This window comes from Rhyacophila brunnea, unplaced genomic scaffold (genome assembly GCF_057557595.1).
Source record: "Rhyacophila brunnea isolate RB1 unplaced genomic scaffold, BYU_Rbru_1.0 scaffold_6, whole genome shotgun sequence".
NCBI lineage: Eukaryota > Metazoa > Arthropoda > Insecta > Trichoptera > Rhyacophilidae > Rhyacophila > Rhyacophila brunnea.
In genome coordinates, this window is record NW_028233276.1 from 1,049,409 (window position 1) to 1,121,497 (window position 72,089).

At 33.4% G+C, this 72,089-nt stretch overlaps 3 protein-coding genes across 3 annotated transcripts; 1 reads left to right on the forward strand and 2 right to left on the reverse strand.

The window, feature by feature from the left end:
• Window positions 1-5,287: 5,287 nt before the first annotated feature.
• MAPk-Ak2 (MAP kinase-activated protein kinase 2) lies at window positions 5,288-25,836 on the reverse strand. The gene is made up of 8 exons (XM_085956280.1): window positions 25,424-25,836; window positions 21,402-21,527; window positions 17,264-17,401; window positions 15,872-16,078; window positions 15,120-15,251; window positions 14,738-14,860; window positions 12,779-12,931; window positions 5,288-8,148 (listed from the first exon to the last, which is right to left on the reverse strand). Exons 1-8 carry the CDS (start codon window positions 25,514-25,516, stop codon window positions 8,077-8,079), a joined length of 1,044 nt encoding a protein of 347 aa, XP_085812406.1. The 5' UTR covers window positions 25,517-25,836; the 3' UTR covers window positions 5,288-8,076.
• On the reverse strand, window positions 8,999-10,775 carry LOC147065073 (uncharacterized). The gene is made up of 2 exons (XM_085956741.1): window positions 10,625-10,775; window positions 8,999-10,351 (listed from the first exon to the last, which is right to left on the reverse strand). Exon 2 carries the CDS (start codon window positions 10,348-10,350, stop codon window positions 9,955-9,957), a length of 396 nt encoding a protein of 131 aa, XP_085812867.1. The 5' UTR covers window position 10,351; window positions 10,625-10,775; the 3' UTR covers window positions 8,999-9,954.
• A 986-nt stretch (window positions 25,837-26,822) lies between the features above and the next one.
• On the forward strand, window positions 26,823-42,753 carry ND-49 (NADH dehydrogenase (ubiquinone) 49 kDa subunit). The gene is made up of 10 exons (XM_085956275.1): window positions 26,823-26,978; window positions 27,104-27,219; window positions 29,381-29,490; window positions 30,043-30,244; window positions 31,306-31,493; window positions 32,867-33,030; window positions 33,942-34,061; window positions 37,359-37,488; window positions 38,941-39,086; window positions 41,081-42,753. The coding sequence occupies exons 1-10, from the start codon at window positions 26,884-26,886 to the stop codon at window positions 41,208-41,210; spliced, it is 1,401 nt and encodes a 466-aa protein (XP_085812401.1). The 5' UTR covers window positions 26,823-26,883; the 3' UTR covers window positions 41,211-42,753.
• The last annotated feature ends 29,336 nt before the right edge of the window (window positions 42,754-72,089 follow it).

A 72,089-nucleotide genomic window follows, 5' to 3' on the forward strand; every position in this document is an offset into this window, starting at 1 on the left:
AATAGTAAAATCAGTTTTCAATTGATATTACATAATATTATTGGAATGCACTATAATAATTTTAAAAAATGCGTGTACGTGGCAAGCACACACGACAAAGGTGATTTTTTTTGTTTAGCTCTCCATTTTCACATCAATACATAAATTATGAATACCAACAATAGTAAATTACATATTTATATTATTTTGAAGTGTTTTAATATAAGAAATGAAAATATAAATAATATTAAATTCTACAGGTTTTTTAAAAAAGGTTTTGTCGATAGCTAGTTCGGTTGTAACAACATTATCAAGACTAATTCTATCAAGTAAATGCTAACTCAATTCATGTTTTAATATAATTGGTATTTTTATTCAAAGGGCCTGATTCAATATAATTTTCATTTTTACCAAGCAAAAATAACAATTTTATACTGCCATCTGTTAATACCGAAACAAACTAATACTTTTAAAAATCGATAATTTATTGATTTGTAATAATAGTTTTCTTCTATATGTATATGTTACGCCGAATTGACTATTACATGAAATAGGCAAAATGTTGGCTAATTCATGTAATAGTCAAGCCTGTTGCCTTATTCATGAATTAGGTAAATTTTCTGCAGAGTACATGAATTCGCCAGGGTATGGAATTCTTAAACTGTCAACGTAACAGAAGAAAAAGTAAATTTAATACGGATGGTTTTATTAGTTATAATTGGACATAATATAATATTATTATTATTAGGTTAGGTTTTGTAATTCTGAATTAAATTGTTCAACTGAATGTCCATTTTGAGGTTAGCTAAAAAGTGTCAACAAGCTATCACAAACATACAATCGACCATTGCACGATTGATACCCAAGCACGAATCAAATCGCGAAAATACCTCTCAATAAAATTCTTCCGTTATCATATTATAGTTCTAGATTTTTTTTGCGCATAGTAAATGGATATAAACGTCATTGTACCTAGTTATTGATTGGTATATTTTTATATTATAATCAATGACATTTGACACATTTGGTTAGTTTGATTAGTTGCAAAAAACACCACCGGAGCGCGATCATCTATTTTGACCATAGATAATATACGTACATTTTGACCAATGCATGAGCATTTGACACATTTAGTTTAGTTGCAAAAAATATCACCGTTACGCTACTATCTTATTTGTCCAATGCATGAACTAGGCAGAAAAATTACTGCCGAATTCACACACTCGCCAGATATTTTGTCTAATTCATGAATAAAGCAACGGGCTTGCATTTTTCATGATTTAAGCAAAATTTTGCCCATTTCATGTAATAGTCAATTTCGCACACTCAGCGTAACATATATACATAAGAGATTGTTTTAACCCAATAGCCGGAATGGCATGCTAATTGAAAGGTCTACATATCGACCCACCTCCCATTTCATTTGTCGAGTAAATCATGACAGTTTTTCATCACAGATCAGTGGGATTCACACTTCAAGGAATTTTCATGTACCCGTGCATAAAAAGTTTGCCTTCAAAAACCATGTATTTTCGTAAATTCCAATAATACAATTACGATAATACGATCAATTGACTTCAGATAGTATCAAACAATAGTTTTATTTTATTTTGGATTTTTACGATTCTATGTAGAAGTTAAAATTGTTATAAACATTATACGCTTCTATCACTCGTTTAGCTATTATATCTATTTATAATAAAAAATATTCTGACTTATTAGAGTAAAATATAATATATTCCATTAGACAATACTATTTTCCCTTATGTGTCAAGTAAGAACTATGTAAATGAATTTTTGACACTTGAGCAAATACTTACAATAATTACTATGAAGTCAAATCTATGTAGTTACATAGTTGAGTAAAATTACAATGTGTGAATGAGATCAAAAATAACAACTGACACTACTACCTATATAATTTCAGCCTGTCTCATAAATTTTAATTAATTTTTCCAAAACGTGAAACTTAACAATAAAATTTATTATTCATAGAAAGTCTAAACAAAAAAAATTAAACCTAATGATAATGTTACTACAATAAAATGAAAATGGTAAATTAAATTAATTAGTGTACGAAGAAAAAGTTAGTCAAAATAGGTCCTAGAAGTAATTAAAAAAGCTAGTACAGGAATGTACTTTGATGGTGAGAATCTAGGACGATTCAGCACTACCAACTGGATGTCAGGTTAACTGAACAATGGGACAACTGAGTGATGGACATGTGGATGGTACACAGATGAATGAAATGGGTAAAGAAAAACATATACGTTACGCAAATTAAACCATAGAATTTGAAAGTAGATAGGTGTAATATTTTTGTATCCACTGAAAGTGTGTTGATCTATTTTGTGCAATTTGAAACAGCAAATATAATTGCACATTATCGATGCAGTTCAGTGAAAGATTGGAAGGTGAAATCACACCATTAACCATAAACCTCGCATTATATCCTGTTTACATGTGCATAGATTTACTGCTGACAGTATGTATTATCGCGGCCATAACAAGAAAATGTATGTATAAACATGTATTATCCTGCAGTTGCAAGATTGCATGCATGAATGAAAAAAGTTCGGAAGTTTCTGAATTTTCATGTGACAGTTGAGAATTTTTGAATCTGCACCTGCGCAGTAGAACGATATTGTGCGAACCTACCGGCAACTGCGAACAAATTTCGAGGTTAACTGATTTTTACTACCTGTCAAATAGTACTATAAAATGACAACATCGCGTTTTGCTCACTCTTGAAGAATGAGATTGGAGAGTCGGGACTTTTACGTGTAAATAGTTATTGTCACAATAGTTTAAAATACATATTATTGCTGCCAGTAAATCCATGCACGTGTACAGGTGCTATTAGTATAAGTAGATATTTTATATTAGACTTGCTTGTCTACTTTACTAATCGAGTGTCAAATCGTAGCATACATGTATTTCTTGATGCATTTCCTGCTGTGTCCAGTTATTTATCGTCCAGTTATCCCGATGTCCAGTAGCCTTGTGTCACTTGTGGAACTTGTGGACACAAGATTTAAAAAATGCAAAAAATCATAATTTGAAAAACCTAAGAATTTTATTGTGTAGTGAATGGGGCGTGAACCCATGTCTATCGCGATCTGTATGGTAAGCTTTGCTGATACAATTTAATAGATACATCGATTTATCAATCAAATTGTATCGGTATCTTAAATTATATAGATTGTGATGTGTGTGGGTTCAAGCCGCATTCGGTACAGTGAAATTCTATGATTTTTTCTAATGGGAAAGTATGTTTCTAATGCACCGGGCTAGACGGCAGTGACTTGCCTGGGCGGTATAAAAATACGGAATACTTTTACAGCGCTTTTTGGTTTGCGAGTACAGTTTTCCTGACCATACACACGGGCTTCCCGATACAAACAGGTTTGCGCAGGTAAGCTTGTGGTCAAGCATGAGCGTCTAGCCGGCGCTTATGGTTGTTCCAAATTATGTAAGTTACCGTTGTATTAATCTATAACTGGCACATGTTAATTTTGTAAAATATCAGACATCACTTAAAAAAGTGAGTCAAATCAATTTCATCATTTCATTCATCGGTTGTTTATATGAAAGAAAAATTTTATTAGAAATACCATAATTTAAACTCAAACCGATTCAATATTCGTATATTTCTTAAACACACTATGTCAATTATGACCCAAGTTTTAACATTCCAGATCTTCATTGCAATTAAAATACTAAATGACAAAAAGTTTATCATAATGATTTTCCAATGGAAGAATACGCATTTCATAATCATGGAATTATGAAAGAGTACAAACCTCCACTCCTTGGAGGCCCATATGATCCTATTAGGATCGGACATGGTCGAAAGAAAAGAACATAATATTTACATATGGCTTCCATCAAGCAATGTCAATAGTGTTATTTTATCACCTCTTAACATTTTATTTGTTTTCTTAGCTTAACATATTGTAAAAATTTACATATTTTATCAATTAACCAAGTCTCGCTAAATTATTATTTTTCTTCTAAAAATGTAATAAAAATCTCTAGCATGTGGTTGTATAAGTGGCGAAGGGTGGAGGTAGGCTATTAAGATCCACCATAAAAAGTGCAAACTAAACTTTATCATTCATACTTATTTGTTTTCGTTGGATTAAGAATACATTACAGATATTATTGGTTAATTTTTTTTAAGTCATGCATAACTTTTGGACATTTTATAGATAGAATAATATTTTTTATTTATTATAGTATGGTTAGGCAGGACTTGAATTTAAAAAATATAATCAACAATATGTGTAATATGTATTCTTAATCTAATGAAAACAAGTAAGTATGAATGAAAAAGTGTGCACAATTTCGTCGTATCGCCCAAAGTATGCCAAAACTATTATGGTTTGGTTTAGGCAAGGTTTAATTGATTTTTAAAAACTAACCAACACCATCTGTAAATTGCAGTCTTAGTTCAATAAAAACAAATATGTATGACTAACAAAGTTTAATGTGCACTATTCACCCTCCACCCTTCGCTACTGGTTTGTATATATAAATATTAAATCAAATTTTAAAACAACTTCATGACAATTAGTGCCATATTGTGTCCTTAAATAAATAAAATCAAAAAATATACAAATTATGCAATATAGAATTTAACATATTATCCTACTATGTATCAACTTGTGTTATGTTGTTTTCATATTTTTTCTATGATAACTAACCATATATTTTATTTGTCCATGTTGACAATTTGTGACAGTTTCTGTCGATATAAACAAGATGGGGAAGGGTGTTGAAAAAATATATGCGATTCGAGTTATCTGAATTTAAATAATTTTTTGAAAAACATAATAGAACATACTATGAGAAATAAAAACCATTCATATTCATATGTACGATATAGTGACAATTCATTTACGATGTACACATTCAACCCTCGAAAATTACTCACTTGCAATCTGTGAATAGTTTGCTAGAAATACTTAATTATATAAAGAAAAAATCACTGCTAACATCAATACACAAATTTACAAAAGGGATGGCAAACTTAACAATGGCAAACTGAAATCGGAGACTATCTCTCCTTTTAAACTATGCTGTTACACACCTTTTCGCTATAATCGCCTTTTGACATGAGGAAAAAAATTACACCTGTAAAAACATGTTTGCTTAAAAATTAACAATACAAATATTTGGATCGGATGCGTAATATTAACAACGTATAAAATTCGACAAATGAATTTCTCATGAGCACTTTCTCGTTTCAAACAAGGAATTAACATCTTACATCAAATTCATCCCGATAAAAAACGCATTTATTTTTGTAATGTGGTTGTCAATAAAATGCAATTTCAACTAAAAACTTTTCTATTTTACGTTTTTATTAGCTCGTATTCTTGTTTGTCCGGTGGTTGTTTGTCCAGTACAAATCTTGCAATCGATTTTTAATTAACTTCCCGACTAGCTAGACATTTGAAACTTTTAGAATATATCAGAACACGATGACAATGCATTCTTTTAATACTTTTAGCCATCTTTAAGCAGAATTGAATTCATTTTCAGTTAATTCTGTTTTGTATGGAAAGTTATTTCAGAAAAATCTGTAAAAAGTAAAAGACTATTATTGGTTGCTAAGGGGGTGGTCCTAGCAACTAAATTATTAATATATACGTGCGTTACTATGGATATCAAAATGAAATGTCAAAATGACATTCAGTATTCTATATTTGTTTGTTTGTTTGTTTTTTATTTACTTCTTATCAAGTACAAGTTTGAGCATATTGAGCATAATAATTCAACAAAAAATTTAAAAATGTATATAAAAAGTTCTTTTTATCTTGTAATTATTTTTGTCTAAAATCATAACAGATCCTATGGAAGTTCTATGGATTTGTATAGAAATTATTTATTGTTATACAGTGATTTCCTTTATAACTAAGTTTCCAGATTGGTATATGAAATTATTGAAAATGGAATAAGTCATTCATTCTAGCAATTTTATGCAATTTTGAAATAATATCAAAATACATAGCACAGTTTTGTCCTAAAACTACTAATTATGACTCACAATTTTTTTCGAGGGTTGCACACAACATTATACTAAAAATAATTATATTTTGCCAATTTCCTACTGACCCTATTTATTATCATTGTTGACCTTGTCATTTTAATACATTTTGCGTATAAAATAATGTTGCCATGTCATTAAAGACACATAATAATTTATGAATAATCAAAACACGTCCTCTGCTGTCTTTCAATATATTTGCACTTATATAATCTAGATTGGAGACATTTCATGAAATCCAGATGCTCATAATATGCCTGTCCATCCTGCTAAACAGATTGGAGTCATATCGAGCCAAATGAAGCAAGAATGATTTTTCTCAATAAAAACAACGTAGATTGAACGAATAGTTTGTACGAGTCAAAAAGAGTCTTATGTTATGTAAGAAAATTAAACTAGATGGGAATGCGGTCAGTCTTCAATTGCCGAGCCCCATGATAGTATGAAAAATAAGCAAGGGGGTGTGAAATTTTATCACTATATTATTTATTACAGAAATGCTCGTATGCACAAAATTGGCTGCAAGCCGCCTCATACTGATGAATGGCATCAATTGAAAACGTCAGAATCATTTTTAAATATCAATAATATATGCATAATACCTATGCAAAATTAGATTATGTCATCTCCTGTATCATAATTTTATATAATCTATAGGAAATAACCAAGCCAGTCACGCTTTTCTGAAAATAATACAGGAAAAGTCACCGATTAAATATTCACCATTGTGGTTTCCATGTATTACTTAATTTGCAATCGGTTTGTTGAAACGAGTTTTAATTTCCAATTGTTAAGAATTTTATATTACATCATAGGAATCGGTTTTAACGACCCGGGTAACACCCTTCGGCATCTTCAGGCTCTATACCTCAATTCTTACATTTATTTCATTAGCTCTATGTGGGTTCCTTAAAATTTTTTTTCGAGTGGACATTAGCCTCTCAAATACAAATTGTAAAACTGCAAATGAATTCTCAACACCTGGGATTTAACATTACATAAGGGGACCCGTTATCACTTGTCCATCGCAAGCGCTATTTATTCTTATTGAATAGTACAAAACTATTAAAAAAATCACTTTTCATAAAGTACCTACCCTCCGTGGACGGTATTCACTTTCTACATTGGTTTTTGTTGAGAAGAATCATTCAGAAGTCATCGAGACGGACATCAAATATTGCTGTCTTTTAATAATTCGCACCGTGAGTGTAAAAAGACATATTTTGGATATATTAGGGTTTGAAGTCTTCGTTTTGTTAGGACAAATTGAGTTTCTAAAAAAAAACCATAATATTTGGTTTATATCTACATTATGTTACATGTTCTTTCAGTTACTTCACTTTTACATTATCAAGTTCACGACTTTAGATTTGTTTCGCATTTAATCTCGAAATTGAAAAATTTGCACGTCTTGGTTTTACACTCACGGTACGAATTGTTCCATCTATGTTTTAACGGTTAATTCACCGATGACATCTATTTACATCATGGAAACTTATTAATAATCAAAACCTGTGAATGATAAACGTTTACCTTAATTGCCACAATGAAGGTGTAAAAGATATCTTGATACAAAATTCCTTTCACCGGATGTGATTGTGATTTGACATTTGCATTTAAAAACAAAGTTCAATATGCCTTAAAATGGTGTTTCGAACTTACTATGTCATTGCAAATCCATGAGATGTACATTGGATGAGGTTCTAATGTATTAATGGTGTCACACACTCGCTTATTAATATTTTACGTGTAAATAAAATTAATCATTTTTCAACTATTATAACTATAAAGCCTATTAAAAAATATTGTCCTCCGTTGAATCCTCCGAGTGTCATGAGACACTTCGAAATAACACAAGGCACCTTCGAGGCGACGCCTTGAACGGCCGGGGCGTGGCGGCATTGAAAGGAGGAGAGAATAAGAGACAAGAGACCGAAGACTACAGCGAATATGTAAACCCTGGCCCACATCATGTTTGAGGGTAGGGCGAGTGGACGTTTAATTGCACGCAAGGCGGTTGTACAGCATCTGAGATGCGGCGATGTTTAAGCGGTCGCTTTGTTCCGTCTCTTATTGAGGAGGGCGTTGTTGCTCTGTTCCAGTGTTTTTATTTGAACCTGAAACGAGACAATACATATTAATGGAAAGGTAAAAACAGGCAATATCTGTATTGGTATAGACACTAATGTCCAAAACTCGCTGACCTGATGACTTTGAATCATATTATTGAATCATGAGTGAAATGGAAACATGGCGGAATAGTCGCATGACTTTATTCATTATTTTAATAGACAATAATATTCAAGTAAATAATATCAATAATGAAGTGCACTCGGACATCTGATTAGTGACCATAGACATGACAAGAATGACCACCTCCCATTGTGCCTTAAGGCGAATTCTTTGCCTCAATTTACGATCAAATGTGACTTCAACGCCATCTAAAGGCATCTACAGGCATCTACCATGAATTTCTAAAAATGTGTTACTAAAAACTTTGGTCAATTCTAACCAGATGGCAGTAAGTTACCATAATATGTTGCAAGTATTATTAATTTGCCAGATGAAAAAAATCGCTAGACAAAAATTCATTTACATATTATAAGAATATATTCTACTATAATATTATTATATATATATACCTATTCAAATAATTATATTTTTTTTTAAATAAGTACAATATTTTATTATATCGTATTGACATTTTTATGATTTAAAAGAAAAGTTTTAAATCAATTTATACTTGCCAACTTCTTTTTTCATTTTGAATAGAAATTTAGAATACAAAAGGCCAATATAGGGCCAAAGGAATGAAAATATGGAAGAGAAGTATTAGTCTATTGACAAATTTTTTATTTTTATTTTATAAAGTAAAATATACTATATGCACATACCAGGTCACACTGCAGATGAATATTACCTACTCTATAAACTTAGGGAAGGTAAAGAAAACAACTTGTTCATAGGAGTGGTCAATTTTAATAGAACATTACACAATAAAAATAATACAAAAACCTTATAAATAGGATAATTAAATATATTTACACTTAAAATTAGTTAAAATTATGAAATAAAACCCTAAATATGTACTTTAAAATTGCTTTGAGCTGCATCCTATACTGTGTGATACAGCTCAAAGCAAAATTGTGTGCACACGTATATATTGCATTTTATGCAAATATACCTGGTGCGGCACTTGCATCCAGGGTATCTGCACACGGATGCTGAATGGTGGCCAACGCTGTCCAAACATACCTCAGCGATCGGTTGGGGGACAACCGTTCTCCTGCGAGCTGGTGGCTCTGTGTCTACCTGCGATGTCGACATGTTTCTTGGCCGACCTCGTGCTGGCAGTGTTAAAATGTTGGCTACCCGATCTTCATACCGAATAATAGCTTTCGCTAATCTGATTCAGTACGACAACAGTCCCATAATATCCTTTCGGGGTACATTTTCTAGTTTACAATTCCGCATATACATTAGCCAACAGTTTACCACCGCCAAGTCCACAAAGTGGTTAAAAACCCTCACAGGCCATTTGCATGTCTTCATCGCAGTCCTGTAATAAGTAATTATCCGATCGCAAAGATCAATGCCACCCATCGGCGAGCTTCAAACTAGTGAAAAAACGATCAGTATAGACAATGCAGGAGGATTGGGGGGAGTCCGGCAGAGTAACTTGACCACACTTGCGCCCAGACCAAACTGCTTCATATCTCCATCTGATACCGTTCCCTTCCCTACATATATGTGAAAATCTATCACTAATCCATCTCTGGCCGCGAGAACAAAATTTTTAAGGCCTACAGGATTTGGCTTGTTAAGCACAAATTGCCTGTGTCTACAGCGGCCAGTGAACGGCATCATTTGCTCATCGATGGAGTTATGAGCAGGTCTGGGCAAAGTATGGCATTTTTCTCAATTTATGGCTTTTTTATGGCAATCTTCCAATGTTTATCTGTGCAGCCCGTGCGGTCAGCAGTGTTATCTGCAAAATGAAAGTGATTCCGCAGTTCGAAGTACCCGTCTCTGGGCATTGCTTGATTAATGATTGGAATGCTTAGATCATAACACCAGTACATTCGAGTCTGCGGAAACCTTAATGTACCCATCATAATTTGGATGACGGTGAATACGAATTTCGAATTCGTATTCACCGACCACAAGTCCCTTTTTTGTGCTGAATATAAATTTGTCTGCTCAGCTATTTTTTCGAAGAGAGCGAGGTTGAAGTATTCGAAAAAGGAGCTGAGTACATTGGCAGCAACATGCCCTCTCGCCAACAAATCTTCCTCCAATTCCGGACCAGCATTCGGCATACTGAAACAATAGGAAAAAATATTATTACATAATCCATATTTCCTCATTAATTCAAGTATTTAGCAGTAAAAATACAAATAATGATGGGCAATAATATGTTTTGATTGAAGTTTACTATTCAAACCATCAACTCCTCATTCGAGACAATCGCTACATCATGTGTACAAGATGTAATGAATTCTTGTTTTTATGCCAAAGCATGAATGAATCTAATGTATGACTGGATGGTATATAAAACCAATAAATATATTATTAAGAAAATTGTAAACCTACCATTTTGTGAGCCAGGGAAGAACCCTGGATTGTGATGTCGAAGGTTGTAAATGTCGAATGTAAATGTCGTCGCTGTTGTCGGACTCGTAACCGTCGCCGACTTCGCAGTCACTGTCGTCCAATATTTCGTCGAGTTCATCAGTATTAAAAGATTTATCTATATGTAAACAAAAAAACATATCCTCATTATATTCATATACTCGTGTTAAACTTATCACTGTAGATAACGTTTTCAATTTACGATTATGTTGTATTAAAAACACGGACACGTGTTTGAAAGCACATAAAATATTTGATTTTCTACAATCATATTATGCGAATGAAAGAAATTCACTATCTATTAGATAATTTACAAAACGTACAAGATATGCTCGATGACATTTGTCATAAACATAACCTCAAACTGACGTAAAGTATTTATAATTTTACGAAAACGATGAGTATACGCCTAAAATAATATATATTGATGATAAATGCATGATGGTGATTGAAAATACAGTATATGTAACTCTTTTAAATAATTTTTGAATGTTTGTTTGACAATCAAAACTGCGTGACATAGTTTGTCATTTTGATGTACGATAATAATATTATTTATTATACACTGAAAAGTTTACTTACTTGACAAAAATGTTACTGATGAGAAGTATCTTATCTATGCTGATGAGTCGATTCCTTCCTGTTTTCAAACAATATAATAATGGCAAAAAAATAAAGAAGAATTGTTATAAACCCGATATTCGATGTCTGTGTATTCGATCGAGAGCACGAATGCTACCATATGTTAAAATGCGAGATTTGTTTATTTTGTTGATTATTTTTATCATAAATAATGATAAAAAACAGTTTTAATTTAAGCAAATACTAATTGCAAATAATTCGCAGTTTCAAATTTTGAATATAGGCAGGTTCCTACGTATATTAAGTAAATATTGTAATTTTAATTATAAAGTTATTTTTATTCATATGGCAATTTCGCGTCGAAGTTTTACCACAAACTGATCCTAGCGAAAATGAAGCAGAAAAATGTTATTTTGTCTTGTCTATGTGTGAGTTTCATTTTCAATGTCATGTTGTTGCATGTGTGTGTATTTTGTATATGTGTATTGTTTCGAAATAGTTCCACGGTGGCAGCACCGGACAGCTAAACATCGGTTGAATTTGGGCAATTATTATTGTTTCGATTTCTATCGATTCGTTAATATACAAAAATACAAGATTAAATTCAAATTACTGCCGTAAAAATTAATAAATAATATTTTTAATAGAAACGCTAAGCGTTTTTCGCGATAAATTGCGTCTAAGCCGAGGTTTTTCGATTTTAATTGCGTGCTTTCTAACCTCTAAATCGATGTTTTTTAAATTTGAAAAACAAGATATAAGGATATAATAAATTCCAATTTTCGTTTAGCGTTTCCCTGGGTAATAGATTTACGTACATTTTTATCGTAATTTTGATAATAAATCTTATGTCATTCATTCTTACCACCCGATAGAAATGTACCGAATTTGACACGTATTTTTGGTATATAGAACTCCATGATACTTCTTAATTTTTTATTTTATTTTTCTCATTACTTTTGAATATATATTTACCGATTAATAAACTTTTCTAGCTATTTTTCGATAACAACTTTACCTAGAGACATCACCTTAAGCGCTCCAGGTGTTTAACCAACGTCTGCTACGTTGGCATGCGAAACTTAGTCTCTCAGAAACAGAGAAATTCAGAATTTATGTGAATCACAATGTGGCATGGAAAGGTGTATGTTAGGCGTCATATTGTGTAATGACAGAAAAAGGATTCGCGCACCTTCCTTCACACTTAAAAGATATCTTTAAATCAACATCACTTTTTTAGAAAACAGAAAAAAAAATGTTAATTGACAGATATCTTTCTTGAAGATGTTTCCTAAAACTTGCGGTAACTGAGGATATTTACAAAATTTAACAGATTCTCTGTCTTTGTATTAAAATAGGATAATAATAATAATGATAAATTGAATCATAGAGGGCATCTGGATTATTCCAAATATTTGATAAGATGTTCTTATATTTGTAAATAATTTAAATGTTACAATTGAAGATGAATTTGTTTTTAATTATAGAAATGACGTAAAATGGTAGAAAGTATTCTGAATAATTTGAAATAACCTGGTCGTAGTCGACTCTCATGGTGGCGAGGGATCTGGTCATCTCGTCCTGGACTTCTCCCCACGCGTCACCCACCTCCCGCAGCAGTCGTCCCGTGTGCAGGGGTGTTTGTGGGACTTCTTGGTGAGCTCTCACCCACCGACTCTGCACCACCTGAGGAACAATTGAGGACCTTGTAAGAAGAACCACTTAACCCTCAAAAGCTTGTTCTGAGATATTCAGTGTTAAACATTTCGAAACATTTTCTTTCTATTATAGGATATGTTTACATATGTATGCTTTTGATATAATATTTTGACATTATTCAGCTACTTACGTAATAATTTTTTTTTTCTTTCATTATCTTAGTAAAGAAAATATAGCCTTGTAAATGACCCAAGGTCTTAAGTTGTTATTCCAGACAGCAGGGTACAAATTATAGAAATGTGTTTTTTTAAATAGATAGTGGAACAAAATGATAAATTATGTATAGGAAATGGTAATAAATTTAACTAAAAAGTGTTTTAAAGAATAATTATATTTAATCGGACTTAAAAAAACATAAGTTACACATTAAAAAGTATTTATTCGTTTTTGAGAACACAGAAAGTTGTATACAGAGGAATGTTGTCTATTTTTCCCGGATTTTGTAGCATTACATTTCTTTATTAGTTCTATTGTATCAATAAGTGCCAAAAGAGCAGTATCTTGGACATTTTTATTACCAATGCTCCAAATATTATCAAAAAACTCTTTTTGAACTACACATCCAATTTCATCCGAGCACTGTTTTGGACACAAACAAAAGATTTTCCATTAACTTTTTTCCCAGTACTTGCTGTAATGTTACACCAGAATTCCTTTTTTACTTAGCTACTTCCTTCTTCCAATTTTCTTTACACTTTTTACGTTACACTCCAAGTTTTTTTGACACGACATTGTCACTATCAGATGCATCCAAGATTGTTTCATTTTGTGTACGATTGTCACTCTGAATGATCATTATGTGAATAATTAATCATAATTACATGTCTTGCTATCTTCTACTACTTCTTGATATTATATGATGTCTGTTCATGGTTAAAAAACGAAAATATATGGTAAAATAACAATTACAACAAATGTATCTGACAGATAAAAGTGAGGTTATGATACCACTTAAATGGCCGCAAAATCTTAGATGGAAGAACAACTTGTGAGGTGTCCCAACTTAAATCAATATAACGAGCTCTATTGACCAAATACAGAAATAATTTTTTGAGAGCTAATAGCCAGGTTATAAACCTTGCTAAATACAATGAGAACCGAAAAACCACTTAAGGTGATTTAAGTGGTTCTTCTTTCAAGGTATTCAATTACTTCATTATACTAAATGTTACAACCACTTATGAGTGGCAAATACTAAATAGTACATTGAAAAAGACCTTTTTCTATACAGGAAGGAGCCTAAATATCAGATGAAAATGAAGCTGAAAAGGTTACCGAGGCCAATGGTTAAATTAACTGTAAATCAGTAAATTCATTTCTAGCAAACATCAAACTTTTGCGCTCTTGCAATTTATTTACTGAAATAAAAACATACTGTTAAGTGTAAAGTGACGTTTTATTAAATGACCCATCACAAGTAAACAATGGTATAACATGTGTAAAATATGTATAACCAAACACCAAAACAAGGCCCCATGTTGTCGATTCGCAATAGAGAATCATAATTTATTTATCGCTATAAATTCTTTACAAAAATCACGATCAGGTGTTCGAATACATAATGTTCATATGAATTCTTCAGTTATCAGATTATAGTTCAAGCACTGCAAATATTAAATGCTAAAAGCAATGATAGCGAACAATGCGCGTGTGCTGCCTGTATGGCTGCGAGACTTGGCATCTGGCGGAAGCTGGTTTCATAGGGCATCGATGACACTTTCGATGAGATTTTGCCATGTGACCTATTAAAGATTGCCGGTTAGCAATATTTACCTGTTCAATGGTGAGACGTTTAGCAGGGTCTACGGATAGCATTCCTTTGATGAGGTTCTTGGCCTCCTCTGACACAAATGACCACTCCGGCTCGGGAAACTCAAACTGACCCAGTTTTATTCTCTGAAATAAAATGTAAAAACTCATTTATTTTTGCCACTTTACCAATTGACCAATTTTAAGATGTGCATAATGTAGCGCATTACGTTTTTACCAAGAAAAATATTCTATATTATTTCATTATATAATATTATTTTTCAAAATATCGTAGAATGTAATGCGATTTCAATTAAAATCGAATACACTAATACTAGCTTTGAAGTCAATTAAATGTTCATGAATGTACTTGCCTGTTGGTATAAGAAACAATGAGATTACTCACCCTCTTCATGCCAGGAGAGATAGCGAGGCCGGTGTTAGAGTAGAAGGGCGGAAAGCCGCAGAGCAGGATGTACATGACCACGCCTACCGACCAGATGTCACACGACTTGTCATACTTGTCTTTGCCCAGCACCTGAACACACCAACAACTCTTTATAGTCAACAGTATCACTACACTAATAATTAAGGTGCTGAGAAGTAAACGAATATAAGTTACATAATATTATATTTAATTAAAATATGAGTTAGGCATACTAATACCAATTTATTCATGTATGCACGTGTAAACATGTATTATCATGCAAGTTCCAAGATTGCATGAATGAATTAAAAAAGTTCGGAGGCTTCTTAATTTTCACGCGACAGTTGGGATTTGTTCTATATCTGCGCCTGCGCAATAGAACGGTAGTGGCGAACCTGCCGGTAAGAAAACAAACTACACCACGCAGACTCATTTTGAGGTTAACCAATTTTCACAACCTGTCAAATAATACTATAAAATAACAACATCGCGTCTCGCTTACTCTTGAAGAATGAGATTGGCGAGACAGCAGCATTTTTACATGTAAACAGTTATTATCGCGATAGTTTAAAATACTGCTGCAAGTAAATCCATGCACGTGTACAGGCGCTATACCATCGGAATGTTCCATTTCATTCTACAATGAGACGAATTTGTCAAGATGTTAATTCAAATTCTAAACTTATTCTGAGACTATGTCATCACTGTGCACTAGAATTTTAAAAATTCACCTCAGGAGCGACATAATAAGGGGTGTAGCAGGGTGTTTGAAGAGAATTAGCGGCGCTCTGTGTTTCCTTGGCGAAGCCGAAGTCGGTGAGTTTGAGGGTGGAGTTGGGACGCTGGTCTGCATACAAGAGGTTCTCTGGCTTTATATCCCGGTGAGCGATGTTGGAGTCATGGAGATACTTCACCGCAACGCAGATAGAGTGCATTATCTATAATATAACAATAACAATGAATTATACTGGCACGGACCACCCATATAAGCTCACTTCTCAGATAAACAAAAGTTCAGAAGGTGATCGCAAAAGTGCATGTGGCCTGCTGTTTTTGAAGTGAAACTATTTTACACACAATACACGAAGATTCTTGTGCCGAAAAACATAAAAAATAAAGGCAGCAGGCGGGATTAATCTGTGGATCTTTAGATTAGCAAACGCGCCAACTACAGTGCGATTTCAATGTGAAGTCTTCTAGGTCACCACGTTCGTTTCTGGAACTAAAACCTTCCCCCCGAATTTACTTTCCCCAGTATATTACTCATGCCCATTATTCAGTATCTGTTCGATATCACGTGGTTTTATTAACATTAAAATCGCTAAACCTTTGCGGAAGCAGATGAAGAACATTATTTTAAATGTAAAAATATTGTGGGATGAGAAACAGAAAAGAATGCTTTTAATTCCTCTCAATAGTGCCATGACAGTATATGCTATGACAAGTCAACATGCAAAGAGCATGTGACATAATTGCATCATTGCGCATAAACCACGTGACATAACAGTGTCAGGTCATGCAGCGCTGTGATGTAGAAGACTTGATATAGAAGTTGGTTTATACCAATTGCACTATTCTAGTCATTGAGTGAGTGCGCATTTTAACTTATATATGATTTTCCATTATCAATATAAAAACAAACTATTACTGTAGGCAAAAACCAATAACTTTTTAACGATTTTTTAAATTATTAGTTTGTGTTAGTTTTAACAGATGGCAATACAAAATTGTTATTACTTACAATTTTAACACAATGCTTACGGGCCCTTTTAATTAATTTTGTAATTAACGTGTTAATTTGCATTTGAAAAGTAATTAGCAAAAACACAATTTTGTGCGGCCCGTAAGCTATAGGTTAATTCAGTATTTTGTTTCCAATATAAATACCAACTGAATTAAAGAATTTCGAAACAATATATATGCAATTAACTGCCGTTAATAACCCATGTATCTGGAGAGAAAAACAAAAAGTTTCACTTATGTTGATCACACATCCACTGTGTAGAGTGCAGACTGTGATGAAAAGGTTTTAAAAAGTATAGTAAAGTATGTGAGATGGTATATATGTGAGATAGAGATGGGAAAAAGAATACAAGAATAATGCTGTATGGTAAGGGCCTTACTTCGGCGGCTTGCCTTTCATTGAACGCTCCGTCCGTGTGGTCCTGGATCCTCTGGAACAGCTCCCCGCCCTCCATACACTCCATCACCACCAGGAGGCAGGAGGACCCCCCGTATGTGTTGTCGTATACATCCACTATCTGAAATAGATAACAATCAGTATTTAAAAGGTATTAAAAAAACGCCTGAATATGTAGTACTGTCAAAATAAACAACAAAATATGATTATTAATATTTAATGACAACGTTGAATTATTGAAATCATGTTTAAATCCCCATAATGTAAAATGGAATCTTTCTATTGCAAAAATAATACCTACAGACTCAATTACCTATACCTACGTTGTATATAACAGAGATACCATAGGTCAAAGGTTAGCAACAATGTACTCAAAGATACCTAAGTGCTTGTGAAGCATTTCTAAAGTAGACGTCACTATCTAACAGTCTAACAGTGGTGAAGGGGGGTGGAGGTAGGCTGTCATGATCCAACATAAATAGCGCACACTAAACTTTGTCAGTCAAACATATTTATTTTCATTAACTAAAAACTACAATTCAATTAAGCCCTGCCTAATCCAAGCCATAGTAGATAATAATCAAAAAATATTTCAAATTATACTATTACGATTTTAGATATTCTACAAATAGAAGAATATTTTTTAACGATTATGGTTTGGATGGGCAGGGTTTAATGAATTTTAAAAAATAACTAACAAACACCACCTGTAATATGTATTCTTTTTTTTTTCGACCATGTCCGATCCTAATGAGATCGTATGGGCCTCCACATAGTGGAGGTTTGTATTAACAGATTTAGTTTTTATGAGAAATGGATGTCAGCCACTTGCTCAACCTATTAGGTCCATACTCTGACTCATACACAAATTGAAAAAACAATTAGTCTACTTGCCAGACCCAGGATTCAAACCTGGGACCCACAATGCTATATGCTGACGCTTAAGCCGCGCGGCCATCGTGGCTGTATATATGTATTCTTAATTCAACAAAAATAATGTAAGACTGAAAAAGTGTGCACTATTTTTGTCCGATCGCCCATAGCATACCTAAACTATTATGGTTTAGATTAGGCAAGGTTTAATTAAATTTTAAAAACTAACCAGCACTATCTGCTAATTGTGTTATTAATTAAATGAAAACAAATAAGTATGACTGATAAAGTTTGGTGCGCACTATTTAAGTCGAATCTTAAGAGTCTACCTCCACCCCTAGCCACTGCTTTTTAAAGACGGACCTCTAAATATTTCATTATAATTATCCTTAAATTTTCTGATTCTGAAGCGGTAAGCCCATACTCTTCAGTCGTCATTAATACAATATCAGCTATGTAATACATGAACACATTATGAAAAAATGAAATTATTTTTATAATAAATGCTATCAACTACGCAACCCTACGATGGCTGAAGATAGAGTACAATATTCACGATAGCATCTGCGTTATTATTTCAACATATCAACAAAGTTATCACTAATATGGAGTTATCGATGGCTAAGTTTGGATATTAGAATTTGGTTTTCCTGGCAAAATGAGCTTAGATTAGTCAAATTTGTAATTAGATAGGGCATTAGATAACAGCAATGACGAAAGTAACCCTGCAGATTGCAGTGATAACATTCATTATCATTGTTGCGACCTATTATCGTGTACTGTTAATATGCCAAACATACAAATCACCAACAGGCTTTGCTTATCTCCCCTACCATCAGCATTGTAATCACTCCAGCACCTATTACTGGACCCGGGAGGTAAACCAAGTTATTCAAGAATAGCCACACTTTGTATTGAGGCAAGGAACTAAATTATCTCATTTAAAATATTACAATGAACCACTGGTTCCCAATCTTTGTTGAGTAGCAAACAACGATACATATCTGTAATTTTTCTATTGTGTATGCAGATCATACGTCGACATCATCTGAGTAGTAAATTTAATTTTGTACAAAAGAAATATTCACTATTTTCTTGTGGAAATAAATGAACTTATCAAAATACTGTAAAAGTACTTACCTAACAAGAAAGTAATTAATTTTTAAGGTGAAGTGAAATGTAATTTCCGGTATTGCCAACTGTACTATAATTTCCAGATAGTTTGTATGATATAAAAACTACTGTAGAACAAAAATACAATAATTATGAATTTTGAAAAGAATTACAGAGTAGACTGCATGTACTAATTATTTTTGGAAATACTATATTTTTCCTTTATTCCCTTATATTTCACTTTTACCATATTTGCTTTGGCATTGTTTCTCTCATTTACACAATATCGAAATAGTTGCGGCAAAAAAGGATAGTGTGAAATCAAATTTAGAATAACGTGACGACATTCGTTCTGTGAGAAATTAGTTGGGGTAAAGAATATGCAAAATTTTGTGGATTTTATAATATGTTAGTCAATTTTTAGCCCAATTACGTGAACCGAAAACTTGGTACCGCATACTACATTCAATTTCTATGTGCTGAGGTTGGGAGCATTTGTGCGGACAATATTTTACTTTAGACGAAAAGTTGGTAATTGCCAAATAAACTGCACCCCCACCCTTCCGACATTTGCATTAAAAGCCATTTTAATAGGGTGAAGAATACACATAACAATAATAAAATTAAATTTTACATGCAAACAATTATCTCATTTCTGAATTTCCAAACAAACAGTGAAACGTTTAAATTAGCAAGCATTACATTTGGTTTCACTCGACTAGTCTCTGTTTGTTTACTGTCAAACATTACACTTTATCTAGTCTTTTACAAGACTAATTGTTATTTTTTCCAATTGTAATTAACTGTTTTTGATTGTTGATATGTAGGTATATTGTTTGTTTAAGTTTTATTAATTGTATGCTGTAACTGTATAGGTAATCCCACTTTTAACCGAATTTCCCGATTTTACCGAAGAGGTCAATCGAATGTTTATACATTTACAAAAAATAAATAAATGTAAATATTAACATCTGTATGACGACAGTCCATACTCATGAATATTCAAACATCGAAACACCGGTAAAAAAAAGTTTTTGTTTTTTGCATAGTTTCATATTACACTATCTAGTTCGTGACCCCCTAGAAAAGATCCGTGTTATAGACAATTAGATATGTTTTTATTCAGATTTTTACAAGTAGAGTCCCAGCATTCCTTCCATCTCTGGGAAGTCAATTTTTTAACATCTACTTGTTGTCAAATTTCTTGTATTTAAAATGTGTGCATTTAATTGAAACGCGTATCATGTTTTTTGCTCGTACAGAAACAATAACAGAATTTAGTTATTTACTTTGACAAAAACAAACACTTTTTTCATAACCCAGTCTTGGGTCCGGATTTGAACTATGGATTATCTGCACTTTTACCAATTATACATTATTAGATTATGTACCTAACATAAGTTCTAAAAATAAAAATAAAAACATTGATCAATATTATTTTGAGTGACATTGCAAAGATTATATAGTTAAATAATTAAGGCAATGAGAATTAAACAAATACAATTTCACCGGTAACCCAAGTTGTTATAGCAAAATTCCATATAATGAGTCTAGTGTACAATAAAGTTAAAGAGATGTAAAACTTTGTTGACAATAAAATTTTATAGCATTAATTGAATTGGAATGTAAATAAACAATACATAAAGTATAATATTAAACATTACTGAAGTGGTATCCACACTCTCGCCAAGATTCTCCCACTCTTGGGTATAGGAGGGGACCATGCTTCTACTATTATCTCGCGCTCGCGTCCTCGATTCAAGAGTGTGAATAAGGCACAACATTAACATAACATTACAATACATAGTAGGCATCAGTGGCAAAGAGTACCTAATTGAGGGAGGTAAATAATGATGGATAGTCAAAAAAAAATAGTGTACACTTAGACAGTCATCCTTACGGGATAAAATTAAGGGCGCAGAAAAGAAGAAGTTTTGAAGTAGAAGTATTGACACTCCCAATAATTGACAAAATAAAACTCACTAAGTAGTGACATCTAGTGTCATTGGAAAGAAGGTAGATACATAACTCAAACTCAAAACTGCTAAAAGATAACAAGGGACGTAGCTAAAGCAGAATCAGTGATAATGATATGGATCCCTTAGTGTGTAATAATTATCTACAAGCATTGTTACCCCAACAATATAAATGCAGCCACTCGCTCTCCAGTGAAGGTCAACCTCTCGGCGCGCTTTGACACTATCACGCAGCACTTTCAGGGCGCGCTTGATTCCCGTCTTACGCTCCACACATTCTACCACCTGTAAAAATAAACAACGGATAGTTAGTTCATTGAGTCATCCATTTCCAACATTTTAAAAGATTCATCCGATTGTACAACAAAATGAAATGTTCTGATTGCACAGTGGAGTTTGCCCCGACTGCAACATGAAACATTATGATAGTCAGTCCACTAATTGACCTCTCTCTGGAAAAGTACCATTATCCTGATATCCTCATTTTGAGCTACTAGCAGTTAAACACAACGCGCCAGTTATTTATAAATTATAATATTTCTAGTGGCATCTGTTGTCGAGATTAAAAAATGATTTTGGACTGGTATGTAGATATATGCCTTCCTTCATTCAGCAGCAGATCGACCCCAACTGATGACGATATTATAAAAAAATATAATTTTCAAGTGACTCAATTATTGAAGCAAATACATTTTTACGCATGACACATATAGGAGTAAATGCTGCTGATCTTTGATAAAAAGAAAACGAAAAAATGATATACCCAACAAATGAGATAAAAATCAGAGGCAGCGGGTAGATCAAACCATAGACCTTCTAATTAATAACAAATACACTATTCCGGCCATGAGGAAGTCGCAATTTTAGATCTATATCAATGGTTTAGTCACTGTTTAGTGCAAAGATAATATTATTGTATGTCTAGTTTTTGTCGAAATTGAGTTAACATACATAAAATGTTTGTATGCATCATATCTTTATGCTGTAAAAATATTGTACATTCAAATGGAATATTTGAGAAGATATTGTATCTTTAACGGCCCACGTGCTCGTCGTAGGTCAAAATTGAGTTTTTATCGTATTTTCAAACCATGATCCTGGACACTCCTTAAACGTTGTAGATAATCTATTTATATAATTTTGAAGCCTTATTATCCTTTATAGTTATTTTAAACATTTGATGACTGCATAAAGTATTTTTGTTACATAAAATAGTATTCTTTTAAACCTCTCGCTCTAATGTTTTAGAATAAAGTCATATTTCGGTACATAACTGTGCAGTGGCGTTAAGATTTTTTACATTTATTAATTTTTAAACGCATTTATAAAACCATTAGTATAATTTATTACGAGATAATTTTTGTAAAATATTCACGATAAAAAATTATATTGATAATCTCTGTGATCCCAAATTTGACAAGAATTAGGCATTTTATTATTAAAAAAATCGGCAAGATTAACACATTTGAAGATGATTCTAAAGATACTTATTATAAGCTATGTCTTTGACCATTCAAGTGTTATAAACATATTATGAATAATGATTGCTTTATAATAATTATTGACCTAAGAATAAGGTAGTGTTTTTTTGAAATACGCCATTTCTTTTGTCATTCCCCAGTAGTTAAGCTACAACATACGGCCGTAGCCATAAATTGACAAACTATAATTGAAGTAGGAAGTAAAATGATATTGACGCGCGTGTTTGAACATGTACCGTTTAAAAAAAAATAAAAAAAAATTCGGTTAGGTACATGTTCAAATACGCGCGTTAACATAATTTTACTCCCTACTTTAATTATAGTTTGTCAATTTATGGCTACGGCCGTATGTTGTAGCTTAACCACTGGGGAATGCCGAAAGAAATGGCGTATTTCAAAAAAACACTACCTTATTCTTAGGTCAATAATTATTATAAAGCAATCATTATTCATAAGATGTTTATCACACTTGAATGGTCAAAGACATAGCTTATAATAAGTATCTTTAGAATCATCTTCAAATGTGTTAATCTTGCCGATTTTTTTAATAATAAAATGCATAATTCTTGTCAAATTTGGGATCACAGAGATTATCAATATAATTTTTTATCGTGAATATTTTACAAAAATTATCTCATAAAAAATTATACTAATGGTTTTATAAATGCGTTTAAAAATTAATAAATGTAAAAAATCTTAACACCACTGCACAGTTATGTACCAAAATATGACTATATTCTAAAACATTAGAGCGAGAGGTTTAAAAGAATACTATTTTATGTAACAAAAATACTTTATGCAGTCATCAAATGTTAAAAATAACTATAAAAGATAATAAGGCTTCAAAATTATATAAATAGATTATCTAAAACGTTTAAGGAGTGTCCAGGATCATGGTTTGAAAATACGATAAAAACTCAATTTTGACCTTCGACGAGCATGTACCCCCTTAAGGCAAAGTCTTCACTGAGCCTTTTTTAAAGAGACGCCTAGCGGAAAAATACGAAGCTTGCAATTTGAGACATTTTTTTGATAATTTACAATTTCAACTGTATTAATGAATAAATATGTATCTGAAAACATTAAAAAGAAAAATAATTTTTATTTTAAGTCAAAGACAAACTTACAATTGTAAAAAATGTAATAAAATGTGAATTTGTTGAATCAGACCGCACCCTATTATTACATATATTTTATGGTCATATTTATTATTAAAATTTAGTTTATGAAGTTTTCTAAGCATCACCTAAGAGATTTTTGACTAATTCATAGTTTTAATATTTTTTATATCTATTTTAAAAAACATCGATTTTTATAAAAAGTATAAATGTGTATAACTTGAAATCCTTTTTATTTATATTACTTTACTTATTATTCGATTTTCCATGAACTTTTTCACAAAACAGATGGAATAAAAATTGTTTAAAAATAAGATAATTATTTTTTAATTAAAAAATTAATTTTGTATAAATATACCAATTAAGTACTTACATTAAAATGCTTCAAAAAATATAAACAATTTACCACGGCTGGTATTTATAATCTAAGTGTCTGAGAATGATGAGCAAAATAAAATATTTCACTTCTATCGCCTATGTTTTCCGCTGGCAAATTTTTTACTTGTATAGTTAATCGGCTGTATGACATACATGAAATCAATGACATTAATATGGATGAAGCATCTGGAAAAAAAAATGACATTCACTTTATTTGTCGGGTCTGCCGAATGGCATAATCTGTTCTAACGCCATTACAATAAAGGTGATATTGCTATAAATTACCTAAACTTTTTGTCGGGTCTGCCGAATGGTTCGGTTCGAACAGGTTCGCTCAAACAAACATTGATACTAGAAACACTGTTCTAACGCCGTTACAATAAAGGTGATATTGCTATAAATTCCCGATGCGTGATATCGCATAATGGATATCGCGTGACGTCTACCTATGCACGTGCGAATGTCACTATGGGCGAATTTACTTTCTAGCTACTGTACTGAGTGCGTTGTCCATTAATAATGTCATTGCATGAAATACAAGTATTTATGATATACCCACTTTTAACATAATTATTTGCAAAAAAGATATATTTATGTTTGATAATATCAATTTTTAATTAATACAAATTTTTATATCATAAATATATATTTATGATATAAAAATTTGCGACCCGCCATGTCAATACCTCCCGGCATTTAACGGGTTGAACGTTAAATAATTGTACTGTCTTGTGAGTGAGACATGTTGTGTCAATTTGGTATGTGTGGTCAATAATACGTTTTGCAATGACAGTACTTAATTTCAAAATAATTACTGAAGTAAGTAATTAACTATTTCCTTTCCGCATAGGAAACCAGTAAAAGTCCAAGCAAGTACCTACTTTGAAGATAAGGGAATTTTTATTGTGGTCAATGACAATGTAAAGGAATTTCCAGAGATATAATAATTTAGGTAATTTATAGTAGGTACCTACCTACCCCAAGTTATTATAGGATTCGTAAAAGATAATGGTAATAATATTGTTTGCTTAAAATTGATACTCATCCAAACACGGTATACCTAATTGCAAAATAATTAACTATATCTAATGATCCATCAGTAATGACATCATAATAGTTTCAAAAACGGTCCTTGACAGAAACAAACATGAGGCCTGTCATCGAGCCGAGATGTTTTTTACAATTGAAAAATTAAGCGGCGTACCTTGCCGTTTATTCCAAGCCCGAGGACCGTGTCGGATATTTCATAGTCCTCCGTGATGGGCGAAGTCTTCGGTTGTTTCGGAACCTGATTCATGGCCGAACAAAACACTTCCGATCTATGCAATAAATCACCCAAGTGTCAACAAAATGACACTTTCGTAAAATTACATAAGCCGACTGCGCACCGGGAGACGAAGATCGCGGCCGATAACAAGAAAAGCGCAACCGAACTATAAAATTAAATTCCACGACGAGGGGCTTGTTTATAAAAAAGTAATACAGGTATTATCTAAATCTATATTTATCGCGAATGATTACATCGGGATTCAAGAACGAAACGAACTTATCGCAAGCCAATACACACCTGAAGATAGCTACATATTATCTTTATACGACATACGTTCTATTATCTATGACGAGTATTACCATAATATATACCATCAGTCTTTCCGAACGGAAAGTATTTCCAAAGTATTTCAATGGAAATGATGAAAACAGAAAATTTAAAAAATAAACGTGAAGAAATCAAAGAGGATGGACAGAAGAAATTTATTCCCTCTAAAATAATGATACTTTCGTTGATTGAGAAAAACTAAAACATTCTTTGTACCCATCCATGTAGCTACACAAATTAATAATATGAATAAACCAAAGAGATTGAAGACTGGGAGTCCAATCTCTTTGGAATAAACCAACAAATTGTGAAATTTAATCCTCAAGAGTCAAGACAACCGCTCAAAGTAGTAAAAATAACGTTCCAATTCGTGATTTATTAAAAATAATCACATTCTTACTTATGTAATCCGGTCGCATGCAAAATGTAATATTTACGACATGTTGTAAACTCCTAGGTATTTCTATTAACAATGAGATTCGGTGTTGTTTTGTTACCTACATATAATTTTAACGGATTTAATTTTGTATTAAATATCAGCCTTTAGCGGACAGACGTTGTTTTTATTGGGTGTACATACTTATCTCATAAAAAATAATGACGCCCTGTGAGGGCAATCTGGATATACCTATGCTGCTTATGAGAGGAATGTAATAAAAATTATTAATACCTACCAAAATACTTAATCAAATTGATGAAAATAATGCAACTTGTATAAATAAAATTCTGGTCGATAAGTCAAAGAAAGCACTATAGTAGGTACCTAGTTGGAAATTATGAAAACAGGAGATGGCGGAATATCGACATAGATTATAGGTACCTACCATTCTGTTTTCCAAAATTTTTCCTGCATATTATAATGCCAATCGTCTATTGGGTATAAATAATATGGAATGTATGGGGAGCTGCTATTCGTAGGGATTTTTTCGTGTCTTTGACCTTTGTTGCCATTGTAAATAATCATCATTTATTACGTACGAACTTCACGCTTGATAGTATTTTGGACAGTTTGTAAAACTGTCAAATTTCCATCAAGTTTCGAGACAATATTTTGTCGATTGTCCAACATGGCCGGACTAATCGGTACCCTTTTGCGAAAATCAACAAACACCCTACACTCGAAGGCTCTTTTGAAGAACATACCCCTCGTTTACAATGTGAAGTAAGCCAGTCGCGCTAATGTTATCATATTATTTTGCAGTGAGCCACTAGGTTGAATTATAAGAACAATATTATGTAATAATGAAAGAGGTTAAGTGCAGAAGTGTAAGAACTGTTTGTTTTCAGCTCGAACCGTGGCGCGAAGCGATGGTTCCCGGACGCGGAGTTCTACGAAAAGTTCAGCGGACCCGTATTGTATCCGGACGAAGTAACATCTCTCTGGGAACATCCGCCTTATAACAGTATGACCCTTTAATATTCGGCTTTTTTTGACAGGATTGGAAAAGATTAGAATTATCACGTTACTGTGTTAAAATGCATACATAGTCTAGCTCTGTGAATACATTGTAGTGCATTATTGCCAGTACAGTAACTGTCGCCACAACCCAATGGTGCTAACTCTCGGCTGGAGCTCTGGAGAGTTAAATGATACCAACGAACAATACCAAAGATGTCAAAAAAAACCTTCGATAGAGATGGGGCCTAAATGTATAGAATGATTTGGCTACAAGTGACTTCGCATTGCTGTTCCATTTGAAGAGAACTTCACACTTCTACTAAGATATTTGTTTGCCAAATATGCAGGGCCGCCCAACCTTACGTTTCACGCATCTCACATATTGTCGTATCAAAGCAGAGTTCATTGAATATACAAATACCTTTGGAAAGATACTCCCTTGACAACTATATTATGTAGGCAGCCAAAAGTACTACATTGACCATTATTTTTAAGATGAATGATCACATAAAACAAAAAGAAATCCATATTGACTGCTTAGTCTGCAAACCGGCTAACTCCACTCGGGCAAATTGTACAGGAAGGAGAAATACTTAATAATTTAACTATCGAGCGGAATTTAACAATTCCAAAAATACAATTAGAATTTTTTTTTTTTACAAATAAGCTGCACTATAAATTAATAAACTATTTTAGCATTCCTTTTATATTATAAAGAAAATGTATATGAAGAGCGGAGTTGTTCAATTTGTGATATTGAAAATTTGGCACTTACAGTTGGCCGTCTTGTGTGAAGTACGATAACACATTTATTTATAGGTTTAGGAGTTTGGAATTTTGTGTGAGCATATAAACATGCTTTATAACAAAATGCCACCAAAATCTAATTTTTGGTCAAAAGTGCAGTTGGCTGGTTCGCAGATTATGCAGTCGATATTTAGATTATATGAACTAACCGACAGACTTCAAACTAGAACGCAAGCTGCCAATAAAAAAGAAAATAATGAACTTACTATACAACCACACATACGATCGTTTGATTTTTAAATCAAAATGTATTATATAAATGTAGTATAAATTTCTAATAGGGAATGAGTAAAAGTCCTTCTATCCAATGTCCAAATTCTTTGAATAATAAACACTTTGACAGTGATCAATGTGTTATAAGTATACTTGTTATATAAATATCTGGTAATGTTTGGAATTTTTTTTATAACATTTGGCTTAACTCAAAAATTCCGAATATAGTCGAACTTGGTTATTACGATCACGGAAATAGCGAGATCTCGAATGTAATGAGGAAACATTCGTTGACATTTTAGTTTATGATTTTCTCCATACATTTATTCACTTTTTTAACCAGCAACTTCTCGGGTATACCGAGCAAAACTGTTAATGTATCGATCGTTTAAAAATAACATTTTCGACCCTAGCAATAAAATCCGACCGATGCCGCCGCAATTGGATTACGTTTATGACACTAGTTAAGTGTCTATGTACCTAATTGGTGTTTTCGCCGACAACATTGAAAAAGTATCCACGCATATGGTTTAAATTGCATGTAAAAAATCCAAGCTTTGTGAAGTCAGTAGGTACCTACCAGCGCCGGCGGCTCAGCACTTCATTATAATAAACAACTTCTTTTGTAGTTTATGAATGCCATGCTTGTTTCGGGATTTTACGATGGTTTTCAGATTTTTTATGTTCTATGCTTAAATAGAATGTGGCGCGAAAAATGTTATATAACGATATAACGAGTAATGCTTATAACGAGCAAATTCAGGCGGTCCCATCTTCCTCGTAATAACCAAGTTCGACTGTACTTATGTAGTATGTTCAGTTTAATTTAAATATTATTTTTGTATATAAACTGATTTATTGAATGAACTGTTTCTCCTAAGTGCGGTGCTAATCATCTATGGATAATGTACAATTGATATTAGTTAAGATGACACACCCAATATTTTCATAGCACCTGTTTAATGGTCTAGTTTCTCATGTTGTAATTTCATTTCTTACGGATGGAATAATAAATCAATTTGGGTTATTTGTTTGGCTACTGCCTTGTAGATATTATCTTTATGTTAACCTAAGCAGAGTATGGATTAACACAAAACTCTGGGAGAATAAAAACAGTGAAAATCAGATTTTTTTCAATTTTTAAGATATGATGTTTCCCGTGGAAAGAGAAGTGAAGAATATGACGTTGAATTTTGGTCCTCAGCATCCGGCTGCTCACGGCGTGCTGCGATTGGTCCTCGAACTTGACGGAGAAGTATGTAAAGCTTTATGTACATCAATAATTTGTCGATAAAACAAAATATATAATAGTAATTTCTTCCCAAGCAGGACTTATTATAATTGATAATTTAGTTAGTATTATAATCACATTTTTAAAAAATAGTTTTAGCATTATATTTATTGAATGGCAAATGATGGACATTAAAACAATAACATTTTAAACCAGCATAAAACATTTATTTCACGAATACAGATCGCAGAATGTTACAATTTCTCCCAATTACCTACGAGTCAATTGGAATCTCTGAAAATTGTACCGATAGTGTTTTACTACATTAAAATGTTAGATAAAAATTAAATTAAATGTATAATGACAATTTTTTTATATTTTCCATGATGGATATAATAGCACCAAATTTTTGTACAAACAATGCAAAAACAGTATACTTTTAATGTTTCAAGCAAAAACTAAACTCAACTGTCATTTGAAACGTTGCACGATTTGTTGGACTTGGTTCGTTTGTGGTGGAACTCAACATCAGAAACATTATGTACTTAAAAATAACACGTCTTGTGTGGTGTGCAGACTGTGCGTGGTGCAGATCCTCACATCGGTTTGCTGCACCGCGGCACGGAAAAGCTGATCGAGTATAAGACATACACGCAGGCCCTGCCTTACTTTGACCGGCTGGATTATGTCTCCATGATGTGCAACGAGCAATGCTTCAGTCTGGCTGTCGAGAAACTGCTCAACATCGATGTGCCAATTCGCGCCAAGTACATTCGAAGTAAGTTATTTTAACTCCCCACTGTTGACTATCTGTCTTTGAAGCCATGAAGACGAATGTGTGCAGGGCGACTAAAAGGTTGCTTGATAGTCGGGCCAATATGGTCATTTAAAATTGTTTTTGATGAGACATTGGATATTTATGTTCTAATTTTGGTAGATTTTAATTTTTGGGGTACCTATCTATAGGACGTGGGTATTCTGCGAATAAGCATTAAGTCAAAAATACTAGTTTTGCGATAATCGAGTTTGAAAGTTTGGACGGTCTTAACTTTTTTTATATATATAAAAGGCAAATTCCTTTCTGCGATATTGCTTTGAGTATGACTTAGTGCAGTTTCGCACGCAGAATTTTGTGAATATAGCCTGAGAATGAGAGAAGCAAATGCACCAAGTCCATTTAGTGCTTTTTCTCTGAATAGATGTATGTCTTCTTGACTTATAACATAAATTATCTTCGCCAGTTTTATAGATATGACTGTGTGTGTTTTTTTAGACTATAGAGCGTACTCTTAATAAGATTACCTCATCATTAAGTCAAAACAGCAAAATTTTGACTTAGTGCTTTTTCGCAGAATACCCACAAGGAGCTAAGCCAGAACAATCTGTAGACTGTAAATAAAGGCTATCCTTTATGTAAAAGACTAAAAATAAATAAGAAGAATTTTTCAGTACCGTATGGAGATATCTCCATTATTTTAATATGAAACAATAGTGGATGTTAATACATACCATCACATAAGGCCAACTATGGACAGGCCATGGGACTGAATTGTGAGTTACAATGGTAGTGCTAATTATTGATTATTTTCGAATGCAATGTGGTAACCTGTTCTCAGTAAATGAAGATTTTCGATTGTATATTTCATCAAATACATATTACCATTTATTTCAATATAAAACAATCATTGTTTTCTCCAGACAATTTACCATATTGCACTCAAAATATGAGCAATAACTAGCACTACGATCGAAATTTACAGTTTTGTGTCACAGCCTATAGTGAGCCTTGGCCATCACAACACCAGTGAAAGTACTAAATCACCAGTTTTGAATTTCCAGCCCTGTTTGCGGAAATCACACGTCTGCTTAACCACATCATGGCCATCGGATCTCACTCCTTGGACGTGGGTGCCATCACACCTTTCTTCTGGCTGTTCGAGGAGCGAGAGAAGATGATGGAGTTCTATGAAAGAGTTTCTGGGGCGCGCATGCACGCCGCTTACATCAGGCCGGGCGGAGTAGCTTTGGTCAGTCAGTTTGCCTTTTCTCTATCATTCTAATATCATATAATATCATCATAAGTCTGAAGATGCCGGAAGGCAATTCAAATTTATTTACAATCAAATAACATCAGTCACATTATTTTTGAAGTGTGCACAATAAGACATCTCAGTGGTAAGATGACGATGACAATGACTGATCAAAACTACCGAACTTTACACTAATGCTTCAAATACATTATCATCACGTTATATGCTGTCACAGTAAGCTGCCACTACGGGAAAATAGTGTGTAATGTCGTTTTTCTTGGTATTTAAAATGATCAGACTGATATTTCCACCTTAGCACATTTTGAACCTTTAAACGAACATCGTCAGTTAGCAAAATCTGCCGAAATCGCCAGAACAACAATGAGGTCAACCTCACGAGTACAGGCGGCTCTCGTGGTGCAGTGCATAAGGTGCTTGCCTTCCACCCGAGAGTTCTGGGTTCGATTCCCGGTCAGGACACGATATTTATGTGTTTTTCTCAAAGCCTGGGTGTTTGTGATTGTTCAAATTACTAACAACCACCTTGTACGAAAAAGCAAGGACATGGTTATTAATAATTCTTGAAAAAAAAAAACCTCACGAGTACCGCGCCACATCGACAACCGCATGACTCAATGAACGTTTTTTATTATGTTCTGCACATTTTCGACTCCTGTCAAAATTGTGTGTTTTTTGTTTTTAATAGTTTTCTCTATGGATTCTCTATTAAATTATTATCTATGTATGGTGTTTACGTCTATTATCTATGGTCTGCTGGTTGGGTTCTGTTCAAAATATTATCTATGGATGCAATAGCGCAAGTAATTTTAACGTACGCACATGTAGAAACTGTTAAAATTTTAATTTCAATTTCCATGAATAATGAATAATAATTCAAAATACTAATAAATTATAGTTGGCACTTTCCATAATTGAATTTATAGAGAGAGTAATCATTCAAAATATTTTGCGGAATGACGAAACCATAGACTAAATTTGTCATCGTGTCAGTATGTGACGTGATCATAATGTAATCGCAGTATAATTTGCTGTTTTAGTTGCATACTTTCAAACCACTGATTATTTCGGTGTAAAGGTTGCACCAATAAAATATTGTATTTCCTGGCATATAAGTACTTACCACAATTGCAAAAAATAAAAAAAACAATCCTGTTATGAGACACAAACCTCAGCCGTAATAAAAATGTTACTTATCCATTTTGTAATATAAAATATTGAATGAATTGAATTGAAATATAGAGATGAGGGCGACTATAATTGACCCAACCAACATATAACACTTTATAGGGCTCACTCTATGGGTATAGTAGTCAAAATTCTCTAATTGAATAAATATTTTTGTATCACAGGATATCCCCTTGGGCTTGCTGGATGACATCTATGATTTTGCATCAAAGTTCAGCGAGAGGCTGGATGAAGTGGAAGACTTGTTGACCACGAACCGCATCTGGGTTCAGAGGACTGTCGATGTGGGTGTCGTATCTGCGCAGGACGCTCTCAATTACGGATTCAGGTAGAGGTGTATTTCTTATATGATCCGTCTGGTTATTTACGGTAACAGATGTGCATTTGGCGATCTTCAGCATGCTACGGTTTATATCGGTAACAAAGACTATTTATTAGGTGATTATTTAGCATTTATCTTAAAAATATCTGTGGCGAAATAATCAATAGAAAATGATTATTTAACATTTGACGTTCACTTTAAAGATTATGTAAGTTACACTGTGTACTGTAAAGTGAAACAGTGAAAAAAGACCTTTTAAACACGGCGTTGGTTATATACTGCCACGTAATTTTTTTAATTTGACACGTCATGTCACTTTATTTCTTGTCATATTTTTTATCGAGACATTTTTTTTTAATTAATTTTTTTACAAACCATACTCGTACTTTTTTGTACAAGGTGGTTTTGTTATTGTTATTACATAAGAGATAAATTAATTACATATTTTTATTTTTGAGACATTGAAAGGCAGTTAGATAGGCACTGTTTGGGAAGTGGAACATACTAAAAATTGGCAAGAGTTGTATATTTACATTACGAGTTTCAGTATGTAGCCGTGTCATTGTTATGGTCTTCCGTTTATTTATTTAATTTTTTAATGGACTAAATTAGATATTTTGTATAGTGTTCATGTGTAATTTTGTTGTTTAGTTTTTATTTGAGAGGTGTTGACATCACATGGGTAACAATCATTGTCTCTCAGTTTGAATATTTTAGTTATCCTCTCAGTGCTCCATGGCCTATGAGTATCTGCGTTAGTCTTTGTGATGTTTTTATGTTCCTGGCTGAGTGATAGCGGTGCGGGGATTATGTTTAGAATAAATTTCCATTATATCATGGTATTGAAAACAGACTTTCACATCTTCGTTAGCTCTAATAATTCCATATAATAAATATGAACTCAATGTTTCTTGCAGTGGTGTGATGCTGCGTGGCTCAGGAATCAAATGGGATCTGCGCAAGACGCAACCTTACGACGCGTACCATCTTATGGAATTTGATGTACCCATTGGAACCAAAGGGGACTGCTACGACAGGTCTGCTTGATACATATATATTATATACTATCATCTTTAACGCATATCTATATATAAGTAAAAATTATATTATCAGTGTAAATTAGGTTCAGTAAATAATTATTTTCATTCTGAGAGTTTGTTCAAGATCTAAACACAGTTTGTAGAACAACATGTATATATTTTCAAAATCAATATTTGTCACATTCCATTTAGAAACTACAGTAAAACCTCGTTAATAAGAACACGGATAATTCGATATTCGTCATAATTCGAAATTTTCGCGAAAAAAAAGGCCCTTGAACATTATTTTCATATAAAACTATACCTTTAATTCCAATTTCGTAATTCGGAATTATTTCATAGTCCTGGCATACAACAATAAATCGTAATAAAGTACTCTATTTCATGAGCCAGTCATTGAAAATTGTGACAGACTTTTCTTAAAACATCATAAATTACTTATTTTAACCCGGTCAACGCGGATGGGACATATGTTTATGTTGTTTTAAACATAAGCTCTTATACTGGGCGTATGTCGCACCACCTGATATCGAAAATTTAAATGTTGGTAAAGTAGGAAATACCTCACGCATAGTATTGATTTTTGTATTGAAAATTGCTCTGATTCGTGTTCGTACTGCCATATCGATAACTTTGTCAAAAATATGTTGTTTTAATTTCATAAACATCGATCTTTCTAACCCCCTCGATCTATTGAGATTCGCCGGTACGATTGCATCAGTTCAAATCTACGCTGCGCAGTAGGTATACAAAATATATTTCATTCGAATTGAGTGTGCGCCGAGCATTTACCGTGTAAAGTTGAATATTCACCACGATTTTTTTACATCATGTGCGGGAATACGAAAAAGACAACCAAAAAACGAAAAGAAATTTGTCGTAATATTTCTAAAAATGTACTTGAACTTGTGTTCTGGATTATGTCATTTATTACTCATGTGTCACCCCAATTGTTTCAAAGTCATAAATCGAGCTCATTATTGATAGTCGTAAATATGTAGTAAAAATGCGTCCACACGGAATGAAAAAATATATATTATTATATTTTAGAGGATTGCAAGTTTTACCAATAAATTACGAATTACTAAGAAGGAATATATAAAACGTATAAATTTTTGCTAAAAAAACACACGGGTAGATATACAATATAATATAAAATATAAATCATGGAATATTGACTTTTCAACTATATTACATATTATCTTCGCGTGCAATTTAATGCTTATAAATTTTTAAAACCTTAGTCAAAAAAATGTTTTTATAGCACTTGGAAAAATTTACGCAATTTAAAAAAATAAATATTGTTTTTTTTATAAAACATAAAATGACAATCACTAACATAACACAATGCTCAATAAAACTGAAAAGTAATCTACAAAATCCAAGTTTCACTAAAAAAAAAAATAACAAAGAAATCATTATAATATTTTCAACCAGTGTGGACTCACCTTTACGCTTAAATTAGTATGGCCCATAAAACATGTAAAATGCTGACACAATCCATGCAATGAAATAAAACTGGTGACTAGCCATCCAATTTTAATGTATTTGTCATCAATAAAACTTACACTAATTAACAATAATTCAAAAGTCACCAATAAAAGCTATTATTTTCAATAATTTTTATGGCATTTTTAAGTGTTTTTAACACGAAAATAAAATTAGTAAGTGAGTAATGTCTTTATCTGCGCACTTGCTTTGAACTCGAGTGTTTTGTCATTGAAAATGGCTACAGTGTTTATCAAAGCAAAGAACTATGGTAGATTTTATTAAAGTAAACACAGCTAAATTCAACACTCCATTATGTGTTTTAGTGTGGCACTTGGATCCTTATGTATCTAAGCATGATAACAGTTGTACCGACAATTTTTAACTGCCATATTTATTATAATACAGCGAAGAATAACATTTCGAAAAACCTACCGCTGACAGTACATCTTTTGTATGGAAACTTTACGCGCCGATCGGGTTAAGAAGGTAATAAAAATAATCCTGCCATTTTATGACCCATTAACACACACGGAACCGGAAATGTGGTAGCCACATCTATGATCATAAACGATATTAATGAAAATCACAAAATTCAAAATTTTAATATTTTTCCCCATACATTTCATAATTCGTAATTTGAATTTTTTTCCCATTTTTGGTCGGAATTCGTATTAACGAGGTTTTACTGTAATATTTAATGTGATAGATGCCTTATCACTGCCAGCCAATTTTTACTAGGTGGACACTTGTAGGCCAGCTATTTTCGGAATAAAATAAATCCCTTAAAAAATATGAAATAGGAATAGAATGATACATATTTGTGAAAACTTACCAACACAACATGTTTATCGAGCTTATCGTGAATATTTTCACACTAAAATGATAGATATTGTTCAGAAAATATACACAGAATGTTTATTCAGAAGTTATGACGTTTACAAGAACCCGCGAGTTAACTCGTCCGTGGCTTGACGCGACATACATGCTTTGGCGAGTTAACTCGCCCGTGGCACGGATCAGGTAGTATTAATAAGCTTCATAGTAACGGTTTCAAGTATCACTTTTAAAACAGCTTCTACATTAAATTTAATATAATTATTATAATTATGTATCTACAATATTTTCAGATGTTGCTAGTTGTCAAATAATTAAAATTATGTCAGAAAATATGACTGGACCAGGCATATACACAATGTGTAGATCCCTCACAAGGTTCAATATTTTTTTTTTGTCTTTGAACAAGAGCAGGATTCGCTGGATTCAGGCATGCTAGACAGCCACTAAATCTAGTAATGTCATATTTGTTTCTTTTTATTGCTTTTTGGTTTTATTGCACAAAATGGTCCTGATATTTTAGATGGATCATTTTACAACAAATACTATTGATTATATGTACTCAGCAGAGCTGTAGAAGCTGATATGGATTGACATTTGAAATAAGCAAGAGGGGTTTATAGCACTTAAGAGTGACCATGGAAGAAAGGGAAAAGAATATTGAAACACACCTTATAACTTAAAGCGTATTTTGAGATTAAAAGCAGTGCTAAAATGTTTAATTTAGAATAATGTATGTTGATCCAATCAATATTGACCTATGGATCGTAGTGTTGGACTCTTACCAAGGCAGATGAGCATGCGCTCGATCTATTCGAAAAAAAGGTGCTTCGTGGGGTCAATTAGCAGGCCCAAACTTCAGAGAGAGGTTCAGACGAAGTTCTTGCAGTAGATTAGGAATCACCCTGGGTTGCTACTGATGATAATTATAGATCCGTTGAATAAGATTATTTGAATTGATGAATGCAGGTATCTTTGCCGCCTGGAGGAGATGCGACAGTCTCTGCGCATCATCGAGCAGTGTCTGAACAACATGCCGCCTGGTGAGATTCGCACCGATGATGCCAAACTTTGTCCACCCACCAGACACGAAATGAAGGTATTGACTAACCTCTTCTCCCTGTTTATTTCAATGTACGCTATTTTTGACACTGTCTAAGAAATAATTACCTACTACTCTTGACAACCTGACTCCTGGCAATGATACTCACATGACTTTATTAAGTATGCTCATTGTGTGACATAAATGCGTGTCGTAAAATAATTTCTATATGTGGTGATAAATATGTTTTATAAATTTAATAGGAAAGGTTTTAACAAATAAATAAAATACGTCAATTCTTTTGGATAAGTTTTATATAAAGCACAATTATTATACAGTTTGCAAATGTATTCAAATGACAAAATGAAGTCTATTAACACATTTTGAGCTGTTTTCGCTACTGACTCATAGGTACATGCAGCGGGCAAAAACCAGTGGAAAGTGAAAACTAAACAAATTTTACAAAAATCACTCTATCTTCAAAAATATCAGCTATTTTTCAATGAGATTTCGAATTACTATACATCGCTCTCCAGTTCAGTGTGTTTTTAAAACAAATTTTTTAAAATCACATACATAAGTATGAAAACATTTTTTTGAAAGTTTTAAGGAAATATTACCTGATAAAATATATTCCACTGAAAAAACATACCCATTTTATAACTCCGTATTTCACAGTAAAGGAGGGTGGAAGTAGGCTTTCAAGATCCACCATAAGTAGTGCATATTAAACTTTGTTAGTCTACCTCTACCCTTCGCCACTAGTATTTCAAGATTGAAATTAGAATACCCATCTTCAATATAGATTGTATCAGTATCGTATAGTATCGTCAAATAAGGGATCCACTTATGTTATGTTTTATTGTGGCTCACATACATGCGCTGCGCGATACACTTCACACTTGCAATAAGTGTTTACATAATATATAAATATATTATCACTAACGATGTTGTAAAGTGTACATGTTTGAATCCTGTTTAATGCATAAATAGTGATTCTAAAACGGCTTCTAAAGCTAGAAACACGTTGTCATCACGTCACTTGAATTCGTATGCTAGAACCATCAGACCATCCAATAATAAAAACTGACAACTTACAAAAATAATGTGTCAATTACCTGCCATTTGCAGCTCCAATTAACCGAAGTAGCAAACCATTAAAATCAGACACAGGTCACATGATTTGAAAATAAGTAAATTTGCAGAAAATAATCAAATGTGTGAGTGTCTACCGTGTGAGGTTGGTGGTGTGGCATGAGAGGCGTGAGGTGACTTCAATGTGGCTCTGATACATTTGAATATCAAGTAAAACGACGTTGAACAATTTTTGAGCCATAGTGTGAGCTTATTGTGAGTTCATGTGTGCTTGTGTGTGTGTTGGTGTGTTTCTAATACATATAACTATTTTTTTTAAATATATGTAACTTGTACTTGTTTAATTCTCAGCACCTCAATTAGACATCAATAATTAAAAAACATTATTGTAATGCAATCTATTTCGTTTGTCAGACATCTATGGAGGCCCTGATCCACCACTTCAAGCTGTTCACGCAGGGCTACCAAGTGCCCCCAGGTGCCACATACACGGCGATAGAGGCCCCAAAAGGAGAGTTTGGTGTCTACCTTGTCGCCGACGGCAGCTCCAAACCTTACCGGTAATCCATTATCCCCCATTTATATACTTTGAAGAGTTCTGAGACATGACAAGATTTGTCACTTTTGCCAGACAGCTTACAACACACTTTCTGTTTACACCAGGGAACACGTGGGTAAGAAGGTACGATTCTTGAATGTTGAGAAATATGGGATAAACTTAAACACATGTCAAAGGTTATGTTATTTTCAATATTGATGTCTGTTATATAATATGCATTAAGGGGGGACATGCTCAGCGTAGGTCAAAATGGACTTTTATTCCATTTTCAAACCATGATCCTGGACATTCCTTAAACGTTGTAGATAATCTTTTTATATAATTTTGAAGCCTTGTTATCCTTTATATTTATTTTAAACATTTGATGACTGCAAAAAGTATTTTTATTACATAAAATAGTGTTCTTTTAAACCTCTCGCTCTAATGTTTTAGAATATAGTCATATTTCAGTACATGAATGTGCAGCGGTGTTAAGATTTTTTACATTTATTAATTTTTAAACGCATTTATAAAACCATTAGTATAATTTATGACGAGATTATTTTTGTAAAATATTTTACGATAAAAAATTATATTGATAATCTCTGTGATCCCAAATTTGACAAGAATTAGGCATTTTATAATTCAAAAAATGGACAAGATTAACACATTTGAAGACAATTCTAAAGATACTAATTATAAGCAATGTTTTTGACCATTCAAGTGTAGTAAACATTCTACGAATGATTGTTTTATAATAATTGTTGACCTGAGTATAAGGTAGTGTTTTTTTGAAATACGCCATTTCTTTTGTTATTCCCCAGTGGTTAAGCTACAACATACGGCCGTATCCATAAATTGACAAACTAAAATTGAAGTAGGGAGTAAGATCATGTTAACGCGCGTGTTTGAACATGTACCGTTTAAAAAAAATAAAAAAAAATTCGATTAGGTTAGGTTAGTGCAGGGGGGGGCAACCTTTTTGGATGGAGGGCCAAATTCAAGAATTCAAAATGAGCGGCGGGCCGCAAGTAAAATACCATTTTTAGATATACACTATTATCACGAAAAATAAACATTACAAAAAAATTTATGAGAAAAATGAAACTGTTGTACATTTTATAACATTTTTTTAAATTCAGGTGTTAATTTTGTAGTTGATATTCTCAAAACTGCTTGTAAATGGACATCGGAGATACTTGATCGTAAAATTTTTTAATTTAGGTTCATGATCGAAAATGTTTCGTCACTCAAAATCAGTGTCACAATGCAGATCAATAATCTCAAATTGTAGCTATGTCGGTACACAATCAATATCTATTGAAAATGGATCGCGTACTATATTGCTAAACTTGTCTCAATTTTTCGGAAGTCACCAAATCTTTGTGAAAAATCGTCATTCAGAGCTTTAATAATTTTACCATATTCTTCAAATTTTTATTCTGATATATTCAGCAACTTGAAAGTGGTCCACGTTGTTATTCGATATTTGTGGAAGGATTAACTTGAGTTTTAATTAAAATCCATTCAAACATTTTACCATATCATGGGCATATATTTTAATTCCTTGCAACGCGGACTTAAAAGTATTTAAATGTGTCACGATGTTCAATGTAGAAAATAGTGGTTACATAATATGAGACGAGACGCAACGAAGACGTATTGATATAATACATTTACGAAACAACAAATTCTTCAAATTTTAATCTATTGTCAATATTTTTGAAAATTTATAAAAAAGTTATTCGTAATCAGAAGCACAATTAATGATGGCGGGCCGCAAAAAAATACCCGGCGGGCCACATTTTGCCCACCCCTGGGTTAGTGCAAAGTTTTACTCTCCTTTTCAGCCGTACATCTTGCAGAGTGCATTCTGCAGCACTAACCAAAACGTTTTTTAATTCGTAGTAAAGTTAGCCGACTAGTAAATAATAAAAACCTTCCATTTGTCCCCTCAAAGATTTTTAATACAAACTGACCGGTATGTGACAATATTAATGGTGACTGTTATTTCAGGTGCAAGATCAAGGCTCCCGGTTTCGCTCACTTGGCGGCTTTAGAGAAGATCGGTCGCAACTCCATGTTAGCTGACATCGTGGCCATTATCGGAACGCTCGACGTCGTATTCGGAGAGATCGATCGATAGACCAATCCTATTATTAGACAAACAATATCTCCCGGCTGTTGCGCAACCGTACCCCGTCTTTTGGAAACTATATCACTCTTTCATTTCTGCAACCTTTACTTTGTGAGGTTTAAATACACGTTTTTGAAATGACAATATTATTATGTTTATAATTTTTGACATAATTTATAATGGATGTCTAAACACATGTGATAACTGTATCCTCTATTTGTGATTTTGATGGCTTATAAATAGTAAATAGCATTTGCTGTCAATATGATCAATTTTAATATCACTGCATAATAATATATCGTCATCCAAACTAGATAGTATAATTCATCTTATAGAATTTAACTCCATTTCTTGCATTTGTATCAAATGAATGTCTATGTTACATATTAATGACATTTAATTTGAAAAAAATTCTGATTTATTCAAGATATATTAATATAGCGGCATGTGAATTATTTTTCCAGTTTGAATGATGATTATCACGATCGCAGTCACCAAACAGACTTGTTTTATTTTAAAAACGTTATATATTATTTAAAATCTATTTAATGATTTATTCAAAATCTAAACTTTTCCAATGCGGCGGCGGAAAGCTGCGTGCGTAGCTTTGTTTTAATTTGTAAATAAGCTTAGGTTGTATAAATATGGAGGAAAATAATAAAATGTGTTATTTATATAAACGACATTTCATTCCCCCCCCCCCCCATTTACCTGTTGAAACCTTCTAACTAAACTTAGTAATAAAACTTGGGAACAAAATGTATTAATTAACATAAAAGGTAAAAGGACTAATTATTTTGTCGGTGTCTGGTTTAATTCCATTGTCCATCGACATCCTTAGTGACCGATAACGACACGTGCAGATTTGCGAATTACGTATGAATTATAATATGTAGGTACATACTTCCCTGATTTTAAATTTATCCCAATATTTTCACTTGTCACTCGCAAGATTTAGAAGTTGTCATGAAATCGTGGTTAAATTAAATTTGATACTGTTCGTTTGCATAATCATTAGCAACTATAGGTGGCGAATGTCTTATGACTTGCCTGTGCCTAATTTTTGATATTTATCTACTTATTAACCCGGCACCTGCCTCAAAAATCGTATGACGCACCATAACTACGCATGAATTTCATTATCGTCTTTGTTCTATACTAAAAAAAGCAATAAAAAATATGTCACAGCTCCAGTCGAGAACCCAAAGCCATTAAGATAATTTCGACACACTAAAAAACCGTAATAAATCAGTTATAATATCAGAAACACTCGAACAAACGAATGCTATCCAAATTTGAAAGAACTTACCGCAAGTCGCCATTTTGTAGCAAATAGTTAGAGCTCTGCGCGGTGTGTAATATTTCGACACTTGTGCATACGTTCCCACGAATCGAGCGTTACTAATTTTCAAGTGCATATCGATAAATCACATATTAATGTCTTCGGGTTGAGTCGTAAACAAATATAAAGGGGACCCTTTTAATATATTTAAACTACACAAACACTTCACTTATTGAATATTATTGATAAATTAACAGGAACTCACATATTAAAAAAAAAAATAAATACAATAATAAACCTATTTTAAAATTCTTTAGATGTGTGATATATTTTAAAGCAAGGTGACAGACATAACGCAACATCACACGTTGGGCACATATAGCGAGAGAGTTTTGTTTTTTTCGGATTTTTTTAGAATTCCCGCATACGAAACATCTTCTTCTAGGCTTATCGGTATTTTGTGTCGGTAAAATGTATTCTGGCAAATGTCCCGTTGCACTTTTGGGCAATAATCGTACGGGATTATCGCTAGTTGACGCTGTCGGCTTAGGCAGGGGTGCATTTGAAATTCTCACACAATATTTGTCCACTAGTTGTTTTATTACACAGAGTTGAAAATCGCCCAATGTTTTTTTGTCAGATTTAATAAATTTATATAAATAAAAAGCATTTAATAAATATAAGTCGATCATGTGGAATGCGACCTTTTTATACCACTTGATCGATTTTCTCATACACGACAAGTTGCTAAGCATCATGTCGGACTTATCTACCGTACCCATATTTTTGTTATAATCTATAACACATTTTGGTTTTTCAATGTTTTCGCCAGTTCTATAGTTCACTTTTCCCGTTGGTCCAAATGATGCATCGTGGAGGGTGGATAGCAGTGGCGCACCCAGGGGGTGGGCCAGGGGGCCCTGGCACCCCCCAAAATAAAAATTATCAGAATGTAATTCACCAGCACATTTATAGAAAAAAAATTTAGATTTTAATTTCTAACACAAAAATTTCGAAAATGTCGGGGTTTTTTTAGAAACCCAATTCCTAATGGAACTGTCAAAAAATTCTCGGTGTCCACTCGAATTCCGGACTGGTGTACACCGAGTACAATAGACAAAAGACCGATAAACGAGAAATTAGGCTGTATTGTGTTGAAGAGGTTTGTGTATAAGTTAAATGCAATAATACTTTTTTGTGTCCATTGTAAATTAATATTTTGGAACCTCAATATTAAAAAATCGACAATAAAAATTCGGCGAAAAGAACGACTAAAACCACCACAGTCGGCGGTGGTGTAAATCAAAAGAACATTTTTTTCGGTGGAATTTGGCATACATATTGTAGCTCTTGAGTCTAGACCAGTGCTTCTCAAACTTTTTCATACCACGGGCCCCCGAAATTAGAAAATAAAAATTCAAGGCTCACCTCCCCAAAAATTTTAGTCTTTAGTGACCAACAGTCAGTGGCGCACCCAGGGGGGGGCAAGGGGCCCTGGCACCCCCATTTTAAAACATTTTAAACTTTTACCAAACTTTAACAAACCCCCGTTTTAAACATTGAAATTGAAAGCCAATAAACTAAATTAGACAAATAAAAATTTCTTAGATTTTAATTTCTAACACAAAATTTCGAAATACTAATGTCGGGATTTTTTAGAAACCCAATCCCTAATGGAACTGTCAAAATTCTCCGTGTCCACCCGAATTCCGGAGTGGTGTAGGTCATAGCTTGGGAGGGCTGACAGAGCTCTAGCCTGGGGGCCCGGGTTATGGGGGGCCCGGCGTGTCGGGTCGACCAGATAAGTGAGATAAACACACATCATAAATTAACTTTAATAGTAAAAAAAGTCGCCTGCGGCGCTATTATTCTTCATGGCCATGACCATTTTCAATTACTTATATAATTGTGCAATATATTTCCTGATTATTATCTGTCGATACTCGACAACTCCATTATTAAAGTAGATGTATTAAAAACCGCCAATAATTCACCGTATAAGTACCCTTAATTTGAACTAAAACACAATTGGGAAAACGTTAATTTAGTGTTTCACACTGACTTTAATCTTAGCGGTAGGTAGGGGGGCCGCCAAATATCCTAGCCTGAGGGCCCGTTTCAGGATGTTAGGACCATGGTGTAGGTACACCGAGTGCAATAGACAAAAGACCGATAAACGAGAAATTAGGCTGTGAAGAAGAAAAAGAGCCTATGGGACTAATTTACATTCTCCTCCTTGGGCCCCCCCCAATATTATATCCTGGGTGCGCCACTGGTGGATAGCATGTGAACATCCCTCCTATCGTGCCATTTCAGAGCCAAAAGTGGACTATTGTACTTAGCCTCGGTATCTCCCTTTTTCAGTTTGCTGAACTCTGGCATATCTTTACGATTTTTTTCTCACTGTACCACAAGCATTCGTTTTGTGAGAGTGAAGGTATTTAAAGAGCGCCGGACTCGAATACCAGTTATCACACCATAAGGTGTGACCTTTCCCGATATAGTCTTTCATTAGCGTTGTCACTACCGCACCGGAAATACCGAGATTTTCATTGTCTTGTATGTCAGTCCCTTCCCCACAATAAATTATAAAGTCAATAATATATCCTGTCATTACGTCACACATCACAAACATTTTTATTCCAAATCGATGTCTTTTGGAAGGAATGAATTGTTTAAAAATTAATCTACCCTTAAACACGATTATGCTCTCATCTATGCAAAGATTCTGATACGGTATCATCGTTTCCCTAAAAATTGTTCTTGTGTGTTCTAACAGTAATCTAATTTTAGCTAGTCTATCATTTGAGGCGGTCACACTAGGATCAGAAAAATGAAGCATTTGTAAAATAAGTTGATATCGATTTCTAGCCATTATTTTCCCAAAAATGTCTGCATGCAGGTAAGGATCGGTACTCCAATGTTCCTCTATCGACGTGTGCTTATTTCGAGTCATCAGCATTGATACGGCAAAAAATGTATACAACTCCGGCACTGACGTGTCTGTCCAATTGTGTGACCGCGATTTCGGTCCGAGGTCTCCCGCACTGTACGAATGGTTAAAAAATGTATTCGTTTGGTTCACTATTTCCGACATTATATTTTTATTCAAAAAATGTTCAAAGAAAAGACATTCGGGAGAGGATTCGTCCAAGTCGTTCGATGTCACGCCAGATCGACAATCATTGAATTCGTGAACTATTGGAATATACGGACCAGTTCTCCATGACCGCAAAAATTCAATTGGCTCGTCAGAGTCCGTATCGTCAACATCATGATCAGTCTCATGTTGTTTCAATTCCTCTTCCGACATGTCATAATCTGAGTCCAATTCCTCATTAGTACGCACATTTTCTTCCTCCATATTTACGCACTATAAAACTATGAAATGTTTTTAAAATGTTTAACTACAGTATTAAGAAACGCCAAATCACAGAAACCATTTAACTCACACACCATAGTTATTGATATCAGTATTCATTTTCACATTCACTAAAATGGGACACGGTAGACAGTACAAAAAGTATTTTAAAAATCGCGATAAAATAAAATCATACGTTCAATAGTTAATCATGCCAGTTTTAATGTGATAAGTACACCAGACAGCAAAAAAAGTATTTATCAACGATTGCGGTAAATATTCAACTTGTATGCGATAAATACAATCCCGCGCAATGGCCCGCTCGGTTGAAAGTCTGTCGTATACTGCGCAGTCGCGGCGCGCAGTTCAAACTGATTTCTGTCGACCGGCAAAACTTGGCCGTACGAATTGGTTCGAAACTTTGGTGATTATTTTATATTTAGAACCAATGCTTTTAAAATATGTCATAGGTGGCAGGAGAAGGACAAATCAGGCCAAATTTACGTGAAAAAATCAGTCCCGTATGATAAATATGGACGCGGTGGCATCGATTTATACACATGTGCATTGCGAATTTGGCCGATTTGTACAAGGTGTGTGACATCGGCGCCGGCCGGGTTAAAGAGTACATGGCTTATACAATAACAGAAAAATATAAATTAAAAAATTTTAAGTGTTAAAAGTGCGATAAACTAATAAAACAGGTGGAATTACCAATGGGGCACATACACATCTAAGAACACTTCTTAATAATATAAATTTATTGAAAGATCATTCGAAGAAGAAAGTGTCAATAGTTCAATTACTGGGTATTTGTAACATCAGCATCTCTACCAGTGGCGAAGGGTGACTTGGAAAGAGGTAGGCTGTGGAGATCTGATAAAAAGAACACACTTGTCAGGTATACATACGAGAAATAAGAAGATACCTAATACGATATTACTACTAATGAATAGGTACACACTAATGACAACGACACTAATTTAATGAAACTTCAAAAACTCACTGACGACATAAAATTAAGCGATCAGTTTAAATTACGTATTTTTTCAAAACATTTACACACATCAAAAATCATTAGATACAAGTTCTTCCTATTTTTAAAAACAGTATATTAATATTCGATTAAACACCATAGAAATACTTTTTTTTAAATTATCTGATTATTAATTATTTAGTTCTCTACTTCTCTCTGCGATCGTAGCTTGCCTTAGTTCATACAATTCGATAGACTGGGCTCCCTACGAAAAAAATTGAGAATTATTTGAAACATAGTCCAACCTTTATTTACGTCAAGACAGATGGCGCGCTGTGGTATATTATTTAAAACCTTTGCAGATTATTTTGTATCTGTGTAATAAATTCCTACACATACGGCATATCTCGTTGGCAAAATAAATTATTTTATGGAATATATAATCAAGTGATTATATAAATAAGTCAATATGCAATTAAAAAATATTTTTCTTAAGAAAGTAGGCTTCAAATAATCTCCTATTATGGAGTCTTCACCACTGATCTCTACCATATTTTACCTTTACCTATTAAAGATATACATATATGTATTGATATTTTCATTCGGTATTGCAATCCCTAATAACATTGCGTAATCAAGAGAAATGTTTTCGGTTGTATAAAACAAACATATTTATTGTCATTTGAGTACTTTGAAATAGCATTTACTTACATAAGATTTCTCTTTCTCTTATATGCCGCAATTAGTCAATTGGTAGTAATTAACGTAAGAATTGTTGTAATACCCCGTTTACACGTGCATGGATGTACTTTGCACAGTAATTGGAAGATTCCAAATTGTGATGAATTATTGCGCGCAAGTAAGATTATTTTCGATCTGCGCCTGCGCAGTAGAGCGATAGGAGCGAACATGCCGGTAAAAAAATGAACTACTCATTTTGAGCTCCGATTTTCAATACGTCCTGTCAGATAGTAGTATAAAATGACAACCTCACGTCTTGCTTACTCTTGAAGAATGAGATTGAAGAGACAGTCAGCACTGTTACGTGTAAACAGTTATTGTCATGACAGTTTAAAATAAGCACAATTGCCGATAGTAATTCCATGCACGTGTACAGGCGTCATAATTACGGCGAGTAAGTTTGCTTTTTGCAGTTAACCGGGAGGTTGTTTAAATCGTCGGGAGTACTTATAAAACTATAGTACATATTATGGAGAGAACTAGAGATTGGAAATAATATCCGTGTAACATTTTCAAAGCTACATATGTAAATTTGCCATTAGCTCACATATTTCAGACACTATTTCACTTCTCTCAGGCTCGATAGAATCCAATCACTTTCTACATTATTTGGTAGAATTTTCCTCCACAATCGAATGAGTGTTATTGGCTTTAGTTTGTATCAAGATTGAGTTACTCCATGTATCGCATCCAGTATTGTTATTTTTTTCCAAAATTTAACCAAATCGTCATCTTCAGTACAAAGGATTTGAGAAGGTCATTACAGTAATGTCGTTTCATTAATGAGATAACCCTTCGATCCATGGGTTAAATTAAAGATGTACTATTAGGTGGTAAAAATTTTGCAACCATAAGGCCGTCGTCCATTTTACAACGTTTTTATTAGCTCGTATTCTTGTTTGTCCAGTACAAATCTTGCAATCGATTTTAAACTAACTTCTCGACTAGCTAGACATTTGAAACTTTTAGAATATATCAGAACACGATGCCAATGCATTCTTTTAACACTTTAAGCCATCTTTAAGCAGAATTGAATTCATTTTCAGTTAATTCTGTTTTGTATGGAAAGTTATTTCAGAAAAATCCGTAAAAAGTAAAAGACTATTATTGGTTGCTAAGGGGGTGGTCCTGGCAACTAAATTATTAATATATACGTGCGTTACTATGGAAATCAAAATGAAAGGTCAAAATGACATTTCAGTATTCTATATTTGTTTGTTTGTTTGTTTTTTATTTACATCATATCAAGTACAAGTTTGAGCATATTGAGCATAGCAATTCAACAGAAAATTTAAAAACGTTGTATATAAAAAGCTATTTTTATCTTGTAATTATTTAATACGCTTTCATTTGGATGAGAAGGAGCATTATCTAATAACAGCACTGCTTTCTGTGACAAACCCTTACTTTTCAAAAAATCTCTCGCTTCAGGAACCCGTTTAATTTCGAACCAATCTTCAAAGTTCTTTCTATCCATTCATGCTCTTTTCTGATTGTAATAATCAACAGGAAGATTTCTTATTTCCGTTCCCTTAAATGATCTTGGTTTTTTTCGCTTTTCCAGACACCTCCACCACCCGCTTCAAACATCTAAACACAAACACGTGCACTTATAGGACGCACATGAAAGCGAGCGAGTTTTTAAAAATTAAATTCATGCACGGATAATCCGCAAACCAGATAATCGAAAGTTTACTCTGTAGCCAAAAATACTTACAACATGACGTTTGCGTTTATTGGCCTTTATCAGTGAGTCCAAACGTTCAAATATATATTGACCAGGTAGTGAGAGGTCAATGTATACAATACTATGTAATCAACTAGTGCATGAAAATAGACAGACCAGTGACGTCTCTAACGCTTTTTAGTTGCTTGGGGCAGCCATTAATAAATGTATTATGTTGTTTTATATAGAAGGTAGGTATGTAACTAATGCAATTAATGCATTCTTTTGAATAGTCCCGAGCAACATACATTATTGTATGTGAACAATGTTTGCAGAAAACAGACAAACATTTGTAAAAAATTCAAAATATTTTTATGGAAATGTTTGTAAACATTTTTTACACAATATTCATTTGTTCACGCACAGATGTATCTTGATATGTACTAGACATTCTATGTACCGTTAATATGTGACAGAAGGTTTTTTTTTATATGAAGACCATGTCCGATCCTAATAAGATCATATGGGGACACAAAATGAGTGCCATTGCAGTAGGGAAAACAATAAAACAATATTTTTGCACTCGATATTAATTTGACAGCCGCGAATCGAGAGGCAGCGGAGCGGTACTGTGATGATTTTTCAAAGTTTCTCAATATGTAAAATTTACGTACTCTCTCCCGTTCTCGCACTAGCACGCCCAATTGAGGTGCCGTTAAGTATTAACACTTTCTGACATTCCTCGCTGCTAACTTGTATACATGTTACGCCAAATGTGCGAAATTGACTATTACATGAAATGGGCTAAATTTTGGCTAATTCATGTAATAGTCAAGCCTGTTGCCTTATTCACGAATTAGGTAAATTTTCTGCCGAGTACATGAATTCACCAGGGCATGGAATTCTTAAACTGTCAACATGACAGTAGAAAAAGTAAATTTAATACGGATGGTTTTACTAGTTATAATTGGACATAATATAATATTATTAGGTTAGGTTAGGTTTTGAAATTCTGAATTATTCAACTGAATGTCCATTTTGAGGTTAGCTAACAAGTGTCAACAAACTATCAAAAACATACAATCGACCATTGCACGATACCCAAGCACGAATCAAATCGCGAAAATACCTTTTAATAAAATTCATCCGTTATCATATTATAGTTCTAGTTTTTTTGCGCATAGTAAATGGATATGAACGTCATTGTAGTTATTGATTGGTATATTTTTATATTATAATCAATGACATTTGACACATTAAGTTAGTTTGATTAGTTGCAAAAAACACCACCGGAGCGCGACCACCTATTTTGACCATAGATAATATACGTACATTTTGACCAATCCACGAGCATTTCACACATTTAGTTTAGTTGCAAAAAATACCACGGTAGCGCTACTATCTAATTTGTCCAATGCATGAACAAGGCAGAAAAATTACTGCCGAATTCATGCACTCACCAGATATTTTGTCTAATTCATGAATAAGGCAATGGGCTTGCATTTTTCATGATTTAGGCAAAATTTAGCCCATTTCATGTAATAGTTAATTTCGCACATTCGGCGTAACATACATAATTAACAACCGGAATGCGTAATGTGCTAAATGTTACATATTTTAGCACTTTAGCTGTTTTTCCATGTTAAGTGATATGTTAGAATAGCCTCGCTGGTGCCACAAAATCCACTTAATAAAATATAATTTTATTCTTTTGGTATAACATTATTAAAAATATTTTTTTGCTTTTTGTTGGTGAAGTTAAATATGTAATATTCCATCGAAATCTATTTCAGACTTTATTAGAGCAAATTATTTTTTCAGTCCCTGCAGCTCCTATCAATTTTAGGGCTCTGTTAGGATAACCTCCACATATGAAGAACATCTGTTAGCTATTTACTCAAACCATTAGGTCCATGCTCTGAATCAAGCCAAAGTTGAAAAACTAATCTAAAACCGGGATATTCTTGCTTGTTTGTATTCTATTGCTTGGCAAGCAAACATCCTGCCACTACTCCACTGGCAGGCATTACGAGTACATAACAGTAATAATTTGATTGTTTTGCAAATAACCTAATTTTATGGTTTTTATTTATTTATATTATAATTTAAATTTCCTTATAATTTAGATTTCCATAAATTAACATAAGTATCCAATGTGTCGACTTAATGCTAATTTAAAATTTTACTCTACACTGTAAGAATTATTGGTAAATAGCCAAAACTATAAAAATCCATAATATAGTTTTAATAATTGAAAGGTAATAAATATAATCAAAAATATACGATTTAATTTAAAATTTAACAAAACTTAATCTTTTCCATAGTAAATTACCATTTCCCAGTAAATCAAAAATATGAACAAAATATTCAAAACGTAGCAATTATTGTCATAATCATCTTCATCATCATTAATGGGGTGGGGTCTATCTTCTTATTATCATCCATCTCCTATCATCTGCTACCTGGAACAGATCGGTGTAGCTGGAGTCCTGCCAATCACAGACGTTCTAAAGCCATGGAATGCGGTGTCATTCTCTGTAGGCTGTAGTTTTGTCCATAAGTAATGTGGCCGAGGAACTAATATTATAATAAACTTATAATAAGCTAGTCAAGTCAAGATTTATATGATTCAACAGAAAATTTAAAAACATTTTATATAAAAAGTTCTATTTATCTTGTATTTATTGGTTTTAATACTACATAATTGGTCCATTCTCATTCTTGTTCAACATTTCATTCTTCAACATTTTGTCACCCGTTGGTCCACAGAATTTTGAGAATATATCTATAAGATAGATCTCGAAAACGTTAACTCTCCGTGATATCTCCTGGGTTAGGGTCCATACCTCCATGCTATAGAAAAGGATTAGGAGATCTACCAATGACTTCATTAACCTTTTCTACTAAGTATTTGATTTAACCCATTTAAGCTATCAACACTGTGTCACATTTTACATGATTATTCATCTTAAAAATAATTGAACATACATAACTTGAAAACATCATATTTGAAAAAGATACGATGCTCGACGGGATTTGAACCCGCATAACCACTGGTATCACGTCAACTGTGCATTAACCAATTATGCTACGAGCCTCCTATCTAATTATGACAATTTAAACTAGAAGGTCATACATGAAATGCTTATCAAATAGTGCTTTTATTGGACATAACCCGATTCATGTATAATGGCATTATTTTTGGATATTTATTTGAAGGATAATATTAATTACGAAGGTGGGTCAATAATTCCTTAGAAAAAAGCATTAAAACAGTTTTTATTTTTGTATATTTTTTTTATTTCTCAACATAATCTCCTTGGAGCTCAATACACTTGGTTAGACATTTCTCATTTTTTTTAAACCGTCAGAAAAATAAGTTTTCGGAAGGTCCTCAAAATAAGCATTTGTCCGATCGATGACTTCTTCATTTGAAAAAAAACGTTGTCCACTTAGCCATTTTTTTAAGTTTGGGAAAAGGAAAAAGTCACTGGGGGCTAAATCTGGTGAATACGGTGGGTAGTCGACCAATTCGAACTTCAATTCTTCAATTTTAGCCATTGATCGTAAACATGTGTGAACACGGGCATTGTCCTGATGAAAGAGGATTTTTTTCCTGTTTAAATGAGGCCGTTTTTCTTCAATTTTGTTTTTTAGCTGGTCCAATAAAGATGCATAATAATCCCCTGTTATTGTTTTTCCTTTTTCCAAATAGTCAACGAAAATAATTCCACGTGCATCCCAAAATACAGTAGCCATAACCTTACCAGCTGATTCGCCTTTCGCAATCCACTGCTTTGACTGTTCTTTCGTCTCGGGAGTATAGTGGTGTATCCATGTTTCATCTACAGTCACAAAGCGACGAAAAAATTCATCCGGATTGCGTTGCATGAGCGACAACAGGGCTTTAGAGGCCACCACCCTATTGCGTTTATTGTCGACTGTGAGCAAACGCGGCACCCATCTTGCAGACATTTTTTTCATGCCCAATTTGTCATGTAAAATAGAACGCTACCTTTTGAGATCCCTGTAACCTCAATTATCTCACTCAACTTTAATCTTCGGTCACTTAACACCATATCGTGGATTTTATTGATCATTTCTGGTGTAGTCACCTCTACAGGACGTCCTGAGCGTGGTTCATCCTTTGTTGATGTACGACCACGTTTAAATTCATTTAACCAGTTATAAATAGTTGCAAGTGAAGGAGCAGATATGCCGTGAACTAAATCCAACTCATTTTTTATTTCCTTTGCTGTTAAGCCTTTTATATTAAAATGTTTAATAACAGCTCTAAACTCAATTTTCTCCATTTTCCACAAGCAAATTTTTTTTTTAAATGTACGAGAAACACACAACAACCCGACAAATCTGATTGAAACTTCGCAGCATACTGAATCGGTAGTGCCGCTGCATGAAAACAAACCGCTTACAGTACTAGTCGCGCCACCTGTCGGCTTTTCTAAGGACTTATTGACCCACCCTCGTATATATTTTTTACAAAAAGTGAACTTGCATGTTTTTCTGTTACTATTATTTGAAACAATGTCATCCTATATAAACCCAAAAAATAGGATTGCCAAAACACAACTCGACCAGTGAAGACCAGACTTCCTTTCCATACATTTGATTTATTGTAAGTAATGTGCTTAATTTAAATATCTATTAAAAATCAACTTATATTAATTGCTTTATTAGTGTTAGGCCAGAGTGGTTAAGCGAGCGGCGGGGCGGCAGCGGCGTGCTCAACTCAAACGTATAAACATGTGTGAAATGTTCGAAGACAATGTCTTTTTTTTTGGCATATCACGCACGGTTATACATATAAGTTGCACGCGCCCTTGCCGTCCCACAGTGACGAAGGGTGGAGGTATGCTGTTAAAACCCCCCATAAATAATGCATACTAAACTTTGTCAGTCATATGTATTTGTTTCATTTGAATTAAGACTACAATTTACAGCTGATGGTGTTGGTTAGTTTTTAAAATTCAGTTAAAACCTGCGAAAACCAAGCCCTAATAGATAATAGTCAAAAAATACTTGTTTATCTATAAAAAATCTAAAATTATGCAATTAAATCATACATAACTTTGAATATTTTATTGATAGAATAATATTTTTTATCTGTTATAGTTTGGTTAGGCAGGGCTTAATGAATTAAAAAAAAATGAACTAACAATATCTAGTATGTGTAATATGTATTCTTAATCCAATGAAAACAAATAGGTATAAATGAAAAAGTGTGCACAATTTTATTGTATCGCCCAAAATATACCAAAACTATTATGGTTTGGGTAGGCACGGTTTAATTGATTTTTAAAAACTAACCAATACTATCTGTAAATTATTGTAGTCCTAGTTCAATAAAAAAAAATACGTATGACTAACAAAGTTATTTATGGTGGATTTTAACAGCCTACCTGCACCCTTCGTTACTGCCGTCCCGCTGCCTAAGCGTTCACTCTACCCAACCACTTACCGTTATCTTTTGTTAATCATAATGAAAGCTTAGTGTGTGCAGTATGAAGTCTTCTATTTTTTATTTTATTATACCTACATGCTTATTACTAGTTAACAAATGTAATGTGTGAATTCTTTCAGAGCAGTACGATGAGTAGCGGATTAAAATGCCTGGAACTTCTCCAAGAGTCTGAAGCTCTTAAAGCGTGGAAGTCCAAGATTGCTCTGGTCAACGATACCACCATGTACAATCAAGTCGGCATACCGGAAGATTATTATCTCGACGAGTGGGTGCTTCGAGCCAGGGATTGGAGTAAATATCTGCAACAAAAGATGGAAAAGGAATACCTAAACGTCTAAAGAACTTTATTTTATTAATGGAAATAGAAAAATGATGAAATGATTACATTAGAAGTACCTATGTAGCAATAACAGTTTTATGTGAAATCTAGTGATACTCTGTGGCTTTACTGGAGGCATCTAGTGACAAAATATGTAAAATATAGATGGCTAAGGAGTATGGACTTGTATTTCCTTGTCTGTCAAAATAATTATTAGATAAATTATACACACTAAATTACACTTCTAAAGTCTTATTTGGATGAGAGTTCTATGTTACCTTTATCCTACACTAGCCCGCACAAATATGTAATTTAAAAAATGAAACTAAATTGGTATGTTAAAATTAAATCCTCAAACATAATTCTAGATTACTTTCGTCCAGTCCAATGACTTCAGGCATAATACTAATCTATTGCACATTTTTAGTTATGTTAACAGTTGTTACACCTTGCAGTATTATTGTATATTTCAATGCAGTGACATTAAATGAGGTAACAAGGTTGACATGAATTTCATTATACCTGTGACATCTTGACCTACTAAATACTTCAGAATTAGATATGTTATTTTAAATGCTAATTAATATTGCATAGCATGGATAATGTAGATTTGCATTAATGAACCTATTATATCAAGTTTATCTATATTTTATAGCAGGGTTGGCAAATCTTTTTACGTACGCGTGCCAAAAAATCCCAAATATTATTATCTTTCGACTGTCTGACGTGCCGAGCAGTTGTTCATAGGGAAAAAATAGTTATAAAAATTATATTAAAAAAAGTTCAAAATATATAAATGAGTTTATTTATTTAGAAAAGAGTATTACGGCATTACAGCGATTGGCCAATGCGCCATAATACATAATTAATACAAAATTATAAAAATAATAACCAGTATAACAAGAAAGTAGAAAAGACAGTAATATGCTTATGTAGATATTAGAGTAAAATGATAAATACAATTATAAATTTAACAGGTCCACAAACATGATATAATTAATAAAAAACAAATCAACCTTAATAGTGCCATCAAATAAGTTAATCGCACAATACACATCATCATAAAATATCACATCTGTTCTGCGACAAGGTATCATGAAGACAGTAGTGTTACGAGTGAAATTAATATTTGCCAGTATATACGGATTGTAAATGAACCCACGAAGAAGTAAAAAGAAATGCTTTAAAAGAGCAATCACTCTACAGGTGGACAGGGATTGCATTGATAGCATACCCAGAAGAAAACGAGTCGGAAAATTAATTTTATTATCTTTGTTATAAGGAAAGAATCCGTATGTCTTTATTACTGTAATGCCTACGCCAGAATTTCTCTGATCAGGTGAGACATTCTCTCGCTACAGTGGTCTCAAGCATTGCAAAATGAATGTAAATCGGTCAAAATCAGAAATTCTCGGTGCAGCTTCTTTCATCTCCTGTTGAGGTCAGTGCGATAATATTATGTGTGACGCATAAAACCTAAGGACCGATTTTTGCAATTTAAATTAATTATAATGCTAATTCTTGAAGAGTATCACTGACTGTTATTTTTTCTACAATATGATCTGTCATTTATGCATAAATTTCGTCGTTTCCGTTTGAGCATCGATTGATAAATATTATTGGTAAAAATATTATTTAAAACCAAAGAAAATACGCATTTTCAATATTATATACTTAATATATATTTAGGTATTTGTAAAACTTTTCTGTAAATTTTTTTTTTTAAATTATATCCACCACCATTTAAATTATATCAACCATCCCTGTTCTATAGTATATGATGCAAGGAGCCTAATATGACAAGACTATCGTGAAAATCTATACCAGCGATACTCAACCTGCGGGGCCCTTAAGCTTTTATGTGCGGCCCGAAACACATTTATTATCAGGAATTTCGTATATCTTGAGATTCGTTTCGACTTTGACGCACAGATAGTGACACCCGAAGAGGATTGTCATTATGGTCCACATCAGATCTGGTATAAGAGTGTTGCTATTGCACACGATTAATTTAAAAAAACATGCAAAATCCAAAAATGTTTTGTAAAAAAGGGGGGGTTTCATGATTTTTTTCGTCATACCAGTAGTGATGCGGCCCGCGTTACTTTACAAATATATTATGTATTTGGCCCGAAGAAAAAAAAGGTTGAGTATCATTGATCTATACTAATGTCTGTGATATTTGCATCTGCTTTTTGATTATTTCCAAGATATCTAAGAACAAAATGTGTTTTTTTTTTTAAATTTTTGTATATTATTATCTGGATATTGTGACCCGTACCAAAGTTCGATTTAATATAAATAAAAAAGATTTTAATTTGAATTGATTTATTCCATTTTGGTTTTTTTTGCAACCCAGATTTCGCCTTTCCGCATTTTAGGGCACTATCCAATGGCGAATAATTTAATTAGGATTTAAATTCATGGTATATTCCATCTATACTGCCGTCCTAAGCGAAAGAGCAGTATCTCATTTTTTTTCGTTTTCTGGTTTTTGTTGCCTTAGGAACATTCAGGGGGCTCCACATCTATTTTCCTAAGCGATATAGCCGTATCTCATTTTTAAATAGGTAATATAAGCTAATTAAATATGGCGTATCTCAAAATCACAATGAAATCCTATGCGCAATAGCAGTATCTCAATTTCCTTAGCGGTTTAGTCGTATCTCTGAGATACGCCCTTTTCGCTTACCATTATGACCGGCAAAACTCACAATATTTCGCTAGCTACAATGCCATTATTGTCGGCTTGACGTTTCGGCGTGTGTTACTGTGGGTTTGCCAAGCGTGTTTTTATCAAAAATATATCAAGAATGTATTCAAGAGCGATGAAAATGATGATTATGTGTCAAGAAAATATGAAGGAATTAGGTAAGACATTAATTCAAATACAATGCTTTTAAATTTATCGAAAAAATGCATGTGAGGTTATGTCAATCACTTGTCGACATTTATATTCTTTTATACTACAATATTATCAGTTATTGTTACGAAATTTGGTTGTTTTCATTTCAGAAAGTATTCAGAAATCTATATCTAAAACTGAGAAAGAATTAATAAAGAATAATTCAGCTGTTGCTGAAACGATTTTTTTTCGGTTCGGTACATGTTGAAACACCGTTAACGTGATCCTACTTTCTACTTCATTTATTGTTTGTCAACTTATGGCTACGGCCGTATGTTGTAGCTTAACCACTGGAAAATGCCAATGGAAACGGCGTATTTCAAAAAAAATACTACCTTATTCTTAGGTCAATAATTATTATTATAAAACAATCATTATTCGTTGAAAGTTTATCACATTTGAATGGTCAAAGACATAGCTTATATTCAGTATCTCTAGAATTATCTTCAAATGTGTGAATCGTGCCCATTTTTTGAATAATAAAATGACTAATTCTTGTCAAATTTGGTGTCACAGAGATTATTAGTAAATATTTCATTATAATAATAATGTTTATATTAATTTTATGAATGATCGAAAGGTTTAAAAGAATACTATTTTATGTATTAAACAAACTTTATGCAGTCATCAAACGTTAACAATAAATATAAAGGATAATAAGGCTTCAAAATTATATAAACAGATTATTTACAACGTTTAAGGAATGTCCAGGCGTATGCTCTGAAAATACCATACAAACTCCATTTTGACCTACGTGGTGCACGTAGGCCTTTAAGTGCGGACTTACGTCATCTCAGAAACTGTTAAATGTTCGGAACCTTATGTTGATCAAGAGGCAATGCAGAACAATTTGGGTGGGGTGGGTATGGTTTCGGAAATGCCTCAGGATGAAAACATGCGTTTTGAAGGTAACTTGACAGCATTTGTTTTAATCGATATATTAATTCAATATTATGTCCGTATTTATAGTGTATTTGTATTACATAAAGGCCAAGCAATAAAATTATAAAATCACGTATTATAATAGGTGATTTTATTATTTCAGACCAACATGGATGTAATGTGAAACTATTTTTGGGGAGGCCGCCAGTTTGTCCTGCTACTACTACTCCGATTATGTATGATGCTACTTCGTCGAATCAAACATTCTTCAATAAATTATGTTATAGTTGAAGAACCTTCATTATTATTAGAACTTGAGCCAGTTAATCCAGTCAGTTCTAATAACACTGTCAACCAAGATATTCCACAAATATTGGATGAGGGTGAGATTAATGAGAATAATGGCACAGGTGAATTATTAGTGAACGTGAACGCAACAATGATGTCCTTTACACAAAAAAGGGATTAATTAGAAAGAGGAAAAAGTTTGATTTGTCTTTAAAAGAACGAAAAAAACAAAAGTTGCAATCAATAGCACAAATGCATGCAGTAAAAAATGGTTGTGATAATGAAAAATGTGCTTATAAGTGCGCTGAAAAGATATCTAAAGAAAGGAGGCAGTTTCCTAACAAAGAATTTTGGAAAATAGACAGTTCTACGCCAAGAAAATCTTTAATATTACATCATGTTTCCAACGTTCCTGTCAAGCAAAATGACAGTTAGTAGTGTGTGCTGAGAACGATTTTAGAAGAAATAACACTTTTATTACATTTAGTGCTGACAACGCGACTGGCGCGTTTGCATTAGTTGGCCATTAGATATAATTAACATGATATTTAAATGTGGTTATTAATTGGTAATATCTGGTCAGCAGTTTAATTATACTTGATGAGATAGATGATAAAGATGAGAGTGGAATTTTTCATCTTTTCCTACAATATCATAAAGGCCAAGGTCGTATCTATTATTTCGAAACCAAATTTACTAAGCAAAATAGACGTATCTTATTTATTAGCTTAAGTTTTTAATTTTTAATTAAAATTAACCCATAAGCAGTTAGGTAAGTGTGCGAAGAGGTATTATATCGCATATAAACATCAAATAAGAATTTACAAAGTGGTGCGGTTTGTATCTTTACAAAATTGATCATAGCCAAAAGTTAACATTTTTGAGATACCGCTCTTTCGCTTAGGACGGCAGTATATGCCATCCTAAATTGGAATAAGAATAACAAAAATGTAGAAACCAATAAAGAAACACTAATAAATGTACTTATCTTTCTTGTGAAAAAGCTTAGTGGGTGGTATTATCGACTTTCATTTGAAAGCAGATATATAGACACCCCTGGAAACCTCGCCGTGGCTGTGACTTACATCATTATTATAATAATTTATTGTTTTGTTGATATTCTCAGACACAAAATAAATTTAGCCATTTATTATGCAAACTATTACGAAGCATACACCCTCACGTGATATAAGAATCGATTCCAATCATATTCCAATATAAACTAGCTTCGAGGCATCTTAATTAGATGTCACTGTAAATTTAATAATTACATATATTTTAAAAATCAATGTTATTATTATCTACAATAATTATTTAAACAATGTTATAATATATTTTTATAATATATTGTATTTCAATCGGACTCTCTTTATATTTTAGCATATTGGCGATGATGTTTACAGCGCTTACATCTATGGTGATAAAGAATTCTTATAAGATAGATATGTAACGCCATTTTTCGCCACTCGAGGCGCTTACCTCCTGGGGCTTAAGCCGCGTTGACACGGTCCAAGTACGATCCAAGTAGACTTGGATAGGAATAATTAGTATGAAGATGTCTCATCCAAGTGACAGCTTCATACTATTTACTCCTATCCAAGTGACAGCTCCATAGTATTTATTCCTATCCAGGTTAACTTGGATGAGTAGGACGTGGTCCAAGTAGCTTGGATAGGAATAATTAGTATGAAGATGTCACATACGAGTGCACTTGGATAGGAATAAATAGTATGAAGCTGTCACTTGGATGAGAAATCTTCATACTAATTATTCCTATCCAAGTCTACTTGGATCGTACTTGGACCGTGTCAACGCGGCTTTAAGGGGGATCATATATGCCAACAGAGAACCTAGCGGAAAAATACGAAGCTTCCAATTTGAGAATTTTTTTTGATAATTTACAATTTCAACTGTATTAATTAATAAATATGTATCTGAAAACATTAAAAGGATTTTTTTTTTTTAATTCAAAGATAAACTTACAATTGTAAAAAAAATGTGAATTTGTCACATATTTGGTACATAGCTTTCATTATTATTACATTATTTTTATAGTTATATTTATTATTAAAATTTAGTTTATTAAGTTTTCAAATTTTCGCCGTTTAGATTTTTGATTAATTCATAGTATTAATATTTTTTTATATCTATTTTAAAAAACATCGATTTTTATAAAAAATATAAATGTGTAGTACTTGAAAATAAGTCAACATTAACAACACAAAATAAACTAAAATCTTATTTAGGTATGGTCCCAATTTAAGCTCGATTTGATATAAATAAAAAGGATTTCAAGTTATACACATAAAATAGATATGAAATATATCAAAACTATGAATTAGTCAAAAATCTAAATGGTGAAAAATTGAAAACTTAATAAACTAAATTTTAATGATTAATATGACCATAAAATATTATGTAATTATAATGTAACTGTGGACATAAATATGTAACAAATTCACATTACTTTGACTCCAAAAAAAATATTTTTCTTTTTAATGTTTTCAGATACATATTTATTAATTAATACAGTTGAAATTGTAAATTATCAAAAAAAATGTCTCAAATTGCAAGCTTCGTATTTTTCCGCTAGGTGCCTCTGCTGGTATAAGGATCCCCCTTAATTGTTATTGACAAGTATTGGATAATTCAATGTATTGGTAAATTATTTGTGTCGCCTTTTGAATTTGTTTTGATATATGCCTGTTTTGTAAAGATTATTAATTTGAAAATGTCCCTCTGAGGCGGACGAAACCGGTCCAGATTTATATATTAAAAGTAGAAAAAGTATTAAAAAAATTGTGTTTTATTAAATTAAATCAATTTGTAATACAATGCATTTCCGCATAAAATAAATTATTCACCTTTATCAATGACACAAACTTATGAATATTTATTGACCAGGTAGAGGTCAATTAATATGATACTAATCAACACGTGTGAATATAGGTTAGCCAGTGCGTCTCGTTTTTAGTTGGACGTTTTTTAGATGGAAGGGTCAGTCATTAATACATAAATATGTTATATTGTTTTATATAGAACTATGCAGTGTATTCTTATTCATATTATTCGTATATCAAAACGAGCTAAGGTATTTCTATGTTTCCTAATTCTAAATATAAAAAATATTAAAACGATGAATTAGTCAAAAATCTACACGGTGAAAAATTGAAAACTTAATAAACTAAATTTTAATAATAAATATAACCATAAAATAAAATGTAATAATAACGTAACTTTGGACATAAATTTGTTACAAATTCACATTTTTTTACAATAAATTGTAAGTTTATCTTTGACTTCAAAAAAAAATATTTTTCTTTTTAATGTTTTCAGATCTTCTTCCACGGCGCTACATCCCGGGGTGGGATTTGGCCTCCTCCACAACCGCTCTCCACTCACTCCGGTTTCTCGCCACACTTCTCCAGTTACCGTTTCTTCCTATATCGTCTCTGTTCTGGCAGAACACACTAACTGGAGAATACTAGTTTAGACTAATTTGACTTTGAAGTTGTTAAAAATTTTGAAATAATGGTCTATCATGTGAGTTTATTAAGTAATCGTAAAAAGGATGACTTTAAAATAAAGACTGTTTATTTATTAAGAAGATTTCCAGATGGTAAAGTTTGAAATAAGGAACATTTTGGTACTGACTCAATATGTAATTTTTTCGAATTAGTGTCTTCTGCCAGAACAATGACGATATGAAGCCAGTCCACTTCTACGGCGTCAGCCCATTTCCTTCTCTGGGTCTCTTCCGTTGGGGTAGCCACTTCGTCATGATCCTTGGTGCTCTAACTTCGGGCATTCTCTCCACATGTCCCGCCCATCGTAGTCTTTGGGACTTACAGTATCTTATGATTGTTTGCTGTTCAATCAGCTCTTCCAACTCGTGGTTCATTTTTATTCTGTAGTTCCCATTTTCCAACGTGGGTCCAAAGATTTTTCGGAGTATTTTGCGCTCGAAGACAGCTAATTTGTTTTCCTCGTTTTGAGTTAAGCACCAAGTCTCACAGCCATAAGTGACCACTGGCCTTATAATTGTTTTATAAATTAGAAGTGTACTTCTTCGGCCAAGAATTTTTGACCTCACCAGTCGCTTGCAGGCATGTCAGCATTTATTCCCGGAGATAAGGCGGATTTTTATCTCCTCTGCTGTCTTATTTTGGGTATTTAGGCTGGTTCCGAGATACGTGAACTTGTCCACCCCTTCATATGCATGCTGTCCTATGTCTATATTCTGCAGCGGTACCTGATCGCGTGTGCTGACCATATACTTAGTTTTTGACTGGTTTATTTGCAGCCCGGCGTTTTCTGATTTTATTTTCATAGTGCCGCCATGGTCGATCATCCTCTGTTTGGATCTGCTTGTAATTACTATGTCGTCAGCATAAGCGCACATCTGCGTTGTACTGTTATCTACCCATCCTCTGATGTTGGTTTCACGAGCTATGGATTCCACCACAAGGTTAAATACCATAGTGGATAGCGCATCCCCTTGTCTCACACCTGATTCGATTTTGAAGCTTTCAGTTTGCTCATTTTGCACAGTGACAACTGCTTGAGTATCCGTTAGTGTGGTCTTTATTAGCCTTACTAGTTTTAAGGGAATTCCCAGTATTTTTAGGCTTTGCAACATCTTATCCCAATTCACGCTGTCGAAAGCTTATTTAAATTTCAATTTAATTTCAATTTCAATTTCAATTTCAATTTTCAATTTCAATTTATTTAATTTCAATTTATTTAATTTACATATTGTGGACATTACAAATTATAAGTTTAAGACGTTCACAACATGACATTTAGAAACAAAGAAATATTATTAAAACAGTTTTATGTACATAACACAATGTGTAAATACAAAAAATATTAAGTATATAGGTACAAGGAAGTACTATTTTAAGAATTTAAAAAACAACGTCCACCTAAATTCACCCTCACGTAAGTGGAATATAAAATCAATAAACAGGTGGTGGAGTGTAAGGTTGTATTCGTGCGCTTTCTCCATAGTTTGCCTCATGAGATGGATGTGATCTATGGTGGATCTATTTGGTTGGAAGCCGCATTGGTATTCTCCCAGGATTTCCTCAACATAGATCATTAACCTGCTATACAGTACAAATGAGAAAACTGTTTTCAGATACATATTTATTATTTAATACAGTTGAAATTGTAAATTATCAAAAAAATGTCTCAAATTGCAAGCTTCATATTTTTCTGCTAGGTGCCTCTGCTGGTATAAGGATCCCCTTTAACAATTAACTCTAGGTATAGTCAGGGCTAGATTAAGGCTTCAAGAAGCCCTGGACTATTTCTGGTGCCACAAAAACCACTTATTAAAATATAGTTCGAATCCTGTGTCTGGCAAGTACACATATTGTTTTTCAATTTGTGTGTGAGTCAGGGTATGGACCTAATAGGTTGAGCAAGTGGCTGACATCCATTTCTCGTAAAAAACAAAATCTGTTAATACAAACTTCTACTTTGTGGAAGCCCATATGATCCTTTTAGGATCGGACATGGTCGGGGGAAAAATATTATTTTTTGCTTTTTGTTCATAAAGTCACTTATTATTTTATCAAAATCTATTTCACACTTTATTGACATTAGATCAAATTTATTTTTCAGATCTGCGACCACTATCGGTTTTAGGACTCTGGGCTTCCTCTTCACTTTATAGCTTTTTTTCTAGCCCTTGGGTGTATTCGAAACTCTTTTTCTGTTTCTGAATTGACTTAAGCAATTACAAAAGCAAAACATATGGGCCTCCACAGAGTGGACGTTAACAAGCTTTTATAGGGTTATCAAATAAAAGATATATATTATTTTTAACTTGAATATCAATAAGTTGGTTGTGTCACGAGCTGTATGGCATGTTGCACAATCTTGTTGGAACAACGTCATATTGTTCAGATCAAAATTAAAAAAAACCATTCAGTAATCATGTTTCTGTAGCGTTCTCCATTGCCATTTTTGTTTTCCAAAAAATACGGTCCAATCCTCCAGACCATAAACCACACCATATTGTTAATTTTTGTGGATGTAAAGGTGAATCGAGAATTGCATGTCGGTTTTCATTACTCCAATTGCGACAATTATGCTTAATTTCGAAGTCATTTAACCAAAAATGAGCTTGACCGCTGAAGATGATTTTTTCATGAAATAATGGCTCCGTTTCAAGTTGCTCTAAAGCCCAATCAGCAAAATTTCGACGCACCCAAAACGTAGCTCGAATAGATTCATTATAGTTGCAATAAATTTTAATAATTCGTATATGCTGTACAATACTGTGTATCTTTCCATGATGATTTGCCAAAGAATTTTTCAAGTTTTTCAATTTTTTCAATTTTTCAAGAAAGATTTGCCAAAGAACACAAATGTCAATTTTGGTGGGAATCAGAAAAAAATGGCTCCTATGACGTTTTAAAAGTCTATAATTTGATAACCCTTAGTCGGCTCGCACATCAGAATTCGCCTCATGCGCCGCATGTCGAAATCATCGATGTGACGTCATCGTTAATCCATATAACAAACGTTGTCAAATGGAGCTTCGCAGATTGGTCGAATGTGACAGAACAACAAATGCAACATGTCGAGGATTGATTCTTCTACCATATTGACGGTTGCGTCCGCCGAGATTGCGCGAAGCGCTCGGTGTGGCCATTTGGTGTACTAGGTAGACGTCAGTGGTTCCCGGTCACGCTTTCCACACACAACACATCAAACTGAGACATCAAATAAACAAAAAGGGCAGACGAACGCTTCAACATTATGACTGAATCCAATATTTTCGCCTTCTACTTAAATGTCTGCGGTACCAACGTATAATAATCTCTGCTTCAGCGTTCGATGACATTTTGCGTAATGGCGTCTGGCTGGGAGTATAATTATTATTTTGACGTTTCGAGACCCGGTGTCACTAGTAGATGTGCGCGTTCATCACGTGCAACAATGCTCGGAACTAGGTCGCGTCGAATGAGGCGTGTTTTGATATGAGAGCCGCCTTATACCTCTAAAGAACATCTGTTAACTATTTACTCAAACCATTCTATGCTCTGAATCAAGCCTACGTTGAAAACTAGGTGTGAATTTTAGGTAGCTGGGGGATTCTTGCCCGTGATCACTGCTCGGTAAGCAAACATCCTACCACTACTCCACTGACAGACACTACGATTTGTACTATTACTAGTACTATTTCATTGTTTTTTTAGGTGATGAGGAAATTGGGTGAAATATACTAATTTGATTTCCATAAATTAACATAGGTATCAAGCGTGTTGACTTAATGGTATTTTAGAATAATTTATACTCTACATTTACAACATATGAATTATTGGTAAATAGCCAAAGCTATAAAAATCCATAATACAATTTTAATAATTTAAAGATAATAAATATAATCTATCGCCGCCACGATGGCCGAGCGGCTTATGCATCAGCTTATACTGTTATGGATCCCAGGTTCGAATCCTGGATCTGGCAAATACACATATTATTTTTCAATTTGTGTTTGGAATCAAAGTATGGACCTAATAGGTTGAGCAAGAGTGGCTAACATCCATTTCTTGTAAAAAAACAATCTTTTAATTCAAACCTTCACCACGTGGAGGCCCATAGCATAATAAAATTAATCATCTGTAAAAATATAATAATAATACTGGATAACTTAGCATTATACTCCATACTCGTACATGGATTTACTGTGGACAGTATTATCGTGGCCATAACAAGAAAATGTATGGGTAAACATGTATTATCCTGCAGTTGCAAGCTTGCATGCATGAATCAAAAAAGTTTGGAAGCTTCTGAATTTTCGTGCAACAGTAGTGATTTTTTCGATTTGCGCCTACGCAGTAGAACGATAGTGGCGATTCTGCCGGCAAAAAACGAACTATACTTATTTTGAGTTTAACTGATTTTCACTACCTGTCATCAAAAAATAGTATCATAAAATGACAACATCGCGTCTCACTTACTCTTGAAGAATGAGATTGGAGAGACAGTCAGCACTTTTACGTGTAAACAGTTATTGTCACAATAGTTTAAAATACGCACTATTGTTGCCAGTAAATCCATGCACGTGACAGGCGCTATTACTTTGTTGGACAGCCAAAAAGTAAAATATAATTTTGCCACCATATAATATAATATGTACCTATTGCATAATTCGTACAAACAGATATGCCGCCCTAAGTTAGAATTGATAGTATCTCCTATATATTATTATCCTAAGAGATTTTGGAAAATGCACTAACAGCACATTTAAGCGACATTTTATTGTTATTTTTACATCTTCACTTCGAAATGTGCGCTACCGATTGAATTGAACACATTTCAGAAATTTTCCATGATTTTACATGTACGTGACGTTTATATCCGATATTTTCTTACACACCGTATACAATCGCCATATTTACTGTTTACGCGTCACAGAATGACGTCTTCGTCGCTTAAGACCTTCTAATCCTTTATTTGACAAACGGATTCGACTATTTTTATTCAAATATCGTAATGAAGGCATTGGCGCACTTTTTTCCGGTGAAAAAACCATAATCTTGGTACAATTTACTACGTATAATATCTTTTGACAGCGAGGTACACCACTGACGGCCATTTCATAGATAACGTGATATTCTAAATTTGATTTTTTTTAAATACTTTGTGGCTGTTCACTCAATCTTTTTTTATTGAATAATTACCTAGGCTACTAATTTCCATAGATCAGATAGTCATATTAAACTAACAAAGTTGCCATTGCAAACAATAAAAGAAATTAATACGAATTGTTGAACATCAAAATGTGTGATATTGTATAATATCTACCTATTTTTATCGTCCTTATCATCATCAATCTTGACCTATCTATTGCTGGATGAAGGCCTCCTCAGCCTTATTCTACTCCTTACTTACACATGAATTGTTATATTTATCAAAATCAGTGATATTATATTATTATCTACCTATCTATATATAATGCCATTATTATCACGAGCCTCAATAAATCCACTGCTGGATGAAGGCCTCTCTACGTTGATTGTACTCTTGACAGTATTGAATTTTTAATGCTATTTATGTACATATTCATATCGTCATCATAATCATCATCATCATCAACCAGGATCAATCCACTGCTGGATGAAGAGTTCCGCAACCTGATTCTACTACTATTGGTTTAACGAATTTGTGATATTATACATATTTCTATCCATCTTATCATCATCGACTTGAACCAATCCACTGCTTAATAAAGACCTCCCTAGCCTGATTCTACTCCTTTCTGTCAAATGAATTTCTGTATTTATCAAAATCGGTGATATTATATTTATCTACATATTCATATCGTCATTATCATTATCATCATCATCGACCTGAACCAATCCACTGCTTAATAAAGACCTCCCTAGCCTGATTCTACTCCTTTCTGTCAAATAAATTGCTGTATTTCTCAAAATCGGTGATATTATATTTATCTACTATTACCAAATACGCAGTCTCGAATACCGCATCAGGCATTTAGCATCGATATTAAAATGCCCCTGTAAAAGTTAAACAGCCCTGCACTACAAACACAAAAATTTAAACATTTTTTTGCAAAACAAAGGCGACCCCTCGGCGTTCCTTCCGAACCGAGACCAGGGTACCTGCGCGTCCCAAGATAACAAATAACGTCCAAAATGTGCAACCCCAAGCTGTGACAAACAATCCCCCCGCACCCCTCGGAAATCGCGCCCTCAAGGCGAGAAAGTACCCCTTCGCCATTAAGATTTTTAGATATTTTTCGAAAGTCAGGTTCAGTTCCGATCTGGCAGTGAAGCCGGCAAAAACATTACCCCGCCGTCTTCGGCGCGGCGGATACCTTTAACACGTGTTTCAGTTATGATCCTCGCGTTAAAAATAATCAATCAAAAGCTATCATATCTTAGAAAGAGTGACACCCCTCATCGTTGCCGCGTGAATAATAATCTATATAGTTGCCATCAAAGTGAATCAGTGCTTAGTGCGCGGGATAATAATGATAAACCGACCCCTAATATAAAGACAGTGCGGTAACTAATTTAAGACCTCTTTACATGTAAAAGTGATGTAATATTATCAATGTGTGCCTATGCCCTAGCTTAAATAAATGTAGTTCCACGTGGGACTGTCAAATTAAAGACGTGTTTTATCTTGAATTATGCATCCTGATGTCCACACATGACCTGCAACCCGAAGTGATACCGGATCAGGACATCTACCCAGAAGACATGTGAGTTCTTCTTCATTTCCCCCCCGTATCACTACATATTCATATCGTCATTATCATCATCATCATCACACCGACCTGAACCAATACACTGCTTAATAAAGACCTCCCTAGCCTGATTTTACTCCGTTCTGTCATATGAATCCCTGTATTTATAAAAATCGGTGATATTATATTTATCAGCATATTCATATCATCATCATCATCATCATCAACCAGGATTAATCCACTGCTTAATAAAGACCTCCCTAGCCTGATTCTACTCCTTTCTGTCAAATGAATTTCTGTATTTATCAAAATCGGTGATATTATATTTATCTACATATTCATATCGTCATTATCATTATCATCATCATCGACCTGAACCAATCCACTGCTTAATAAAGACCTCCCTAGCCTGATTCTACTCCTTTCTGTCATATGAATTGCTGTATTTCTCAAAATCGGTGATATTATATTTATCTACATATTCATATCGTCATTATCATCATCATCATCACACCGACCTGAACCAATACACTGCTTAATAAAGACCTCGCTAGCCAGATTCTACTCCTTTCTGTCATATGAATTTCTGTATTTATCAAAATCGGTGATATTATATTTATTTACATATTCATATCGTCATCATCATCATCATCGACCTTAACCAATCCACTGCTTAATAAAGACCTCCTTAGCCTGATTCTACTCCTTTCTGTGATATGAATTTCTGTATTTATCAAAATCGGTGATATTACATTTATCTACATATTCATATCGTCATCATCATCAACCAGAATCAATCCACTGCTGGATGGAGGGTTCCGCAACCTGATTCTACTACTATATTATACCTATTTCTATCTTCCTTATCATCATTGACCTGAACCCATCTACTGCTGGATAAAGGCCTCCCATGCCTGATTCTACTCCTTTCTGTCATTTGAATTGCTGTATTTATCAAAATCGGTGATATTATATTATATCTATTTATATTTCCATTATCATTATGAGCCTGAATCAATCCACCGGTGGATGAAGGCCTCTCTTAAGTTGTTTGAATTTCTGTCGGTCATATGAATTGCTATATTTATCAAAATTACTGAAATTATATTTACCCATTCATAATATCGTCATTATCATCATCAACCGAGATTAATCCACTGCTGGATGAAGGTTATGCCAACCTAATTCTACTCTTCTTGGTCATATAAACTGCAATATTTTTTTAAATTTGTGATTTTATAAACCAACCCATTTATATCGTCATTATCGTCATCAACCTGCATCAATCCACTGCTGGATGAAGGCCTCTTTAAGCTGATTCCACATCTTTAGGTCTTATAAATTCCTATTCTTATCAGATATAATATGTATTGCTTCATTATTTATCAACATTTGTGTCGATATGAATGTCCCGCACCGGGAAACTATATTGTTTAAGGTTAATTTTTAAATCAAAATATGATTTTTAAAATATTATTCTATGACTCCAAGCATTTATTTTTTATAGACAATGAAACAAAATAATGTTTAAATTTATTTTTTATGCTGCTAACCTTTTTCTATTATGTACATGGGACCCGTAAGAGATTAATGTTCGCGTTATATTGGATCGCTATTTATGATAATCACAATTGAGATGTATAATTATTTATCATATTTAAATGCACATACCTACACATATATTGTATTAAATTAAAATAACAGTGGTAGCAATCGGCGATTGCCAGCTGTTCTGCTAAACCTAGCAGCCTGAAATGGTGTCAGACGATATTGAGAAGGCCAGACTCCAGAATAGAACACGCACATGACTCTAAATTTGTATTGGCAGTGACGACATGCAGATCGTAAAACTGACAAATCAGCTAAATTTTCAACTGTCTGACGTGAATGAAAATCCATCCCGAAGAGAAAACTATGGCGCCGTCTATACACACTTTACAATTATTTTATTAAAATCCAACACCAAGTCACTATGACGAAAAGCTGTCTGCAAGACCTAGCGAGACAGACTGGCGAGAGCCAGCTGGCTCAGCTAGTACTAATAAATTATAAAACAAATACATTACATTCAGGGTACCTGTTCCATATAACAGTTAAAAACATAAGACTTTGTGGTATCTTTAGGAGCTACGTCTGAAAAACTGTACCGTTTCAAGAAATTATATAATAATTGCTCGGTTCTCTGCTATCAACCTTCAACAGTGGTTCTAAGGATCTAATTAACACACTACCTATTTTAAGTGAAAGAAAGAGCAAGTGGCTGACATCCAATTCTCATAAAAACTAAATCTGGTAATACAAAACTCCACTCTGTGAAGGCCCATATGATCTAATTAGATCGGACATGGTTAAAGAATAATAAAAATATCCAAAAATAATACTATTGTAATGGAACGGGTTTTGTCAGATTATTATATTAATTATGTAACAGCGCATCCATTCTATACACAAGATTGCTATCGGCGGCTATCGAGGGTAGTTTTTCATATGTTTCTATCGAAGTAGTATAATTGTTACAATAAGTTAGCCGTCTAAACAGTCAAAACTGTCTATCTCGCTCTACAATTTAGCACACCCAAGAGAGGTGCTGTTAAAACATAGCACTTATTGTAGCAATTACAATTAACTTATAGTAATAATTGTTACAATAAGTGCTAATATTTCAATACAAAACTACCCTCTATAGTTGCCAATAGCAGTCTTATGTATAGAATAGATTCGCTGTTACATAATTATTATAATAATCTGACAAAAC

Coding starts and splice junctions, on each gene's coding strand:
- LOC147065073 (XM_085956741.1), bottom strand. CDS start 10,350: ATGCCGAATGCTGGTCCGGAATTGGAGGAAGATTTGTTGGCGAGAGGG.
- MAPk-Ak2 (XM_085956280.1), bottom strand. CDS start 25,516: ATGAATCAGGTTCCGAAACAACCGAAGACTTCGCCCATCACGGAGGAC. Junction 21,528..25,423: donor GGCTTGGAATAAACGGCAAG/GTACGCCGCTTA, acceptor TTATTTTTACAG/GTGGTAGAATGTGTGGAGCG. Junction 17,402..21,401: donor GCTGCATTTATATTGTTGGG/GTAACAATGCTT, acceptor TATCTATTTCAG/ATAGTGGATGTATACGACAA.
- ND-49 (XM_085956275.1), top strand. CDS start 26,884: ATGGCCGGACTAATCGGTACCCTTTTGCGAAAATCAACAAACACCCTA. Junction 30,245..31,305: donor TCGCGCCAAGTACATTCGAA/GTAAGTTATTTT, acceptor TTGAATTTCCAG/CCCTGTTTGCGGAAATCACA. Junction 39,087..41,080: donor GGCAGCTCCAAACCTTACCG/GTAATCCATTAT, acceptor CTGTTATTTCAG/GTGCAAGATCAAGGCTCCCG.